Source organism: Zootoca vivipara, chromosome 3 (genome assembly GCF_963506605.1).
Source record: "Zootoca vivipara chromosome 3, rZooViv1.1, whole genome shotgun sequence".
Taxonomy (NCBI): Eukaryota; Metazoa; Chordata; class Lepidosauria; order Squamata; family Lacertidae; genus Zootoca; species Zootoca vivipara.
The window spans coordinates 115,424,739-115,495,583 of NC_083278.1; the positions used below are offsets into that span (position 1 = coordinate 115,424,739).

At 47.5% G+C, this 70,845-nt stretch overlaps 2 protein-coding genes across 5 annotated transcripts; both read right to left on the reverse strand.

Annotated features, from left to right (window-relative positions):
* Window positions 1–6,462: 6,462 nt before the first annotated feature.
* Window positions 6,463–36,817, reverse strand: MTMR9 (myotubularin related protein 9). Of its 4 annotated transcripts, none has more exons than XM_035110876.2 (11): window positions 36,746–36,817; window positions 34,989–35,353; window positions 28,198–28,306; window positions 26,567–26,692; window positions 25,638–25,811; window positions 24,091–24,308; window positions 18,952–19,113; window positions 17,870–18,011; window positions 15,622–15,842; window positions 14,427–14,578; window positions 6,463–12,852 (listed from the first exon to the last, which is right to left on the reverse strand). In XM_035110876.2, exons 2-11 carry the CDS (start codon window positions 35,171–35,173, stop codon window positions 12,674–12,676), a joined length of 1,668 nt encoding a protein of 555 aa, XP_034966767.1. In that variant the 5' UTR covers window positions 35,174–35,353; window positions 36,746–36,817; the 3' UTR covers window positions 6,463–12,673. The 4 variants fall into 4 exon arrangements, with proteins under 4 accessions (XP_034966767.1, XP_034966768.1, XP_034966764.1 ...); XM_035110877.2 differs by lacking the exon at window positions 36,746–36,817 and adding an exon at window positions 36,487–36,739; XM_035110873.2 differs by lacking the exon at window positions 36,746–36,817 and adding an exon at window positions 36,300–36,739.
* Window positions 36,818–41,166: 4,349 nt separating this feature from the next.
* Window positions 41,167–50,370, reverse strand: LOC132591930 (gallinacin-13-like). The gene is made up of 4 exons (XM_060273158.1): window positions 50,204–50,370; window positions 46,258–46,406; window positions 44,049–44,133; window positions 41,167–41,495 (listed from the first exon to the last, which is right to left on the reverse strand). Exons 1-3 carry the CDS (start codon window positions 50,259–50,261, stop codon window positions 44,092–44,094), a joined length of 249 nt encoding a protein of 82 aa, XP_060129141.1. The 5' UTR covers window positions 50,262–50,370; the 3' UTR covers window positions 41,167–41,495; window positions 44,049–44,091.
* Between the last annotated feature and the right edge of the window lie 20,475 nt (window positions 50,371–70,845).

The following is a 70,845-nucleotide window of genomic DNA, read 5'->3' on the forward strand; positions in this document are numbered from 1 at the left end:
TCGCTATACGAAGCGACTTGCGGAACGAATTAAATTCGTCTAGTGAGGCACCATTGTACTTGCCTTGCCCTGGCCACTGGCAACCCACACTACACTACTGCAGGCGGTCCTCAGGGAATTAGGGTCCTGAGCCGCATAGGGTGGTGGACAAGATGGGCTTTGGACCTGATCCAGCAACCTTCTCCTGATGCAGCACTTCAGAGTGCCAGGATTGCTTCACTCACAATGTTGTAAGCTGTACAGAGATCCTGTGACACAGAACAGTATGATTAACCCCCTATTGCAAAAGTGTGGAAACATGGAGAGGAAGGGAGAGGCCAAACGTTAGCCTATCGCACTTTCGTCTAAGCAGACGATTGCAGGACTGAGCTGTTAAAACACTTCCTGAGCAATAGAAGAAGAAGAAAAAGCAGTATTGTCCAGCACTTTGAAGACTACAGCAGAATCTGTATTAATAATAAAATAGCAGATTTATTGTGGCAAGAGGCTTTTGGAGACAAGCGTCTCATTAGAAGCATGAGGCATCACCCTCATCTAACAGAGGGTGAGGTCTTGGCAGAGCTGTCACCCAATTAAAGAAATCTTAAATCAATCTGATTAGTTTAAGCTGATTAACAAGTGCAGTCCTGACCATGTCTGCTCAGAATTAAATCCCAGAGTTTGGTATTTAGCCTACTCTCGGGAAAGCGGGGCTAGGAATGCAACCTAATTATGCATGTTTGCATGCAGATTAGAGAAATATCTATTGATACAAGATTTCTGCTTTTATTACACCGTTTTATGTTTGTACCTTTGCATGGTGCTTTGATATTTCAAATATGCAGTTTAGAAATGCTTTGAGTATATAGTAAGATCGGGGGCAGAAAGCATTGTGCATCATAGCAGGTGGGGTCTTAAAAGACCGAACACTGAGGTTATCTGCAAGAGCACCTCTGGTCATTCTCCAAGTTGGTGAGGCTCATTTCACAACAAGAAACAAAGCCTTTGGTGTCATCAGGCAAGTCTTGTGGAACTCTCTGCCACTGGTGCTTCAACAGGCACCTTCTGTTCCTCCTTTTAACCGCCTGAAAACCTTTCTATTCAGCCAGGCCTATATATGTAATTAAGAATACCATGTTGCCACAATTGATAATTGATGTGTCCTTAATTTTTTGTATGGTTTTATGTATTTTTATCATAAACTGCATTGAAATAAACACACACACACACACACACACACACAAGCCTGCTTTTCACTGCTAAAAGCATTCTCAATCACTAGAAGATATCAACTTTAGTCTATGTGTGTGAGAGAGAAAGAGGGAGATCCCAGATGACTCCCGAATTGTATTATTTAGGTATATCAAAGAAATAGTAATAAAGAAAGATCAGAAAGGGGCAATTCATTTACTTACAGTAGGCAGTTCAAATGGCCATAGCATAGACATGAATAAAGCTTCATCCAAAGAATTATGGATGAATTCCATAATTATGGATGAATTCCATAATTCATCCATGAACTGTTGTTTGTTGAGAGTGCTGAGAGTTCTTAAGAGAACGTATTCCCTTCAGAGAGCTACAATTCCCAGAGCTGTGAAGAGCGATTGAATATTGAACCACGCTTGGAAATTATAGCTCGGTGAGGGGAATTTAGGGGTCCTCCAAACAACTCTCCGGACCCTTAACACACCACGGCTCCCAGAATTCTTTGGGGGGAAGCCATGACTGTTTAAATTGGCATCATATTACTTTAAATAGGTATATGGTGCTGGTGTGGTCCAACACTGCTACCACCCTGGGAAGTTGCTGCAAATGAGTAATAAATAAAAGTCTTTGTAAACGAAGCCTTCACAAGCTCTGAGGTTCTCACACACCCTATGGGAAGATGTTGGGCGTTGCCACGCCACCCTCTTCACCCAAAAAGGGCAATGCAAACTAGATTTGTCCGATAAGAGATGCTCCTGCAATTTAAGGCGGTGCAAGAGTTCACAAGTCCCGATTTTCCCTTCAGGGGGAGGAAGTACTGACTTGCATTGGCTAGGAGAAAAAGCAAGTCTGAGAGCCAGAAGCAAAAACAGGAATTATCTTAATGAGCCTTTTGAATTAGATAAAAGGAAACATTGCAGAATCGTTCCAGAAGCCAGCCGCTTTACGCCTTCCCTAGGCTTGCTGCTACATTTCTCTCCTTGTTTTAGGGGAGGAATTAAAAAACCTATTCACAGAGCTAATTAATTCTCTCCTCTACCCATTTTTATTTCAGACCTGTCTGGGACTGACTTTGTGCGGGCAACAAAACAGTAGAGGATATACAATTCTATGCCAAGTGGTATTTTCCAAATTTAATGGACCTAATGGTTTGTTGATGAGATGGAAGAATAGCAGTGTTCTGGACGCAGAGAATACTGGTGCTGTTGTTGTTGTTGTTTAGTCGTTTAGTCGTGTCCGACTCTTCGTGACCCCATGGACCATAGCACGCCAGGCACTCCTGTCTTCCACTGCCTCCCGCAGTTTGGTCAGACTCATGTTGGTAGCTTCAAGAACACTGTCCAACCATCTCGTCCTCTGTCTTCCCCTTCTCCTAGTGCCCTCAATCTTTCCCAACATCAGGGTCAAAAGCACCATAATTCAAAAGCATCAGTTCTTTGGTGATCAGCCTTCTTCATGGTCCAGCACACACTTACAGTCCTAGCATGGTCTTTTCCAGGGAGTCTTATCTTCTCATGAGGTGGCCAAAGTATTGGAGCCTCAATACAGAGTTTTGTTGTTGTTTAGTCGTTTAGTCGTGTCCGACTCTTCGTGACCCCATGGACCATAGCACGCCAGGCACTCCTGTCTTCCACTGCCTCCCGCAGTTTGGTCAAACTCATGTTCGTAGCTTCGAGAACACTGTCCAACCATCTCGTCCTCTGTCTTCCCCTTCTCCTAGTCCCCTTCTCATATATATATATATATATATATATATATATATATATATATATATATATGTTTTACGATTTCAAATAAACATTTTACGTACATATCAATGACTCTCCTTCTCTTTCCATGGTTAATTTGGATCTCTTCAATCCCTACATATTTTACAAAAATTATTCCAATCGGTTTTCCGTTATTACATCCGTCAAAGATTACTTTACGCTGTTGAATTTATCTTAATGCTGCCAGCGTTTTCAGTTGTACAGTTATTTTTCATATATTCAAGAAGCATTTTCCAATCTTCTTTAAACGTATTTTCTTCTTGCTCTCTTATTCTATATGTTAAAGTTGTGCATATTCTGTCAATTTAAGTTGCCAATCTTCTTTAGTTGGGACCTCGCTCACTTCCCATTTCTGGGCTAACAAAACGCAGGCCGCAGCTGTTGCATAAATAAATAACCTTTTCTGACACTTGGGGATTTCAGTCCGAGTTATCCCCAACAGAAAGGACTCTGGTTTTTTTGAGAAAGTAATTTTAAACATTTTTTTTTCAATTCATTATGAATCATTTCCCAATGCTCCTTTACCTTTTTACATGACCTACCTTACTGATCTAGTCAGTTGTCACTTTTGAAGTGGGAGTCAGCAGGTCTACCAACTTCCTTATTAGCACAGACAATTTCTCTTCTGGGGGTGGGGGAAGAAAGTTCAGCTTGAAACCAAGCCAGTATCATAAAGGGATGCCGCTGCATTTCCCGACACAGATGTTTGGGGCTTGCTCTTGCACTATTGCTGCATTTGTTACGATCGCTTCCTTTCGTTTCTCCCATCCTCCCTGGAGAATTGTCTTTGGAAAAGGCCACACTACCCAGATGCTTATGCTTAGGAGCAAAAACACAGGTGGTAGAGACATTGGGAAACAACACATCACGTATAGGTTCTACTGTGCAAGTACTTTGTTGTTGTTTAGTCGTTTAGTCGTGTCCGACTCTTCGTGACCCCATGGACCATAGCACGCCAGGCACTCCTGTCTTGCACTGCCTCCCGCAGTTTGGTCAAACTCATGTTCGTAGCTTCGAGAACACTGTCCAACCATCTTGTCCTCTGTCGTCCCCTTCTCCTAGTGCCCTCCATCTTTCCCAACATCAGGGTCTTTTCCAAGGATTCTTCTCTTCTCATGAGGTGGCCAAAGTATTGGAGCCTCAGCTTCACGATCTGTCCTTCTAGGGAGCACTCAGGGCTGATTTCCTTAAGAATGGATAGGTTTGATCTTCTAGCAGTCCATGGGACTCTCAAGAGTCTCCTCCAGCACCATAATTCGAAAGCATCAATTCTTCGGCGATCAGCCTTCTTTATGGTCCAACTCTCACTTCCATACATCACTACTGGGAAAACCATAGCTTTAACTATACGGACCTTTGTCGGCAAGGTGATGTCTCTGCTTTTTAAGATGCTGTCTAGGTTTGTCATTGCTTTTCTCCCAAGAAGCAGGCGTCTTTTAATTTCGTGACTGCTGTCACCATCTGCAGTGATCAAGGAGCCCAAGAAAGTAAAATCTCTCACTGCCTCCATTTCTTCCCCTTCTATTTGCCAGGAGGTGATGGGACCAGTGGCCATGATCTTGGTTTTTTTGATGTTGAGCTTCAGACCATATTTTGCGCTCTCCTCTTTCACCCTCATTAAAAGGTTCTTTAATTCCTCCTCGCTTTCTGCCATCAAGGTTGTGTCATCTGCATATCTGAGGTTGTTGATATTTCTTCCAGCAATCTTAATTCCGGCTTGGGATTCATCTAGTCCAGCCTTTCGCATGATGAATTCTGCATATAAGTTAAATAAGCAGGGAGAAGGAACTGGCAAGCCACTCCAGTATCCCTGCCAAGAAAACTCCATGGACAAAGACAACAGTGCAAGTACTAGGAGAACCTATAAGCCAAAATGAGTGATCTGGAATGCTTGGTTTCAAGGGAGATTTTGGTGATATGAGCGTAACAGAAACCTGGTGGAATGGAGAGACTTGGTGGGGTATGTTTATTTCCGGATACAAATCCTAGAGGAGGAAAGACAGAGAAGAGCATGCCGGAGGTATATTGCTACACAGGTCAAAGAGTACACAGACCACCATGCTGTGCTGAACTTGATAGCACTGTATTCGCCATACCCAATCGCTTCAGCATCTTGCATCAGGCCCTGGGTGCCGCTTAAGATCAAGCCCAGGTTCGTTTCCCCTATCTGTCCCATGGCACAGCCTCCTGGTGTATATTACGCTCTAGCAGGCTTAGCTTGGGCTAGAATCAAGTATACACCTCCAGAGTTAATGCGACTGTTAATACATTAATACATTACTTATGGGAAATGAGCCATGAAAATTTGTGTCCAGGACTTTTTAGACGTTGTCTACCCATGTACTTACTATCCAAAACCAAAGGAGGGCATTGGTTGCCAATGATGTTGTCAGGGGACCAGGGGTCAGCAGAGATCCCAGTGAGGAAGCGCAAGGGGTCTCTGATGCTGGGAGTTCCGAGCAACGCCAGGGCAGCCCGGGAACGTCATGCAGTAGTGACAGGCAGGTACAGAGCCCTGTGATGGAGAGGCTCTCTGACTCTAGAGCGACAGCTGAGCAGCTCAGGAATGGAGAGGGAGGTAGTAGCCCCATCTCCTCAACACACAGGGGAATTAAACGTAGGGAAGAAAGGAGACGACTAGCGGTTCCCAGGCTAATGTGTTGGAGGCGTTCCTGCAAGACACCACTTCCGGGATCTGAAAGTGACTGGACACGAGAACTTTAGCTCTGTCTTGTACATATCTGTATAATAAAACGTTGTAAATATACAGACGTGGAGCCGGGAGTCGTTACTTGTGGAAAGTTGAACCAGCTCCCTCACAGATGTTTTTTTCAACTCTCCTACACCACTACTGGGTTCACGGTTGTACTGAGATTTGGAACTAGGGACTTCCTGATTCATAGCTCTTTCTCTCTCTTGCTCATAGCAGCTTGAGGAACATTTGTTGGGCTTAGGAGAGGACTCTGAGCATCATCTGCCCCCAGTATTGGCTTTTGTTACTACCACCTTTCAGTGGTCCAGAGGCAGGAGCCAAAAGGTACTATTGTTGAATGCCAGCATCAGCACCTGGTATTCTGGATCCATTCCTGTTGGGGGCAATATTACTAGGGTTGCAATATGTTTGGATTTCCCATTGATTTCCTTAAAAAAAGCACAACAAATTTGTGGTTTTCCTTGGGGGGGGGGGGAGCTCAACAACTTTCAGGGTGTCCTGGTTTTTACTTTCTGAAATATGGCAACCCTACCTATACTTCTAGCCTTGTTGATGTGAACCGCTTACAGACAGTTATGGCTGAAAAGCAGTATAAAAATACTGATCCAAATGGTTCCCCACAGAAGGCAGGATATATTTAGAAAGTGTGGGGAGGGAGGGAGTGGATCTCCTGGAGTTTGTAACACAATGATCTAATCTGCATGTGTAAATCAGTTTGAATGCGAATTCCTTGCAAATTTCATAAAATAAATGACACTGGAAAGGCAGACAAGAAAGATACAAGTGTAGCAAAAAAAGTCTTTAAATATTTTAATTGAGATCATTTACGCTACACCCACAAATCTAAAAGCAAAGTTGATAGCTATTTTTCCACTGCAGCTTTCCTAAAACAGACAAATAAACTTCAACCCCTTCCACACTCTCTCTTTAAAATTTATTCCCCTCTCTGACAAAAGGCCGTGTAACAGCGTTTTCAGATTCTGTACAGAAAATGACATTCTCCAGCATGAGAGCGCACGATTCCTCCCAGGTTTGGTTTGCTTGAAAAATGAAAACTTGGAAGCAGCAGAAGGTCCACATTTAGGACTGAGATGCAGTTACAACTTCGTTTGTAAATAGTTTACAGACACGGTGTGGTACAGTAGGCTACAATGGTTCTACTCCGCTGCACAAAGATCTGCTAATATACTGGAGTTTTCCTGCTTTATAAAGAAAAGCACTGCTTTTTCTTTTTCTTTTGCAAAGCTCAAGAAAGCATCAAGGCGCCAATATGCTATTAAATATCAGAGATGGAGGAGACAATAGACAGTAGTGCACTTGAAAACAAGATTGCCACATTCAAGAAAATGCTCAGTCCCAAATACAATCAAACTGCAGCCCTCCCCACTACTGCATTCAACTCCCAACGTGCAAAATCAAGTCATTTTTTGCAAACTGTGCACACGCTTGTGGGGCTGGGTGGGGTGTCCTATGTGCCACTGAAAGGCAAGGTCACTATATCTGTGTGGCACCCCCAAGCCCCACGGGAAACAGTAAAGCTTGGGTACAATCAGAAATGCTCAGTGTTCGATGCAAACAATCTACAACAAAAGTGTTTCCCTTTGGAAGGTTGACCATGGCTTCCTACATTCTACCTTTCTCAACCACAGAATAATTAAGATATGGGAGAATATTGGCTGGAGGTATGGATAGCAGGGGTGGCTATAGGTTTCCAGCTGGCTCATGCTCTGGCGAGTAGGATTACTTTAAAGGCATTGCGTTTTGAAGGATGAACAAGCGCCCAAATTTAAGAGAAGGACTGGCACCAGGAGTTTGGGAAGCCCCGGGAAAAGCCGTCAGGAGGCATCCCCTGCTGGGGATGGATGGAAACATGGACACAAGTGAAAGAAGCGCTTGGGTCCATCATTGCCCAATGTCTTTCCTTCTTCCCTGGTCCCAGGAACCCAATGTGAGACCTTGCCTTCCCCCTCTGCTATCCTGACCTTCCTCTGGCAAAGTACATTTGGTGAGTTTTCCATCAACATTCAGGTCTGGGAATTTGCATAACCTCAATGTGGGCCAAATTTAAAGCTCTTGAGCATTTCTGCTAAGCACATTAATTATGGTGGAGGATTATATGTCCTGCAAGGGCCCATCACAATGCCAAGCACTTGAAAAGTAAGCAGCTACCCGGGCCTCTTACTGTGGAACAGCAGAGGTTCAGAGAGCCACGTGGTAGATGAATATGGATTGATCCAACAAGGGAACGAGTTGTTTCCTAAACGTGTGCTAATTTCAAAAATCAAGGTAGCAGAGTCATTTTGAATGCAAGGATGAAGCCATAACTTCAAAACATTTAAAGAGGGGGACTCGACAAAGTGAAAATCGGAACAGGAACACATCTGCAACGTGACGAGAATCTGACACCTATCAATCAAAGCAATCCCACCAATTTCTTCAGATGCAAGCATTCAAGGAGGGAGATGTACAGCTAGACAGTTAGGAATTCGACTACTCAAAAATAGCTGTTCTCTGTTTTCACAGTAAAACTCACTGAGCCCATAACTCATTTGCATCCAGCAGAAATAGGTTGAAGATTTGGGGTGGTATTCAGCTAAGCTTTACTCAAGAGTAGACCTATTGAAATTAATGGCCTTAACTTGGCCGTGTTCATTCATTTCAGTGGGCCTACTCTGAGCAAACATAGCTGAATATCATTCTTTGTACAGTAGTGAACTTGAGAGAAAAAAATATCAGTAGCATAATTTCATGTCACCTGTTGCAACAGCATCAAAAAAAGAAAGAAAATGCAGCTTCACTGTTTTAGATGAGTGGGGGGAAATCACTTCCAAAAACAATTAGCCAAGCAGATTTTGGTGTCCTCACACCAATTTTTAACCAACACCTATGTATACATACAGAAAAATAAAAATGGGAGAGGGGATTTATGACAGGTCCAATCATTAGGAATTGTGATTCTGTGAAGGCTTTTTAGAATACATCTGGAAGAATTCCCAACAATCTCCCAGGACTACAATTCCCAGAATTCTTTGTAGTGTAGAAACGCACTTGGAAAAGATGCCTTCAGGGGAGTCCCAGGCAATCCCAAGATCCTTTGCCCCAATGAAACTCACATGGGTCTCTAACAACTGGAATCAACATGATTAATGCTTCGGCTGGCAACATTCACCAGTTTCAAAACCAAGCAAACAACATGAAGAAATAATAATAATAATAATAATAATAATAATAATAATAATAATACAGACTGTATGTACAACTCCCTTTAACCAGATACTTAAAAAAATTAAAAGCACCAAAAGATTAGCTGTTTTCAAACAGTGCAATCGAGATTAAGAACTATACAGTGCCAGCCTTCAAGGATTATGAATGAGCTTTTAAAAAATCCTTTAAGTGTAAGCACGAAGAAGAAGAAGAGGAGGAGGAGGAGGAAGAAGAAGGGGAAGAAGGAATAACTATTTCAAAACCAGGCAAATTTGAGAAGGGACTGAAACTGAAACCAGTTCTGGAATTAGGTTTGATCTTTCTTAGACCTGCAGAAACTGAACTGTGTCTATACTGGCTTCCAATTCCCCTCCAGTTTATTGCCCCAAACCTAAGGGACTGGGAGCATAAGGATGATGCCCCATAGATCAGGGCTGAATCTGAGTGGGGACAGAGCTAGGATGCATCTAGGGCAGGGGCAAGGAGCCTATGGCCTTCCAAAGGTTGTTAGGCTACAGCTCCCTTCATCCCTGACCCTAACAGCAAATGTACTCAAACTGAGCATCCTTTTACCCTGAGATTTTACTCTTTCCCCTGGAAACGCAGAGGAGGAAGCAAGCCACTAAAACGGCGCATTTTCAACCAGCTCTGTCCCTTTTACACTGCAATGTGATGCAAAGCCAAGGGAAGGTGTGCACAGACCTACTTGGCAAAGACTTGGAGGGTGCCCAGCAGCTCTAAGCTCCCCCTGTGGGTTGGGGAAGGTAGGACTGCCTTCTCTTGGCACCAACCCAAATAGGAGAAATCCCTGCCTCTCCGCCCAGTGCTCTGTCCATGCCAAAAGACCTGGGATGGAGTCTTCATTGCAAACACTGACAGGGGCTGTAGCTAGTTAGCCCAGGATGTGCTTGCTCTCTCCAAAAGGGCAGAGATGTGTGCTATTGGGAATGAGAATGACACTGTCCCTGAAGAACACTCCCTACGTGCAGGGATTCCTTCTCTCCCTTCCCCCAAAAAGAGACAGAAAGGGGGAGATATGCAAGTCAGGTACAACCGTCGATTGCCTATTTCAGATTTAGAATAACCCCAAAAGGGCAGCAGCAAGTTCTAAAGAGGAACAAGCTGTAACCTCTCCAGGAAGCATTTTGCCAACCTGAGTGACAGCAGAACCTGTATTTCAGCACCATAAAAATATTGGTTTGCAATAAACCACTGGTTTCGCCAAAGTGCCTTGTGTTAGATCCAATCATCTTTTGCATCTGTTGGGGTGGGAGGGAAGCCCTGACAGCAATTGGCCGAGCTGATACGGCGACATGTTCAGCTGCCCAGCAAACCTTTGGTGTCCTGGTTCTGTGAGGGAAGCGAGAGCTGTCAGTTTGGCTGGGACCCATTGCAAGAGGAGGCAATGATCCTGAGGAATTTCACACTGCTTCAGATGAGGAGGAGAGGGTTAAGACATAGGGAGTCTGCAGGAAGTGGAGTGAAAGTAGGCTGTGAGTTCTCTGTGAAAGAATTTCAATACTATGAGGGAAAACAGCTGTATAGATGGCAGCCAGAAAAAAACATCTAGGCCACAGCCACCCAAAAAGGGTGGCAAAGATTTTAAGCCACAGGAGGAGCTATAATATATATATATATATATATATATTCAAATCGCACAGACAAAAAGCACAGCAATGTTCTCCAAAAGGCTTTGACTCACTCGAGGTTCCACAATAAGACGCGATGGCAGCCGCCACACCAAGCGTTAGTCACCCATTGCCAAAGGATGAGCAGGTGCAAAGACACACACAGCAGAGGAGATGCTTATCTGGAGATCCTGTTTTATGAGCAGGCCTTAGATCCACAGGATCAGAGAAGAGAGCTCAACCCACACCAAACCTACTGCACTTGCGAGCTAAGCTGAATACAGACGGCCAGCTGGGAACGGCAAGCCTAGCATATATTCGGAATCTATCGTATTTGGAATCTATCCCAGACAGCAAACACAGGGGCTGCCCTGTTCAGTATGGTGGGCTGGAATTCCGTTACTCCACTTGGAAGCTTTAAAACCATGGGTTTCATCGCCCACAGAGCAAGTCTTAAGATTTCATGGCGTTAGGATAAGGCTTTGCAAAGCACACCTGCCATCACGGCTTAACCTCCATTTTCTTCCTGCCTATTCAATAACATATGCAACACTCAAGTTCGGGAGATTATGGAGCCATGGTATCGGCATGCTTCTTCCTAAATGGGACACCTGCTGATCCTCAGAGCTGAGATCCTCACCAGCATTCACAAACCCGGTGTGCCCTCCAGAACTACAATTCCTTGGGGGTATGATGGGAGTCCAAAACATCCGGAGGGCCCCAGGTTGGTGAAGGCTGGTTTGAGGCAGGTAGGTCAGCACAGAGTACAACCCTCCCAATAATGTGCCGCTCCTGGGAGCAAGGGAGAGGACCATCAGTTTGGATGTTACCTCCGCAGCAGAAACATTTTCTGGGGGTTGTTCAGCTGCCCTGTCCCTTCGGAGAAAGATTTCCTGCTTGCCCTCCCCGAGCCCTCCCTAAATCGGATCCCAAGGCTTGGGGAAACCCCTAGGAAAGATTCAGGGGGCATGCAGGGGAGTTCTGCAATGTAAGCTGAAATCCAAAGATGCACTCGAGGAATGATTTGCTTAGTACCTATCCTGTAAGAATGTAAGAGCCTGCTGGACCAGGCCAAAGGCCCATCTAGTCCCGCATCCTGTTCTCAGTGGCCACCCAGGTGCCCATGGAAGCCAGCAAGCAGGATTCTGAATGGCACTCGCTTTGGGAGAACAGCAGGAAGGGCCGTTGGCCTCACCTCCTACATGGGGGCTTCCCAGAGGCATCAGGCTGTGAGAAAATGGGATGCTGGACTAGGTGGGTTTTTGGTCTTCTCCACTCATGCGCTTATGCAAAGCTGGCAAGCCATTCTCACTTTCCACATGCAGGGCTTAAGAACAAACTTTCCCGCAAACACAATGGGCAACCTTCCAACAACACCCCCCCACACATACATAGCGTGAAGTGGTACGGTCCTTAAAGAGCTGTACCATACACTTTATCTTGCGCTCATTCAGCTATCCAAACTAAGATGCCAGGATGGTGTAGTCTAGCAAGGAGGCACCCAAGGAAAGTGGGGAAAATGATTCCCTGCCTTTTGGGAGGGATCCTCTCCACATTTACTGTCTGCGTGCCTCAATGACAAGCACGGAAAGATGCTGTTTGGATTTGGGATTAAGCTGAAGCACGTTGTCTAACCCAGGAACAAAATAAAAAATCAAAACCCATGCGTTTGGGAGAAGCAGGATAGACATGTCATCGACAGCCTTTCTCAGGCCGTGCAAAGATCGCCAAGTCCTGAATGAATGAAACCTCTCTCAAGTCAAAAGACCAAAAGGCACCCCCTGCTGAATGCCACATGGGGAATGAGGTTCGGGAGCGGCTAGCACTGGCACTGGAATTGTACACACCATTTATTAGAGGCAGAAAGAGCTGCCGGGAGAGGACAGTCAGCTGAATTAAATCAAGAGTCTGCTCCTGTAAACAAAAACGACGCCATTCCAAACAGAAGGGTGTGTGTGAGAGAAAATAGTGTCAAGTGAGGAACTGAGATGCAAAAATAAAATAAAATAAAGACAACGGAGGGGGTGGGGAGGAATGTTCGACTCGACTGCACCAGAAAGGAGCTCGAGCGCATGCAAGTCTTGGAGGGTTTAGTGCTTTATAGTGTGTGGGGGCGACTTGCCCGACAGAGAAAGGGGGACAATCTGGCCCGTGGCAGGGAGCCCGGCGCAGCCTCAGGGGCTCTCCGGCACCCCGTCTTCCTGCGTGGTGTCGTCCGTCTCCAGCTCAGCCAGCTGCCGCCTCAGTAGGTTGACTTTCACCTGCAGCTCCTTATTGTACTTGATGATGTTGATCATTTCTTCGTAGGATTCATCCAGGAATTTGGACGACCGGTTCCAGCGGAGGAAGACACCTGGTGCGGCAGAGATTTTTTTTTTCTCAGACAAGTGAGAGATATGGAATAAGACACAAAACTTAACGTACCGAAACTTTTGACTGTGAACTTAAGTTTTTGTACGGTGTCTTGGGGAACAGGGGTGACTGAATGGAAGCAACTGGAGGACACAAAAATTGGTAAGATGTAGAAACAGCAATCTGGAAGACCAAAAGGGGGTAGTTTTTAAGATGAATACCAAAAAAAGAAAGAAAAGAAAAGAAAAAAGAAAAGAAGGTTGGAGACTATAGGAGGCTCAGTTTCCTGCACTTGGGAAAGTAATTTTATTTCAGGAGACCAGATTGCTACTGCTATTAACAAATGGCATTTAGTGATTTTTGTGTGTGTTTTAATGGATTGTGGCTGTTTAATGTATTCTTCTTGACCAGTTTTTATCGTAAACCACCTGTGCAAAGGGTGATATATAAATCACCTTTCATCCACATTTCGTCTTTAACAATAACCCTGTAAGGGTGAGAGACAGTGATTGCTGCAAGGTCACCAAGCAAACATAATGGCTGATTGGGGATTTGAACTCGGGTCTCCCAGGTCATAGTCTGAACACTCTAACCATAATGTCCTCCCAGGCACTTTATCTGCTCAAAATCCCCTTTGCACAGCTGGTTTTCCCGCTAGCAGAGGGTGAAAAGGTCATGCAAAGTTTCTCCTGCAGTCCAAGAATAGAAAGGCCACGTAATCATTGAAACCTGCTGTGCCCTGTTGCCAAACCTGTGATGCAAGGAGGAAATGGAGCAGGACGTCTGGGGGTGAATGTATGGGAAGGTGACTCCAAGAGGAGGCAGTCCTTGAAGTGAGAAGCGCTTTGCACCTCTACACCGTATGGAATAGGCGGCTGGGTGGGCATCTAATCCTGGCATCCAATGAAATGTGACTATGTTGACTGGGTGGGCGAGTGGAGAGGCTGAGTGAGTGCTAACAGGAACAGAGGAGGAAGATTAAATGGTTTCTCACACAATGTGGATTTTTGAGAGGATATTTACCAAGATCCTCTGCGGGCAAAGGCAGGCACACTAGGGCCCAGGGGCAACATGCCGGCATCTTATTTATTTACATTTATTTTAAAAATATTTGTATAATACTGTGTCATTAAAAAGCACACACAAAAAAGCAAACAATAAAACTATAAAAAGCTTTAAATAGACATCAATTAACCATTGTGTATTATTAACTGCCTGCATAGGCCTGGCGGGATAGACAAGTTTTCAGCAGGTGTTTAAAAGCAGGAACAGAAGGCACCTGCTGAATATCTAGTGGCAGAGAGTTCCAGAGGACTGGGCCGATGACACGAAAGACTCGGTTTCTCACTGTTGTCAAACGAGCCTCACCAACTCAGGGAATGACCAAAGGCAGGTGTTTATGTGATGATGTTAAGGCACGGGTGCCTGACTATGGCCAGGAATATCTTCCTTTCCCAAAGAAAGGGGACAACTAGCATGCCAGCCTAAGCAGTCAGAAATTGCTGCCACCACCTGGGCATCTGGGAATTGCACCAGATCAAAGAACCTCTCCAAGCCATCTTGGGAACGGCCTACCTTCCCAGAGCTGCAGGCTCTGTGGTGCCACAGAAGGCCAGATGACCAGGCTGTTGGCCTCAAAGAGGGGGTTCTTGAATCTGTTGAGCTCTTCCGGCCGATTCACCCAGGACCACAGGGACATCGTCTTCTGGGGCAGCTTGAGCTTACACCTGGCAAAGAGACCAGCTGTCAGCCACACGTCTCTTTTGAGCATAAAAAACATCAACTCCATTCACTAAGTCAAGCCTGAGGGTTCAGAAAGCATGGGAGTCACTTGCTTGTTGCCAAATCTTTCAAATTTGCAAACAAACTAGAGGAAGATGGATCTCTCTCACACACACACTGTACAGGGCATGTGAGAAGGCAGAAACAAGAGACCTTCATGCTGCCTTTGCCTAAATTCCCATGGAAACTAACAACTGATCCTGTCGCTTCCCAGCATTATCTAACTGAGCAGCAGATGAGGCAGGGGCACACAGAATCAAGGGGGCACCAAGTGAAACTCTGGATACCAACACTGACCCCAGGGAAAACAGTAGATCATGTGCTCCTCAATATGCCAAAGGCAGGTGTGAGGGAACTCTTGTAGGGGAAGAGCAAGCCAGTAACGCCCTTTTTGCAAATGTAGAAATTTAGAAAATGCGCCTCTTTGCTACTCTGTGCAAATAAAAGTGATGCTTCAGCAACACTGCCCAGCAACATGATGCACGGCTTCCCCCTTGTGGTGGGAAACATAAGCACATGTGGATTAACGGGTTCTTATTATACAGTTCAAGGTCACCTCCGAGATATAAACACGGAGGGTTTGCACAAAAATCCAGGCCCACACACTATGATTATTTAATTTGTATACCCCTCGGCGGTTCACTACCCGTTAGTCGCCTGATATCCTAGAAAGCAAAACTCTGAACCAGCTCAGAAGCTCAGTTAAAAATAAAAAAAGAAAGATTACTGGATGTAAGCAATTGATTAATAAATCAATTATGATCATAATTATTGATTTATTGATTGCCTTTTATGCCACTGCCAAGAGGCTTGTAGATTCCTCATTATGCGCCTCATCCATATTGCACAGTGCAACTGAGACTGCCTAGACCCCTACATGCCTTCGTGTTTTCTCATCCATGATGCAGAGCGCAACTGAGACTGCCTAGGATGCCGACAGCCCTTCCTCTTTGCCTCAGGGAACACCGGAAGCAAAAAGCTCACCTACCTTTCGTTTTCATTGTTGCCCAAGAAAGTGCCAAACTGGGAAGCGTAGGAATGCTCGAAGAGCATGATCAGGAAGTGGTAGTTGAACTCGAAGGAGCAAGGGAACTGGCGGAGGATCTGCCAGACGCAGTCCAGGAAGAGAAGGAAGACGGGGGCCTCCCACTTCTGCTTGCTGTTGGAGTAGGCGGACTGGGCACAGCGCTGCTGGAATGGGTGGCCGGCCTGCGGGGGCAAAAAAGAGAGAGAGAGAGGGTCTTCCGTTAGGCAAAGGGCACAGCTAGGAAAGAGTGCTTTTAAAAATCTGTAACATGGCAAGCCTAAAAAACAAAGAATTTTAATGGAAAGAGAATTCCGTATAGTAAGTCTTTTCCTGGGTTGCAGAGAGGAAATTCTATGCATAAGCAGAAAAGTGCATGGCACTTTCCAAGTCACAGTAATGGGTTAGGTCCCTGCCTACAAGGAGCTTACAATTTAGCTCTGGGGAGCAAGCAGAGGCAAGGGATGGAGTCATGAGTACCTGGAGGAAGATTGCACATTTATTTCAATTGCAGGCTTAGTTATAGTAGTCATTCTGCTAGAAGTGCAAGGATTTCTGCTTCCATCATAGAACTTCTCCTCCCTCTCTCCATGCACCCTCCCCAGATCTGCTCTGCAGAACCGGGTGAACAACCAGAATAGATTTAAGAGGTGCATGTGTGGAAAGGAGTGGGGGAGTTTGATGCTGCGACCCAAAGTCCTTCTGCTGGTAGAATGATTTCATTGGATATCACCCTTGATGGACAAATGCCCCAGAAGTGGAAATATCTGTAAGGTTTATTCAAAGTCATAAGGGACGGTGACAGCTAAGTGGAACCTCCAGAGCAAGAAGCAGTGTACCACAGAATACCAACTACTGGGGATCAAACAGGAAGGGCTCTTAGTCCCCCCCGCTTTGTGAACATCCCAGAGACAGCTGACAGCTGCAGCTACTTAAACAGTGGAACTCGCTCCCACTTGATGCAGTCATGGCCAACAACTAGGATGACTTTGAAAGAGGATTAGGCAAATTCATGGATGTAAAAGGATCTCAATGGCTACTAGACACAATGGATGTTGGGGAAAGTATGCCCCTGAATGCCAACTATTAGGAGCGCCAAGTGGGGAAGAGTCCTGTTGCACTAAGGCTTTCATCAGGGCATCTGGTTGGCCACTGGGTGGCGATGGGACGCTGGACTAGCTGAACCTTTGATCTGATCCAGCCATTTGGCTTTTCTTGCCAGTCTTCTGCAGTTAGAGCTTCCTGTCCACACACTAGTAGCTGCCTGCTGTGCCCCCCCCCAAACGTATTTTCAATTTTCTGGAGCGGGTCGTGCACTTGCTAGCTAAACGCACACTTATATGTATCCAAGGCGTTTCCCCTTACAAGCCTCCGTTTTGACAGATTAAAACTTCAACCCAGACGTGCATGGATGTGTCTTGTGCGGGTCGCTTAATGTTTTGTTACACGGGGCAAAAGCGAGGCGCTTCGAGCTGACTGCTGCGAGTCAGCAGTTGCTTGGAAGGGAGGGCCAGCGCAGGGATGCTGGCTGCGGTTCGCCAAAATATCGCACCACGAGTGAATGCCCCGGAGGGGTACAGTCAAGCGCAAAGCTGCTAAGCGGGCAGGAGGGAGGTGACTGTGGCATGTTGAATTCAAACGCCAGTAACTCTTCTGGATCAGGGACTGGTTAAGAAGCAGGAAGCACAGCATGGGGATAAATGGACTCTTCTCCTGATTGGCAGGATGGGTGTACAAAGTCCCCGAAGGATGGGTGTTGACACTTGTGTCTTTTACCTTTCTCATAAATAATTGGAAGCAGTGGTTCCTAAAGCAGGTGGGACCATTCCCTGGGGGCATCAGGATCAGGTGGATGTGTATTTCTAATAGTATAACCAAATCAGCAATTTTTGATATAACTGTAAAAACTACTATGAAAATTTCTTATTCCGAAAATGAAACCTTCCTCCGGTTGTAAATATTAATGCTATCCCAGCAAGAGTCTTTCTGTAAAAAGATGATTTAAATCAAGTCTTACTGATTAGAGATTTAAACCGTGATTTAAATCGATTTGATTTAAATCAAATCCACCCTGATCAGGATTACCTATATGGCTGCTAAGAGGGAAGGGAGCGGCAGCTGTCCTGACCAACAAGCCACTGGCAGGCCTCTCCACCATGAATTTGCCCTTCTGTTTCTGGGCTCACCACCACATCCAAGAACTAGCTCTTACCTGCAGCCACTCCCTCTCAACCAGAGCTTCAAAACCGCGGATGGTCCTGCATCTGGGATCTAGGATGATCTGAGCCAGCGAGGTCACCTGTAGTGTCGAATCTGTGCCTTCAGTCCCATGAACCAGGACAGATGCTCCCTCCCTAGGAAAGGGCCAGAGGAACATTTAGAAAGGGAGGCAAACATGCTGAGCTCGCATATGCATAGACAACATATTGGAGGGGCGGGAAAACCTTTTTCAGCCCAAGGTCCATGTTCTCTGGCAGGAAACCTTCTGGAGGCCAGAGGTGGGCAAGATCTTACCGGCTGCCCCAGAACAGAATAACAACTCCCAATGGTTGTTATCCAAATCTATTGATGAGATGTTTTGGTTTCTCAAGGGCTGTTGGCCACAACAGGTAGACAGAGCCTCCACATTCCAGTGTACCCCTGGATATAAGTTTCTTGGAGAAAAACAACAGGGCCGTAACCGCCAGCGAGTTTCCTGGAAAAATCTGCTATGAATGCAATAAGAGGACTACATGGACCTTTGATCTGATCCAGCAGAATTCCGCTTCTTATGTTCTTTATTAATGTTCTAAACAAGCAAAGCTGTTTAGAGCAGCTCATTCCGTTAAACTGCAGTTCATCTCGAAAGCCTCAAACCATTTCAGACCTGAGGACTGAAGAGGAACCTTATACATCCCTGCCCAGCAACTGCACTCCTCAAAGAGTATGACATGCTCCACATGTGCGTTTTTAGAGTATGCACCAGAAACGGGGCTTTTAATGTTGCATCTCCAGCCCTCTGGAATCAAACCTAGATTAGATAAGCACATAGCAAACCTAAATTAGATTAGCACCTAGCATTTTGATATTCAGGCAACCACTGAAGCCCATTTTTGTTTGAAAATGTTCTCCCCGAAGTGTGACCCAATCATTTTACAGAATAATAATTTTGCAATTGTAGAAGCATGGGTTTTTTTAATGTTTAATGGGTCTGCAACCTCTTTTATCTTATCTTACCGCATACTGCTTTGGTGACAGTGACGCTGCTTATGAACCTGCAAATAAATAAATAGATAACCGGAAGGTGGGTCCCACCTGTCGATGCACTGAGCAGCCAAGCAGGCAGTGGTCAGGATCTCCTTGATGTGAGTCAGCCAGTTGGAAGCCTCCAGTTTGCTCAGCCAGCGGTCCATGTTATGCGACTGGTCATTGCAGGCCTCCACAAGCTTGATGAGGCTCTCTTGCAGAATGTTGTACCTGCGGGGCAAGTTGTACCGGGTGAAGGGACAAGAATGACCCCAATGAGCCACAGAGGGATCTGGTTGTACCTGGAGTGCTGAAGTGCCCCAGGGATCTCTGGCCTTCCTTGTTATAGCAAAACAGCTTTGGTTCAAGACCTGCTCCCTTTGACCTGCAGGGCTGACATCAGGTGGAGCAGAAAGAGCCCAGGGAGTGACTCTGTGGCGACTTTGTGTTTTGATCTGGCTTTGGTCACTGGTCTACTAACTCCAGGCAATGCTATCTTATCTATGCACTGAATTTACAGTAAGAAAGGAGGAGTGTGGGGGGAGAGTATATTTGCATTGCTCTCTGCCCTTGCAAGCAGGACAAGAGCTGGAGATAGACCGGATAGCAGTCTACAGAACAATGACCGCAATGCCACAGCTTAAAGTGCAATATCTCCAAGTGGAGCTAACATTTCATTGTGCCATGGCATCAGCCAAAGCATGGCAAGACCAACAACCTTGCTGTTTGTGTCTGGGGGACTATGCTTAGCTTTGATGCTGCACCTGAACGCACATATATAATACACACCAGTGGTTCGTCCATTAGGACGAATGGGGCGCTGCCCAACTAATCTCAGCTTCCATTCTTACTGACAACCAGTCTAGAGGGTGGAACTGCCTGGCAGCTTCCTCTTCCCCTGTCTCAGTGTTGCCTTTGCAGAACTGAGCAGGGAAGAGGATGGGGACACAACAAGCCTTAGTCATTATTATTATTATTAATAATACCCCGCCCATCTGGCTGGGTTTCCCCAGCTACGCTGGGTGGCTTCCAAGGAAAGATTAAAAATACATTAAAACATTAGTCATTAAAAGCTTCCCTAAACAGAGCTGCCTTCAGATGTCTTCTCAAAGTCAGATAGTGGTTTTTCTCTTTGACATCTGATGGGAGGGTGTTCCACAGGATGGGTGCCACCACCGAGAAGGCCCACTGCCTGGTTCCCCGTAACTTCGCTTCTCGCAGTGAGGGAACCGCCAGAAGGCCCTCGGAGGTTCAACTGGTGTCTTCATTATACAGTGGTAACTCGTGTTGCGTAACCTCCAGGTTACGGAATCTTTGGGTTACGGCCGCTGCAAACCCGCCACTTCCCATATGCGCAGAAGCGTTCACACATGCGCACAAGTGGTCCTCCGATTACAAAATTTTCGCAATACGGTCGGGCCTCCGGAATGGATCCCGTTCGTAACTGGAGGTACCACTGTACACCTTTGGGGCACTACGCGAAAACATTCCCATTCAGCCAGGCCTTTGGTTGACTGACGTCTGATGCCCTTTTAAATGTGTTGTGGAAGGGGGGAATTACTGTTTTTGTTCTTATTTTTATTATGCATTTCATCTTTTTATATTGCAATTTTATGTTGTGCAACACCCTGAGATCTACAAAGGCAGTATTCAAATTTAATAAATAATACTAATAATAAAAATTATAGAATTTTGGCTTTTGTGGGTGACATCCCTCCCCCTTAAGCCAATGGCCTGTGGTTTAGACAGAGAGACCACTGCATCCAGGTCCACCCAGTAAGTTCTATGGCTGAGCACGGGTTTGTAACTTCTGCCCGGAGGTCTAAAGTCACCTCCTATCTCCTGTGTCCAGGGACTGGTCACAGGACATTTAATTGGTTATGAATTGGGACATTAATGTGCTTTGATTGGATGCCCTCAGGGCAGAAGGGGGAGATGGAGGAGAGGACAAGAAAGCAGAGCAGGAAGGATCTTAATTAAGAGAAGCAAACCTTGGTGAATTCAAGGTTTGTCAGCTGCAGCAGCGGCAGCAGGAAACAAGGGCAATGAACTGTAAGGCACAAAGGCTTACGGGGCAGGATTTAAAAGGAAGCTGACAGGATCCTCCCCTGGCAATGGATTTGGGGGCTCTCCTTTACTGGACACGCTTACTAGGATGAAACCAATTAAAAGAGGAGCCAATGGACATGCTTCACCTAAAACTATTACCAAGAAAACCCCAAACCCAGATAGCTGTCAGCAATCCAAACACAAAGGAAGCTAATTCTCTCCCCTCTACCCACACACTTGAGGAAACCTAACAGGGATAGTTCCTTTCTTTAAACAGAAAAGAAAATGTTGCAATTAAGAATGGACAATCTTTTTTAAAAAGATAAAAACCAAAAATTGTGTGATTTCTATATGTACCCAGAATGTTATTAATTTTGCATTAGTTTTTTTTATATTTTTCCTTCCCGTTTTTAATTTGCAAGATGGGTTTTTTAAATGCTCCCCCTCATCTTCTGCACCTCTGCACAAAACGTTATTTTATTTAGAAATAATTTATCTTCTGTCCCTTTAGAAATATTATTAGCTCACGAGCACACATGTGAAGAATCTGGTATCAACTTTCCAGAATCTAAAAATTCCTGCTGGAGGCTAAGGGCAGTGTTTGCAAACAAAACAGAAATAACCAGATCTGCACAGGTAGATTAACTCTTCCAAAATTGACCCAAACAAAACTAGAACGTAATCCGTTCCGGAAGACCATTCGACTCCCGAAACGTTCAACAACTGAAGCGCGGCTTCCGATTGGTTGCAAGAGCTTCTTGCACTCGAGCGGACGCGTGTCGGACGTTCGAGTTCCAAGGAACATTCGAAAACCGGAGCATTTACTTCCGGTTTTTTGGCGTTTGGGAACCGAAATGTTCGAAAACGGAGCCATTCGAGAACTGAGGTTTGACTGTACAGTATGAGGGTTGTTGTTTTTTAACATTAGCCATTCATTCTCAAGCCTGTGCAAAAATATTCATATTTCTTGGGGCCGTGGGAATCCAGTAACGAAGAGGCCCCTGTTACTTTCTATTTTGTGCAGAGTTTCCCTCAGCCACTATCTGAAACCCTGCAAAACCCTCTTCTGGTTCTAAAGTCTTTTCACATGTTTTCAAATTACATTCTGAAACATAGCCTTGAGGACTGGAAGCTTGATTTAAGCAAAAACAAGAGCCCAAAGCTCTCAGTGTGCCATACTAACAACATGGGTTTTAGTTACAGGCAGGGAGTTACTGGTCTACTGTATCTGAAGAAGTGTGCACGCACACGAAAGCTCATACCTATGACAAACTTAGTTGGTCTCTAAGCTGCTACTGGAAGGAATTTTTTGTTTAAACATGGGTTTTGTTTTTCTTTTTTTTTAAAAAAAAATCCACACCACAGTGCGATCAGGCAATGTGCGATCAGGCAGCTGAAGTTGCCTAGACACCACACTGCCTGTCAATTTACAATAATTTTGAAGCCAGTCAAATAAATAGAAAATAGAAATACTTTATTGTCACTGTACCACTTGTTTACAGTGAGATTAAACGAGCCCCCCCCCCCATCTCTCATTCCTTGTTACTCTCTGGGTGCTGTTGCATGACCACCAACCCCGAACGTCAGCTGCAATGTTGCTGTCTTCCATTCAGCAGCCTCATGGCCCATGGGTAAAAACTGTTCTTTAACCTGCTGTTGCGGCTTATCATGCTTCTATATCTCCTGCCCAAGGGCAGGAGGTTAAAAAGGTGGTGGCCAGGGTGTGAGTCATCCCTGAGAATATTCCTTGCTCTTCTGAGGCAATGGTCTCCCACGATAACATCTAGCAGACTCAGGGGACAGCCCACGATATCGTGGGCTGTCTTCACCACCCTCCGTAGGGACTCTCAGCCCATAGTCACCTTTGACTGGACTTAACCATCCAGGTGTCCTTTAAAGGTAAAGGACCCCTGACAGTTAAGTCCAGTTGCAGAAGACTCTGGGGTTGTGGTGCTCATCTCGCTTTACAGGCCGAGGGAGCCGGTGTTTGTCCACAGACAGTTTTTCCAGGTCATGTGGCCCACCCGGGCTGAATGGCGCAAGGCGCCAGGGCGCCTGGCCATCAGGGGCGCGGAAGGGGCGCCGAACGCTGGTGTCTGCCTCTGCGCGCCTCTGCTGTTGAGCGGCTTCAGGCAGCTGTCCGGAGGCGCACGGGGAGCGCGAGCCTGGGGCCGCCTCTGCCGCGCCTCTGTCTCAGCTGTTGAGCGGCTTCAGGCCGCTCTCTAGAGGCGTGCGGGGAGTGCTGGCCTGTGTGCCTCCGGAGCTTTGCGCAGGGAGCGGGAGCCTGGAGCTGCCTCCTCCGCGCCTCTCAGTTTTTGAGCGGCTTCAGGCCGCTCTCTAGAGGCACGCAGGGAGCGGGAGCCTGGGGCTGTCTCCTCCGTGCCTCTCAGCCCCCCGTGCGCCCCTCCTGCCCGCCTCACTCACGGGGGGCGCCGGAGGGATCTTGGCACCAGGGCGCCAGATGTGGTTAAGTCGGCCCTGGTGGGCAGCATGACTATGCCACTTCGGGGGCAACAGAACACCAAAACCAGGGCAGCGCATGGAGACGCTGTTTACCTTCCCACCACAGCAGTACCTATTTATCTACTTGCACTTTTTTTGGGTGTGCTTTCGAACTGTTAGGTTGGCAGGAGCTGGGACAGAGCAACGGGAGCTCACCCTGTCGCAGGGATTTGAACCGCCGACCTTCTGATCGGCAAGCCCAAGAGGCTCAGTGGTTTAGACCACAGCGCCACCCTCGTCCTTTACCTTTTGCCGGCAGTGATTCTGCAGTGGGCTCCAGGTCTGTAGGAGAATTTCTCCTGCAAGTTCCAAAGAAATCAGAAGCCAGCTTTGTGGTAACTAAGAGCAGGACCTTCTGTGTGGAATAGCATTCCTTTTGAGATATGGCACCCACCCACTGTCTGCACTTTCTGGAAACAACTAGAGACATTTCTGTTCCAACAGGCTTTCCCAGCAGGCAAGTTCCCATAAGAGATATCTGGGTAGGTACAGATATCTGTGAGGGGAGGCTGCTGAACTAGATAAGCCACTGACCTGATCCAGCAGGCTCTTCTTAATGCTTAACATCTGGGAGGCCACAGGCTCCCCATCCCTGTCTTAAGAGTTTAGCAACAACCTCACGAAGTCCTTCATACTATGCCTCACTCATCAACTCACCTCTCAATGGACTTGTGGATCCTTCGCCATTGGGGATAGTGGGCTTCCTGCTCAAAGCCTCCCCCTTTGGCCCGGGCTTGCTGAGCGACGTTCAGGGAGCGCGTGTCAATGATGTAGCCCCGCTTGCCAGCTCTCAGTGTGGCGTTTATCAGCTTCTCATCCTCCTTGCAGCGCCTCCCGTTGGTACCCGTGAGTGGCTGGCTGCTGCGCATCATCACCTAGTGAAGGGCAAACGGGGTCCAGTGAGCAGGTGACGCATCAGCTGGGTCTTCCACCGGCCCACAGATCTGACACCTCACTTGAATAAGAACGTCCGCTCAGCCCAAAGGCAAAATGGGCATCAGGAATCCTTGGCGCGGGAAAGCAAGGACTTCCATTTATCTTGCCAACACCAAGGTAGCGGGATGAAACTTGGCATGCACGCTCAGGGCGCAATTCTGTGTTTTAGGTTAGAACGCCAAAAATGTAGTGCAACCTATGCCCTCGTTTTCAAAGGGATGGGGAAGGAGGATTAAATATTTGCCCTCAAGGTCAAGATCTGAGAATATGGGCAAAAACCAGCATCACGCTAAGGTGATTATTCCGTCAGCTGAAATTATTTCTGCTTTTCGGACAGACCAATCTCCTCTCCTCTCAACACACCGCTCACTGTCCATCGGGTGCAAGAACCATGGCTTTGCAAGCAAGGCTCTGTGTTCCGTTTGATTACATGATTTACAGCAGCTCATGCCAAGCTGCTGCCCTCCAGATGTTCTGGACTACAACACCCATCATCCACAGCCAGCATGGTGTGATGATGGGAACTGCAGTCCAAAAATATCTGGAGGTGCAGATATTTGGTGCAGGCTGATTGGTAGGCTTGTTGGGGCTGATTTTTTTTAAAAAAAAAGGTTTCTGAACTTCTGCTTTTATGGCTTTTACTTTACATATACCCTGTCGGAAGATGCACAGAGTGGCCAGGGCAACCTAGTCAGATTGGTGGGGTACAATCAATCAATCAATCAATCAAAATTTATAAAAGCTGCTTTTCAGAGGTCTGCCTCACCAGACAGGGAGAGTACAAACACTTAAACATGTACTGCTGTCTTTTTACGGTACTTGGGCTGGCTCTGGGTAAGTGCACAGGCCACCTTCACAGAACTGTAGAGCTGGAAAGGGAATCCCAATGGTCATCTAGTCCAACCCCTGTAATGCAGGTATCGCAGCTAAACAACCAGTAACTTATGGCCGTCCCCCTTTTAAAACCTCCAATGAAGGACAGTCTGCCACCTTCCGAAATAGTCTGTTCTACCGTCAAACAGCTCTTACCGTCAGAAAGTTCTTCCTAAGGTTTAGTCACAATCTCCTCTCTTGTAACTTGAACCCAATGGTTAAGTGTCTTCCCCTCCAGTGGCAGAAAACAAGCTTGCTCCATCTTCCATGGGACAGCCCTTCAGGTGTCTGTAGATGACTATCCTATCACCTCTGTCTTTTCTTCTCCAAGCTAAGGATACCCAGCACCCCCCAACCATTACCTTGCACAGGACGTATCTCAGTGACCAACTTACCATCCCATTTTTCTTGTGGTAATAGCTGAGGACCGGGAAGCGCCCACCGTGGCGGAAGGTGGAAACTTTCCAGAGGGATTCGTCGTCAATCGATTTGGGGACAGTGACGATGGGCGGGTAAGAGGGGCAGACGGAGAAATCTTTGTTGATGTAGCTCAACCGCCATTCGTTTGTCTGGGGGGGGGGGAATCATGGTTAACTAAGGATGAAGGTAATGTAATGGTTTCCAGAGGTGGGGGGGATCAGAAATAATAGTAAACTACTGTGGCTTTAAACCATCAGATTTCAGGAGCAGACAAAAGTCCCCAAGGATGCTCAGCCGGCTAAGAACAGTCTCTTTGCAACACGGTTTTCCTGACTCATTTTTCCTCCTAATCGTGCACATACCCACCCACTTAGCTGCCTCTTCAAGAGACATCTTGTCGATTGGCCTTCCCCGCCTCTCAGTGCTGCTACATAATTTAGCACCCTACAAGGCAGCCACTTTACAGAGCTTTAAACAAAGCTGGTATGTAAAATCAGACACACACACATGGAGGGGGGGGAGAGAGAGACTGACAGATTCTGCAATCCTGCAAGTGCAAAGGTCAATGCCAAGCACAAGCAGTATTTATTTAATCCAGGGCTGGGGAAGCTTTTCCAGCCTGAGGGTGTGAGACGTCTTACCAGGCTGCAACAAAAAACACTGTGTGCACTTCAGTTAGAAATGCCAGAGGGGGAGAGACCTGGGGGGGGGTGTCATTCTGCACCGCATAAGCTGAATGGTCTTCCCCAGGGTCAGTTGGAAGTGATTTCCCCTCAAAATGGTGATGCTCATTCTGTGGAGAACCATGCCCCCTCCCCATCCCCACTGCAAGTTCCCATTTTATGCAAGTTCCCTCTCCCTAAGTGCAGCAGGAGAGGCCTTGCTCCAAGAACAAGGGACTTACAACTGAACTGAGAAGCTCAAATTCCCGTTCCGGCAAGAAGGAGTGCCAGCCATCCTCGATGACTTCAAACATGGGCCGGTAAAAGAAAGGATACATCAGGGTGATGGAATCCAAGGTGGACAGTGCCTGCGGGACGAAAAACACAGACATGCAGAGACATAATTTTATCAAACAATCCTGAAGATTCAGTGGGTCTCACCCCCTTAGATGCATGTTGCTTCTGCAGCCCCTGTTTATTATTTATTTAAAGCATTTATTTATGATGCTCTTCAGCCAAAAAGGCTCCCAGATACATACAATCACGTAAAACAAGACAGGTGGGTGTCGGCTTACAAGCAGAGAAAAAGCATGGCACACAAGGGGAAAGGGCCAAGGAGGAAAGAGGAAAATCAGAATCAAAACTCAAGCACCAATTTCTAAACAGTTGTTGTTATAATGACCAGGGGCAGGAGCTGCACAACGGAGCTGGGCTTTTGGCAAAGGGGTAAGCTGGGCTTCCCACCTCTCCCACTGAGGCAATCTACTGGAATGGCTGCCGCAGGTGGCAGCCAAGGGGATGGGAGGCGTGATGGAACTGTCTACATGCAGGCTATTCCACTGCATGATGCACAGGGTACAGGAAGGAACAGGTCTACCCTTTGCCACCTTTTTTTTGCTGTGTTACTAAAAGTGCCTACCATAAGTGCCTTACAATATTCTGCATTCAGAATGTCACAGAGAAATATAGCAGCTGAGAGTGGTGCAGGTATCCTGAGTAGGAGGTGCACAGAGAATGAAGCTGCACCTTAGAGCAGCCCAGTCTGAATACAGTCATACCACGTTACGTCCGCTTCAGGATGCATCTTTTCGGGATATGGATGTGCCGAACCCGGAAGTCCCAGAACGGGTTACTTCCGGGTTTGGTGCATCTGTGACCTGTGCGCATGCGCAGAAGCGCTAAATCACGCTTTGCGCATGCACAGAAGCGATGAATTACACCACACGCCTGCGCAGATGTGGCGCTCAGGATGCGACCTTTTCAGGTTGCGAGTGGGCCCCCGGAACGGATCCTGTTCACAACCAGAGGTACCACTGTAATGGGGATTAAGGGAGGTGTGTTATGTCCTGAACACTTATGAAGCCCTCCTCCTTCTCCTCTCACTGGTCCGCACTTGAGTTTCTTTGGCCAGCCAGACTGACTTTTCCTCTTGTCTTCCTGATGGTTCGCCGTTCATCAACATTCCACTGATGACAGCTTTCCCCGTAGTAGATAGGAGAAATGTTTGCAAACATTCAATGATATCACAGCAGCTTAGCCAATGACTAAGGCTGCAGGTGAGAATGAGGTTTCAGCCCATCAGAGCTACCCTTCGAGATGGGGGACTATATCTGTGAATATGGAACGAGATGATCCCTGCGTTTTAATAAGCAAAGAGAACATCTTCCAACTCCTCAGATACATGTAATATTTAGCTATTTTTACACACACATCTTTGCGCTTTTATTTCTTGATTCTCAAAGGTTGAATGATCATAACAAAAATATCCCACTGCTGTTGTGGAACTGAGCACCACCCTAGCCTCCAACAAGGACCCCTGAAAAACCAGGTCAGGCTTTTGCCATTTTCTCTCAACTTCTATGGATCAGCTTACCTCAATGGAGCCAGCTATGTTCAAAGACTCCTCCATGCCGGGGATGTCAAGCTGGATAATCCGCAGGTCTTTGCATTTGATGATGATGGTGCCGATGGTGCCAACAAAACTGCAGCAACACAAAAGGCAGGTGCATTTTAGAGGAGGATGCAAGGATGCTCTGCAAGGATGCTCTACAAGCCTGCAAAGGCAGCCGCTTACACTGAACCCGCTACATTCAACAGCAAGCAGCGCAACCAACAAGAGGTTATAACCCATCAGGGTGGATAAAAATAAATGATTTTTTAAAAAAAATATCAAAAAAAATCAATTTTTTTTGATTTAAATCGATTTTTTTTATTTTAATTGGATTTTTAAAAATAAAATGCTTTTTGAAGAAAATATATTACCATCCAAAGGTTATTCCATCATGAAATAAAGATTAGTTTTTTAATTATGTAGAATAAGGTTGTATACCGTATGTTTAATTTTTTGGGTAAATAAATTCCATTAATCCATTCACAATGTCATGCTCTTCCAGAGGTTTTTGTAACATTATTGGGCAGTTTCTCTGCCTACAAGATATTATCACAGATGCTTGGTTTACTTTTGCAGTTCTCAAAACTGAATTTGACTCAACAGAGGTCACATGCCTCTTCTTCACAGCAAAAATGTTATAACATGAACAGAGTTGAGAAAAAGACCTTAATCCTATTGTTCTACAAACCTATGAATACAGAAACAACCCCTTCAGTGCTAAGTTTCAAGAAGTTCAGTGAATAGAATAGAAACAATATTTTTCTGATTGTTTGGAGTGGACAGTATTTAAGTTTTTCATGTGTAGGCTGGGATGACAGTCTAAATTTCTTAAAATATATATATTTTGTTTTTGTTTAGCCAAATTAGTTAACAAGCATGGATGTTTGTTTAAGCAAATAACATATGTTGTAATGTTATTGTTTCAGTTGAATAAATCTATTTAAATCGTTATTATTAAGGTAATGATTATTTTTCTCCTTCCTAAGTACAACAGTAAAGTTGTCCAAATATGAATGATTAACCTATTAAACTGGGGATAAAAAACTAATATGAAAAGTTGTTATTCTAAAAATCTTCATCTACTTGCATATTAAAGTTATACCAGCAAGAATTAGTCTTTATGTAGAAAACTACCAGTATGATTTAAATCAAGCCTTACTGACTAGTGATTTAAATCGTGATTTAAATCAGTTTGATTTAAATCAAATCCACCCTGTAACCCATCACAATGTAGCTGCTAACACACCCTTCGTTTAATGCGCAGAAGTAGCTGGTTTGAAAAATGGTAAGAACAGAACTGCAAGTGATCTTAGCAAGGGGTGGGATATGATTTGTAAAGGAGAGTTGTCAGGTGGGAAGGGGGGGTGCTTAGCTTTTCCCACACCTGCTGGTTTGCTCCTGCAAGTATTCCACCCACCACTGTCCAAAACTTTAAACATTATGTAAACTGCTTAGATGCTTTTACAATTGAGTGGTATGCAAATAAATAAATATGAAGCTCCATCTTTCGCCTCTGCAGAGCCTGCCCGTGTGTCTCTTTGGTTCCTTCACTTACCTAAGACATAGATTTCCCTCCCAAACCACGAGGGCTAGGAGCTTGGTGTTATAATTTGACGGTGGTGCAGAAAGGAGAGAGACTGCAACGGCACAGAACTCTGCAGCTCTGCAGGGGATGCATAGAAAAGCCCTTGCTCATACGCAAAACTGGAATGAGGAGGACTCCGATCCCATCAGTTTGAAGCATTAGAAGCAGAGAAAGTGAAGGGGACTTAAAAACAGGAAAGCGGATCACAGTTGTGATCAGGTTAAGCTCAATCAAGCAACCAGCAAGGATTAGGGAGAGTCAGACATGCAGGGCCAGACATAAAAGATCAGGGTTTCCATGGCGAGGGACTGCTAAGTCATTGGCGCAGATGCACCAAATTAGCAGGAGTGGATGAGGTCAGCCAGGGATTTGCGGGTTACATTATGCACTGTCAGGTCTAAACAATCCTTTGGTCTAATGCAAGGATTCTTAAAACTTTTGACCCTGTACTGCATGCAGCACACATGCTTCCTCAATAGGAAACAGTTTCCCCACCCAGGAGGACGCTGCTCAGTGTCATCTGCCTTAAATGAAGAAGGTCCTGGGTATCCACGCAAGGCCTGCCTGAAACCCTGCTGCCAGCCAGTGTGGACAATATTGAGCTAGATGGGCCAAAGGTTCAATTCAGTAAAAGGCAGTTTTCTCCGTTCCTGCAAACAGCTGAGTCTCTCTCTGTTGCTTCAGGCATCTTGGAGACAAGGAGGAAACCTGATAACAAGGGAGTGTTGTGTTTACATTGGCAGTTTTTTGCTTATTTCCTGCTGAACATGTTAGTACTGTACTACAAAACCCAGCAATGTTCTACTGATGTTCTAGCCAAACATGGGTAACAGGAAGGGTGTTTGTGTCACCTGTCTTCCACCTCCTTCCAGTTATTTACACAGAGGCAACTAAGACGGGTACACAAGTGGCATCTGTGGAAATTAAACATTTTTTTGGGGGGGAGCGGAATTGGAAGGGGCCACGAGGGTCATCTAGTCCAACCCCCTGTAAGGGAGGAATCTTTTTGCCCAACGTGGGGCTCAAACCTACAACCCTGAGATTAAGAGTCTTGTGATCTAACTAATATAAATAAATAAAAAATGCAAAGGAGACACCCATGGCAGGGACCTGCTTATCCAGCTGGGAATGCCTATTGGAACAAATATGTTTCCAGTGGTTTCCAGAAAGTTCAGATAGCGAGCGCCTGTCGTATCTCAACAGGAATGCTCTTCCACAGGGCCCATGGGAGACGTATTCCAGTTACCTTATGACTTTTACAGCATGCACTTTGATTTACAGTACTGAAAACTGCTGTCTTTTGGGGAGGCGTGAGATGGAAACGCAACGAGTGACACATACAGAATGTTCTTTTTAAAACCTTTTCTAGGGAAATACGTACAGCTCAAACGCAGGCCACATCCGCACAACACGCTGCTCCCCTCCCAGGACTACAATTGCCACAGTAGGAATCCCTCTTCCCAGGGAACGCTGGGAATGTAACTCTGTGAGGGGGATAAAAGGGTCCCTGACCAACTCCTGGCAACCTGAACAGACTACAGCTCCCAGAGTTCTTTGGGGGAAGCTGTGACTGTTTATAAAGTGGAATTGTGGCATTTTAAATGTACAATGTGGATGCAGCCTCTGTACAAGGGACAGAGGAAGCTGCCTTATACAGAGTCAGGCCATTGGTCAGTGTTGTCTACTCTGACAAGCAGCAGCTCTCCAGGGTCTCAGATGGAGATAATTTCCCAGCCCAAAGTGATGCCAGGGATTAAACCAGGCATAGGCAAACTTGGCCATCCAGATGTTTTGGGACTACAACTCCCATCATCCCTAGCTAACAGGACCAGTGGTCAGGGATGATGGGAGCTGTAGTCCCAAAACATCTGGAGGGCTGAGTTTGCCTATGCCTGGATTAAAGCTTGTGAATGCAGAGCAGATGCGCCTTCAGCAAAGCCACACAACCCCATAGATGTGACTAGCCAGCCACTATAGGACAGCAACGCCCTTCCAAGTAATCCTGTCAACTGCCAAACTGCCCTGGTAATATTTTTAAATAGATCAACCAGCAACTGCTGCCCTTACAAGGAGAAGCTCTGCTGCGCCAGTTCCCCATTTACTCACATTCAAGGAAATTGCAAAAGAGCCTGGCAGGAGGGTAAGCAGGTTAATTGTCCCATTTCAACACTGTTCCAAACTGCTTGCTGCTCTTTAGTTCTGAAGAAAGGAACGTGTGCCAGAGAGTAGGATGCAAGAACAAAAATGAAGGCTCCACAGATTACAGTTCGTCTTTCTCTACCAGGCTACCGGGAGAAAAGCAACACTGAACCCTTGCAAGCAAATTGCCTCTCGCTTGCTCGGGATTTTGAAAACGGCAGGGGAGAAGTCATGGAGACAAAGGCAGAGGAGGGATTCAAACCATATAAACTTCAATGCCTTTCCCAAAGTACGGTCCACCCACCTGCATCTAGCTTACAGTCTCATTCTGAGTAGCAGTGGGCTCAGGACAAACAAAAGGAAGGATTTCTTCTGCAATATTATCTTATGGCAGGGGTTGCTAATGTGGTGCCCGTGGGTGCAATGATACCCCTTGCAGGCTTCTCCTAATGCCCACAAAGCCTCTGACCTCCCCCCAACACTGCCACTTGCCGCCCCTCTTGGCCATGAGATGGTGAGGGATGGTCACCCTGCCTCCTTTGGAAAGTGCCTACAGTTGAACTAGGAAGTTGAACTAGGAAGAATCATGCTCTTCCCCACTTCCTCTTATGTGCTTCTCAAGGCTCAGATTAATTCTACCTGATCCGACTTTTATCCAGATCCCTTGGAAAGTGAAGTGTGTCCACACACACATTCTGTCTGTCTCTCATTTCGGGGTGGAAATTAATCTGAGGCAGGGGAAGCGTTAAGCTACCAGAAGTATGGTACCCAAGGCACCCACTTAAAAATCCAAAGGCGCTCACTTAAAAATCCAAATGTGCCTACGAGCAAGCACATTCATGGAGGTCAATTAGGTCTCCTAGTGCCTACAAGTTAAGGGAGCTAAGCAGAGCCTCCATGCTCAGGGGGGGGGGGGTTATATCTTGAAACAACAGTTGCTGCGGAGTGGGGCAATGCAAACAGACAGGCCCACTGCCTTGAAGCTCTACTTGTGGGCTCCCTGTGGGCATTTGGCCGGCTGCTGCAGGAAGCAAGTTGCTGAACTAGATGCACCTTGTAGTCTGTCCCAGCAGTTTAGATATGATGATTAATCCCCAGAGTCCTGCCCTCCAGGGTGCAAATTTAAAAACTGACAGCCATAAATTCAGTTGAGTATGAGCAGACCTTTCCCTTGTTTAAAGGCAGAGGCTGAGTCTTTCCCAGAATCATGAACTGTAGCAGAGGTGGGGGACCTGTGGCCTCCCAGACAACAATGCAGGACTACAATTCCCATCATCCCTCAACATCGGCTGTGCTGGCTGGGGCAGATGGGAGTTGGGAGTCCAATAACATCTGAAGGGTAGCAGGTTCCCCACTCCTAACCAGCGGGAAAAGTCAAAGGGATAAAACAGATCCTTAGCTAATCTGACTAGGGCAAGGGTTCTTCCTGACCACCAATGAAAAAAATTCCAGTCCTGAGGCATATGCGTTGGCAGGGCAGGGAATCCGCCCACTCAGTTAAGGGAAATACGACAAGCACACCAAGTCATGCCATCAATCATTCTCACAGAAGGGTTGCAGTTCATGGGTAGTGCATCTGTTTTGCACACAGAATATGCCAGCCTCAATCCCTGGCATCTTGACAGAGCTGAAAGGCTGCCCTTTCAAAATCCAGGAGAGCCACTGCCAGTCAACGTACACGATACTGAGCTAGATGAACCAGTAGTTCCGACTCTGTACAAGACAGCTTTCTATGTTCCTTAGGCCAGGATAGCTCAGTTGGTTAGAGCATGGTGCTGATAATGCCAAAGTCACAGGTTTGATCCCCATGCAGGACATACAATACATATTCCTGCATTGCTAGGGGTTGGATGAGATGGTCCTCAGGGTCTCTTCCAACTCTATAATTCTATGATTCCATCCTTGGTTAAGACCCAGCACAAAACTAGGCATGCTTACACCCACGTTCATTTCCATCCGATAGCAGGACACTGGCGTGCAACCACTGTCACTGTCCAATAAGATCTGTAAATTCCTTAGGTTCAAATGTCCGCTCAGTAATATATTCACTTAGGTGGTCAGCCCCGGCAACCCCTCCTTTCTCAGTAAAATGGAGAATAATTAAACTGTGTTGTTTAGAATGGTGTTGAGTATATAGATACATTTCTTCAGTGTTCTGTAAAAAAATATTATCCCAGCAAACAGTGTTGAAGGCAACAGAAAGTAAAAGAAAGTATACATAATAGAAAAAAATAAGGCAGGCTGGAACACATTAAGAAAACTATACAATGGCCATAAATAACAGCTTATGAGACTGAAGATCTGTCTGAATAATCAATCCAGCAGAAGGTAAATAGAGAGCAGAAATTGGCTAGTGAGATGATGGGCTCACCTTCACTAGAGGTCCCTAAGCACTGGCTGGACAGCCTTCTGCCAAGGACACTCTAGCCCTAGAGTTCCTGCACAGAGGATTGCCTGCAGGAACTCTAAAAAACTGTGATTCTATGAGAAGGAGTTGGCAAGCTGAAGGTTGGCTGCTGGGAGAACAGGATGCTGACCTAGCTGGGCCTTTGGCCTGATCCAGTGGGGCTCTAATGTTCTTAAGAAGATCCAGAACTTGAGAGGAGCCACTGAGATGGCCCTTTCTTGTCTTGAGTTCCAGCGAAACAGGCAACAGATGATGGCAGGACAGAAGGACAGTATCTCCCAAAGATCTGAAAACTCAGGCAGTATGGAATGGGAGAGCAGTCTTTCAGGTCACTTGGGGCAGTTTATGTAGGGCTTTGTGGGACAAACTCATAAGGACATAAGAACTTGCTGCTGGATCAGGCCAATGGCCCCTCTAGTCCAGCATCCTGTTCTCGCAGTGGCCAACCAGATGCCTTTGGGAAGCACACAATAATGACCTGAGTGTATATGCTTTCCTTGCCCACCATGCTGTCTCCAAATGCTTTTTTCTTACACATTCAAATGTTGGTATTGAATGAAAATTACATGTTTCTTCTGCAGTATGTAGCTCATTTTCCTCCTCCGTTAACTGCCTGCAACAAAGAGATAAAAGCTCCCTCACCGTTTTTCAATGGAATCAATGTTGGAATGCAGAAGCCACAGTTCTTCAACATTGTCTTGCCGCCGTGAAGAGAAGATGAGGTGGTGCCCTGTCAAGCACAGCGTCCCCTCCACTGCCGGGTAGAAGGGGCGGTGAAGGACCACGTTGTCAGCCCGTGGCGTCTTGATGAGCTCAGCAAACTCCATGTTTCCGTCAGCTCCAGCACAACGTTCCTGTAAGCAAACTAGTGCCAACTCGAATCTTCCAGCAAGATATAACCCAAAATTCTTGGTAGCTTCCACAGGCGGCCACAAGCTTCAAGATCACGGCACTAGCTGAGAGTTAGCGGCCCAGCAGAGGTCATCGTTGCAGGATCCAATTTCTTACTGGTTGGGGGAAAACATGAGAAATCATGAACCATTTCTAGCTTAGAAAAGGATAACAGATATTAAGGGTGTTTTGAGGAAGGGGCAGGATAACTTACAGGTATGGGAGAAGTTTTAGGAAAGAAGAAAGCTCTCTGGGAAGTGGGGGGTGTTTAGGGTGGGGAAGATGTCACAATCCAAGGTGCTAATGAAAAGGCAGGTATCTGGGCATGTCACAATCACAGCTCTCTCCAGGTGCAGAGAAAGGGTCAGGTGGAAATGTGTGAAAGGATGTAAAGCAGAAGTCTTAACACGTTATTAAGGGCCTTAAAGACTTTTGGAGAGAATTCAAAGGTCCTGCCCTCCCACCCCTATGGACTAAAATCACAGCACCTGGTGTGGTCAGAACACCTCCAACCCACCCAGTCAGACCCACCCATCCACAAACCACCAGAAATGGGGCAGCTGGGAGTTAGGAGTGGATCCATTTCTAGCTCCTAGGAATGGATAACAGGCGCAGGATAAACCCAGGCTCCCCTAACACAGAAGCCAGGGAAGACCTTGCGCAGAGCAGAGATCCCAATTCATATACCCCACACACCCAGGGGAGGGAGAGGCAGCTTAACTCCCTGCTCCTATAAACAGAAAAGGGTAACTGCCTCCCACCCAACTGCTTCAAGATGGGGAGTTAACACCCCACCCACCCACTCCTGCCCAGTTCATGGAATCAGAAACAGGAGCAATTATTATTCCATTACTATTTATTAAGACTGCATGCTGCCCTTTGCCCGTGACACGCAAACCGAGAACGCCAAAAGTACAATGAAAACAAACCAATAACCAACCAACCAACCCCCCCTTCCTACAAATCAGAGGGCTGTGGGGTGGGGAACCCCGTCATCTCAGAAGGACTTGTTAAGGTGAGGAAGTTGGGGGGGGGAGAGAGAATTAAAGAATCAATACCCACCTTTTGGAGAGGGGAAGGAGGTGGGGGGGGCTGGGCCCCCAGCTGTCAGAGGGGGGTCTTGGACTCCATAGTGGAGGAATATTTGGGGGGGGGGCTGGCAACAAAAGGCCGTTTTTTTAAAAAAAAATAGTCTGGATAACACACACAATATATGCAATATTGTAGAGATAGAGGTATAGATACACACCCCGTCTTTCTCCCAGTCTAGAGGGGGGACCCCTTTTCCTTTGCCCCCAACCAACCCTCCTTCCTTCCTTCCTTCCTCTGCCTCCCCTCTAGAGGCTCCAGGAGACAGGAAGAGCTCCCCGCCGGTACCCGGATGTTGAGGCGGTTGGCCGTTATTTTGGGGGGAGGGAGGGGGGATGGGGAGCAAATGAGGAGAGGAATGAGGAGAGGAATAGTGAATTAATAATAGCGATAATAATAATGATAATGATAATACACACGAAACAGGCCCCTCTGCAGCCGGGAGGCGGGGCCGGCGCTGCCCGGAGGCGGAGTGGCGGAGGGGGCAGGGCCGCCTCGCCCCCACGTGACGCTCCCCGGCGACCAATCCGCCTTCGCCGGGCTTCCTCCGGGCGGCGAATGAGGGGAGGCAGATGAAAAGAGGGGAAGTTGCCTCCGGGTCCTTCGCTTTTCTCCTCCCCCCTCACTTTAGTGTCTCTCTCTCTCTCTCTCTCTCTCTCTCTCTCTCTCTCTCTCTCTGCCCTTACCGGAAATAGGCCGCTGGAGGAAAGGTGCCGGCTGGAAACTCGGCTCCGCAGCGCGGCAGTTCCGGTATCAAATCCTGCCCCGTCATAATCGGGCGAGGCAAGGCGAGTGTTTGCTTTTAATTGGCCGTTGTGCGTGTGAATGTGAATGTGCGTGTATATTGGTGTGGGTGGGTGTAATATATAAAATGTGTGTGTGTGTGCGTGCGCATATATATGTGTGTGTGTGTGTGTGTGTGTGTGTGTGTATATATATATACACGTATGTGTGTATATTATATATGTGTGTGTGTATATATGTGTGTGTATTGTATTTCCTTTTATTGGTCATTGAATATGTGCGCATATTTTTTTATTAAAAATATTTTTTTATTTTTTTATTTATAATACCCTACCCATCTAGATTTCCCCAGCCTCCCTGGGCAGCTTACAACACATATAAAAACATAATAAACTATAAAGCATCAGACATTAAAAACTTCCCAATACGGGGCTGCCTTCAGATGTCTTCTAAAAGTTGTGTACAGTATGTATACTTTATGTATGTGCACTTTATGTCCTTGACATCTGAAGGGAGGGAGTTCCACGAGGTGGGAACCACTATATCAGGCATGTCCAACAGGTAGATCGTGATCTACCGGTACATCACTGGACATCTGCGGTAGATCCCTGGTAGATCATTGGCTTCCCCCAAAGAAGCTGAACAACTGTGGCTCCCCTAAAAAAAGCTCAACATTTTACCTCCTCCCTGAAAAACTCAACAACTTTGACCTGAACCCCTTTCCTAAAAAAAGCTCAACAATTTTGACCAGAACCCAAAAAAAGGGGGGGTAGACTACTGCCAGGTTTTAACTCTGTGAGTAGATCGCAGTCTCTTGGGAGTTGGCCACCCCTGCACTATATTAATATGCATATATGTGTGAGTGTGTTGTTTTTATGTGTACATATGCAGATATTGTGCCCGGGGGCTTGGCTCAGTCCTTTGTAGAATTTGAAGGGAGAGAAGTGCCTCTGAGTGTATGCAGAGTACCTCCCCATGTGTGTGAGTGCATACATGTATTAAGTGGATATGGCAAAGAGTTTTTTAATCTGGTCTTTAGAAACAGGGCTTAGGGAGGTGGCTTGGCTCAGTCTTGTGTGAAACGTAAAGGGAGGAAATCACCTCTGAGCATGTGCAGAGTTGTGAGTTGGTGGGTGCCAGACCATTCTAAATTCCTTGCTCCAGTAAGTGTTAGAATTTAATCAAGGATTGAGGTGTTCTGACGGGTGCCAGATCTCTAATCCCTGGATCCAGCAAGTTTTAAAAATTAATCCAGGCAAGCTATCCTTCCCGGTTGATGGGCCATTAAAAGTACAAAGGAAAGGGAGCTCTGTGCTAGATGGGGACAAATGTGTAGAGCCTGTTCTCCAACTCTGAGAAAGTCTGAGTTTGGGGGCAGAGTTTGCTGTTATGTGACCTTAGAGGAGAAAGCTGCAGGCTAGCAAGGCAAAGAGAAAGCCATGGCTGATTTCTGCCCGAATCCAAGCCTAGAAGACCCTTTTGGACTATTGGTGCCTGCTCTGAGCACAGCTCTGGGAAGGCAAGGATTCTCACGCAGGGACAGTTCCAAGAGGGTGATTCCACTATACTTGTTTTTGTGTACACACGCCCTGGAAGGTAAGCCCCGCACAAGATAGTATAGTGCATCCAGGTGTTGCTATTTTGGTGTAGGATTCAATTAAATGCCAGCAAATGTAGGTTGCACAATTAAAATACATGGGCCCTGCTCTCTGTGCACCCGTCAGATTGATTTGTGCTTTTTTACCCTGTGTTAGATCTGGGACGCGGGTGGTGCTGTGGTCTAAATCACAGATCCTAGGGCTTGCTGATCAGAAGGTCAGCGGTTCGAATCCCCATGACGGGGTGAGCTCCCGTTGCTCGGTCCCTGCTCCTGCCAACCTAGCAGTGGGAAGGCAAACGGCGTTTCCATGTGCTGCTCTGGTTCGCCAGAAGTGGCTTTGTCATTCTGGCCACATGACCCAGAAGCTGTACGCTGGCTCCCTTGGCCAATAAAGGGAGATGAGCGCCACAACCCCAGAGTTGTTCGTGACTGGACCTAATGGTCAAGGGTCCCTTTACCTTTACCTTTACCTTTGCCCTATGTTAGAGAAGGGGGTAGTACCTCCGGTGGCAGGCGCATCATGCTCCTTCTGGGGTAGCTTGTCCACCTTTGGTCCCCATCCTGCACTCAGCTCTCACCTGTGGCTCCTAGAAGCTGTCTGTATGCAACAGCAGCCGCACCCTGGGGAAATGGCTTTGACTGGCCGGCTAAACCAAGTGAGGGTAGCTGATGGATCTTAAATGCTCAGTGAGTTATGGACTTGTCTTTTTAAAAATAATTTTCATTTATAACAAATAAACACTTCAACAACAACAGAAATTAAACAATGCTCACATAACAGTGAGAGCCAGTGTGGTGTAGCGGTTAAGAGCAGTAGACTCGTAATCTGGGGAACCGGGTTCGTGTCTCCGCTCCTCCACATGCAGCTGCTGGGTGACCTTGGGCTAGTCACACTTCTCTGAAGTCTCTCAGCCTCACTCACCTTACAGAGTGTTTGTTGTGGGAGAGGAAGGGAAAGGAGATTGTTAGCCGCTTTGAGACTCCTTCGGGAGTAAAGCGGGATATCAAATCCAAACTCTTCTTCTTCTTCTTCTTCTTCTTCTTCTTCTTCTTCTTCTTCTTCTTCTTCTTCTTCTTCTTCTTCTTCTTCTTCTTCTTCTAACAAACCTCAGCTTCCCTCTCCCTCTTTCAGTGGTTCCATGAATTTACCCTCTTCTTCTGCATATCCCAATTAATGCTGTTTATTCTTTTTGCCATCTATTTCATATGTGTTTTAGAAACTGCAAGTTTTTACAATAATCCTGCTGATGTCTTAATTTGTTTGTAAATATTCAATAAACGAATTATGGACTTGTGAAGACAAGCTCTGGCGGATTGAACAAGCAAGACCAATAATGAGTCCAAACGGTCAAGAAGGCGATTTCTGCACATGCTGTATAGGGAAGAGAGGGGCAGGTGAGGCTTGGCAACCTAGGAAGGGAGCCTATCTAGGAGAAGGAAAAGCCTTGTCCTAAATCTCCACTACCTTGTAGAGCATCTTCAGGAGAGGAAAGGCTGAGGAGTAAACGCTAGACAAATCTGGAGCCAAGCTGTTTGCAAACGTCTTGCTCTGCTTTCCTTTGGATCACATCAGAGAGGCTGGGGAGGGGGGGTCTTTTCATCTGTGCAGCCCAGGACCTCCAGACACACTGCCCAGACTTGCGTCCCGGGGAGGTCACTTCAGTGCTGCTAACACGGTGGTTTGACATCACCCCCGGAGGCGCACTCAGTTGTCTCTCAAGACCAGGCATCCCCAAACTGCGGCCCTCCAGATGTTTTGGCCTACAACTCCCATGATCCCTAGCTAACAGGACCAGTGGTCAGGGATGATGGGAATTGTAGTCCAAAACATCTGAAGGGCCGAAGTTTGGGGGTGCCTGCTCAAGACAGACAGAAGCCAGCAACAGCGCAGAGGGTTCTTCTGGTTCATTTGTGGAAGGAAGGTGACAGGGCACTGGAAAGTGTGGGATAACATTTGCTCGACACAACAGCAGTATGCAAATCCTATTTAATAAAACAAAACAAATGGTCATCTTGTGTCTCTTGTTTTCACATGTCCCAGTCGTGAAAGATTAGTGGGTAGGGTGCTCTCTGTCTTAAGGACTAGCCCCATAAATGAGGTGCTTCAAAATTGGGAATGGGAATGCTGTTAAAGCAAATAACAAGGCTTTGTGGTTTTTTTTGGATTTGGACACTAGAGGGAAGCAGTTTGCTGTTCCAGTGTTGGTCAAACAGAACACACCAGTCCACTCCCCTCCGTTCAACAATATTGTTTTGGTATCATAAGCTAAATCATCCTTAATAACTTAGGATAAAGAAATAGAGGGGATACGTATCAAATTCGCCAATGGTGCCAAACTGGGAGGGGTAGCTAATACCTCAGATTATAGAATCAGGGTTCAAGAGGGCTTTAACAGTTTGGAGACGTGGGCCAAAACTGTAAAACTTTAAAAAAAAATCAGTCTCACTACGGACAAACGAAAGGTTCTGCACTTAGGCAGAAATAATCAGACGCACAACTTCAGGATGTGGACTTGCCAGTTGAAAAAGATCTAGGGGTCTTAGTAGACCACAAGCTTAACATGAGTCAACAGCGTGATGCAGCAGCAAAAGGAGCAGATGTGATTCTAGGCTGCATCAATATGTGCCGATCAAGGGAGGTGGTAGTCCTGCTGCATTCTGCCTTGGTCAGGCCACACCTGGAATATTGGGTCCAGTTCTGGGCACCACAATTTAAGAAGGATGTTGACAAGCTGGAAGATGTGCCGAGGAGGTCAACCAAGATGATCCAGGGTCCGGAAACCAAGCCGTATGAGGAACAGTTGAGGGACTTGGGTATGTTTAGCCTGGAAAAGAGGAGACTGAGAGGTGATATGATGGCCAAGCTTTTTTCCCCCAGCCCTAGGGGAATCCTGGCAGCCATTTCTGCAGCTTGCAACCCACCATTCAAGGAGCCCTCCCATTTATCCTTACAACAACCCTGTGAGGTAGGCTATGCTGAGTGATGGTGACCATCCCGAGGTCCCCCCGTGAGCTTCATGGTCCCATGGGGCTTTGATGTGAGGCATCCGCAGACTTAGCTGCCAGAAGTCATTTTAAATACCCGCAATGCCTTGGAGCAGCCACTGTAGCATCACTCCAGGTTCATCAACAGAAGCATATTGTCCAGATCAAGGGAAGTACAGTGGTACCTCTACTTACGAATTTAATGCGTTCCGAATGCACATTCGTAAGTCGAAAAAAAATGTAAGTCGAATCCCATAGGAATGCATTGGGAGAAAAAAATCGTAAGTAGAAGCAACCCTATCTAAAAATTCGTAAGTAGAAAAAATCCTATCTAAACCTCATCCAAGATGGCAGACGGAGCTCCATTCGTAAGTAGAAACATTCGTAAGTAGAGTTATTCGTAAGTAGAGGTACCACTGTAATAGGTTTTGCACTATTCCATCTTAGACCACACCTGGAATGTTGTGTCCATTTCTGGACACCACAATCTAAGATGTCAACAACCTGGAATGTGTGCGGAGGAGGGCCACCAAGTCGTCTGGAAACAAAATAAAAAAATTCCTTCCAGTAGCACCTTAGAGACCAACTAAGTTTGTCATTGGTATGAGCTTTTGTGTGCATGCACACTTCTTCAGATACACTGAAACAGAAGTCACCAGACCTTTATATATAGTGAGAGCGTGGGGGAATTGCAACTTATTACCAAGCTTATAACCACAGAGAGACCTGGTCTGAATAGAGACATTGGATTCTTATCTCATTATACATGATAAAGCTATTTTTAGCCATCTCACCCCTTGCTTTTCCCTGTAAGACCAATTGCAGTCGTTAACAGTCGTCAACAGGTTTACCACCCCTATCAGCCAATCCTCCCACCCTTCCGAGTAATACCCCTCCCCACCCTCTGAATATACATAAGGGTCTGGTGATTTCTGTTTCAGTGTATCTGAAGAAGTGTGCATGCACACGAAAGCTCATACCAATGACAAACTTAGTTGGTCTCTAAGGTGGTACTGGAAGGATTTTTATTTTGTTTTGACTACTTCAGACCAACACGGCTACCTACTTGTAACTAGAACAATGGTCTGGAAACTAAGCCTTATGAGGAGCGCTTGAAGGAGCTGTGTATGTTTAGCCTGGAAAAGAGGAGACTCAGAGGAGATATGAGAGTCGTCTTCAAATATCTCAAGGGCTGTCACATGGAAGAGGGAGCAAGCTTGTTTTTTCCGGTTCAAGGGCAGGATTCAAAACAACGGATTCACATTACAAGAAAGGAGATTCCGACTAAACATCAGGAAACACTTTCTGACAGTAGGAACTGTTTGACAGCGGAACAGACTCCCTCAGGAGGTTGTGGGCTCCTCAGGAGGTTGTGGGTGACCATCTGTCATGGATGCTTTAGCTGAGATTCCTGCATTGCAGGGGGTTGGACTAGATGACCCTCGGAGTCCCTTCCAACTCCACAACTCTATGATTAGAGGAACTTAAAGTGGAGGCTACGCCCCACCTGGCCTGGGACAGGTGCCAGCGCTGATGTGCCCTACCTTGGCATTATAACCAAAGCAGCTGCCCCAGGATGCCAAGGGCTGACACCGGGCCTGGGCGTTCGGCTGCTTGATGTAGAAGATTGCCCTACCCAAACCACATCATGCCACCGCATGCTAAAAACGTGCCAGAGATAGATATTTCTTCTGATTGCCAATTGTTTTAACGTGCACAGATTGGAAACAAAGCGGCATGCCCTCTGCAAAAACTTAAAAGCGGCAAAACAGACAGTCACGGGAATGAATGATAAGCAAACAATAAGACAAAACCACCGCGACAACTCCCTGAAACGAGATACAGTATAGTATGAAGATAACTTAAAATGCTTCTATGATCTGGTTTTCGATGCGGCTCTTGTGCTCCATAATCCTAGTCTTTACCATTCTTATAGTGCTCCCTATACGTTAAAACAATTTCAACTTTCTTTGGGAAAATTTCCCCGACTGCTCTGTTTATTTAACCTTTTGTAGAGTTTTTGTAGAGTTCATTACTCTAGTCAGAGTTAGTTTAAACATCAAGATAAAAAACCAAACTAAAAAGCTTTTTCCTTCTGAGGAAGATATTTCCAGTGAAACGAGAGTATATAGCCGGCATCTCGTCAGGTGATTTGATTGATAGGTCGCTTAGAAAAAGTTTAAGTTCTTTTTTATTTACTTATGTCCGGGAGACTGATATATATTTTTGAATAGTCATTAGTTTTAAGTTATCTTCACACTATATCTCGTTTCAGGGAGTTGTCACGGTGGTTTTGTCTTATTGTTTGCTTATCTCTGCAAAAACTTGGCAAGCTCAAACAGTACTGAAAGCAAGGGGTGCATATAGTCCTTCTTCCCTTCTTCCTTTCTTACCTTCACGAATGAAGAACACACCAAAGGAAAGGACAGGCATTTGTCACAGCTGGGGCCCATCTGAGATCTCCTGGTGGCTGGGAAGCTAAGGGCGAACGTTTGAAGTCAGATCATGAAAGCATAACGATTCTCCTTTTGCAGCTCTGTAGTCATTTTCCACCTGTAGGGAGTAGGAAGGGGTGTTGTCCCCCCCCCCTTGTGGTTGTCCTGAGCCCTGGGTGGAGTGGGGTCCCGATTAGGGTTGCCAAGTTTCAAAAAGTGAAAACCCGGACACAAAAGTTGTTGAGCTTTCTTTGCAAAATCTCAGAGGGCCTTCTTGGTGGTGGCGCCCGCCTTGTGGAATGGCCTCCCACCAGATGTCAAGGAAATAATAATAATAATAATAATAATAATAATAATAATAATAATAATAATTTATTATTTATACCCTGCCCATCTGGCTGCGTTTCCCCAACCACTCTGGGCGGCTTCCAACAGAATATTAAAAAACAATAATCTATTAAACATTAAAAACTTCCCTAAACAATAATAGTAATTTATTATTTATAATAGTATTTATAAGAAATAAACAGCTATCTGACTTTTAGAAGACACCTGAAGGCAGCCCTGTTTAGGGAAGTTTTTAATGTTTGATGTTTTAGCGTGTTTTTAATATTCTGTTGTGAGTCGCCCAGAGTGGCTGAGGAAACCCAGCAAGATGGCTGGGGTATAAATAATAAAGTATATATATGGTATATACTTTATTATATATATATATATATATATATATATATATATATATATATATATATATGGTGAAGGTGCATGTGTGTTATTCCCCACTTTTCTCCCACAATGACTTACCTGATCGTCCTGAAATTTGGCCACAACCTCAGAATCACATTTGAGCAGGTAATCATGCACTTACACTGACCAGCTGACACACCTAACACAGGTAAAAACCTGGATTTGTGGTCAAAAAATGCGCCCTCCAGTGGACATTCAATGAACAATGGACAAACATACTCCCACAATCCCTTACGCCCCGGAGACCACGCGTCCAACAGAGAGCAAACCGCCCGGAGACCAAGCCGCTCCTCAGGGAACCAAGCCTGCCTCGGAGATCGCACATCCAAGACCAGCCCGCTCCCCAGGGATCCGCGCCCCCCCAGGAGATCACGTACCAGCGACCCCCGACCCCCCGACCCCCGACCAAGCCCACTCCACACACACCCCACGGATCATGCCCCCACCGATTCCGCCACCTCCCACTACCTCCTCCCACCCTGAACAAGCCCACTCCACACACCCCACACCCCACGGGTTCCGCCCCTGCCGATCCCTATGTCTCCTGGGACCCTCCGCCACCGATCCTACCACCCCCAGGGACCAGGCTGCCTCCCCGACCACCCCTCCAAACCCCCACCCCCTCCGTATTATCCTCAATCGGTGGGGGTGGGGCAAATAGGGGTCAGGGATAACTAAAACCTTCCCTGGGTTGGGTCGCTACAGAGTGTGGGGAGACATAGGTATCCCCCTATCTAAGGTCTGTCCCTAGAAAATAGGGATACTTGCAGGGCCGGCTCTAAGGCAAGGCTGGGTGGCGCAGGGCGCCGGGCTGTCGGGGGCGCCGCGCGGCTGTGCACGCTGCGTCCGCCAGACAGCTGCGGTGGGAAACAGGGCGGGGGGCATACCTGCCAAGTTGCTGTCAGAGAAATAAGGGACCGGGCTGGAAATAGCAGGCCGGAAGTAGCGCTGCCGCCAGAAGTAGCCGGAAGTAGCGCTGCCGTGCCAGAAGTCACACTGCAGCCATTTTGGAACTGGGCAGAGCAGCATCAAAAGTCGCTTCTGAGCATGCTCCACCCAGTTCCAAAATGGCCTCTGCATCAGACTAAACCGGGAAAAAACAAAAAAATCCGTTTTTTCAGCTAGGAACAGCTGGGAAAACGGGGATTTCCCGGGGAAAACAGGAGACTTGGCAGCTATGGCGGGGGAGGGGGGCGTGCCGGAGCGATCTTCGTACCACGGCGCCCGGGCGCCCAATATGCTTAAGACGGCCCTGGATACTTGGAGGGGCTGTGACACTATTAGGGGGCCACCCCTAGGCCAACAGCTTTGGGCCTTAACTCTCAGGATCTGGGATGCTCTTCACCTGGCGACCCTATGAAGTGACCCTGCAGTTCTGAATTTGCCACAACACTGCTGGTGTCACTGCTACTGAACCCCTTACCAGCTCCTCAGGTCGGCAACACCTCTGCTTCCCATTGGCACAGGTCCCAAGATCTCGTTCTGGGATGGCCCAGGTGGTCTCGTTGCATTTGCTCCTGCAGTAGCCGTCACGTAGGATGCAGGTCTGCGTATCTGTTTTCCTTCTGCGTCCTGGACCAGAAAAAAGGTTCTGGGCATCAGCTTCAGGTGTCCTGTATGTGTGTTTGCTAAGAGAAGAAGGGAAGCGGCCATTGCTACTGGGCACACCCCTAGCCTAGCCTAGGGTGTGCTTGCGTGCCCTCTGATTCAGGACAGATAAAATAACTTCACACAGTGCCGTTAAACTATGGAACTCACTCCCACAAGAGGCAGTGATGCTCACCAACTTGGATGGCTCTAAAAGGGAATTAGACAATTCATGGAGGAAGAAGAGGCTATCAATGACTGGATGGCTCTGCTCTGCTTCCACAACTGGAGGCAGCAATGCTTCTGAGTCCCAGTTGCTGGAAACCACAGGAGGGAAGATTTCCTCTTGTGTTCGAATCCCGCTTGCCCGTTTCCCACAAGCATCTGGTTGGCCACTGTGAGAACAGGACGATGGACTTGATGTGCCATTGGCCTGATCCAGCTGAAGGCTCTTCTTAAAATCTTAAGGACTGGGCCACAGTGAGGGCATTCCCTGCACATTGCAATACAGTCGTCCTTGGCTGCCAAACAAATTGGCTCCTGAACGATCGAAACCCGGAAGTGAGTGTTCCTGTTTTAGAACATTATTTTGGAAGCTGAACGTCCGATGGGGTTTCCACAGCTTCCGATTGGCTGCAGGAGCTTCCGGCAGCCAATCGGAAGCCGCGCTTTGGTTTCCGAATATTTTGGAAGTCGAATGGACTTCCGGAACGGATTCCATTTGACTTCCAAGGTACGACTGTACATGGTTCAGATGGAACTGGGGAAGGTGTATTCGAATACTGATTGGCTCTGCCCTTGTTTTTCTCCTCTGGGCTACAGTGCCAAGGAGCTTGCCCTCCATGAGCAGGGCTCCCATTTTAAGCCAGCAAAGTGGGGGACACAGAACGGGCGGGTTCCTTCCCAGTCCCAGCCAACCTACTGGAGAATGTAAGGCGAATGTAAGGAACCCACCCTGATAGGTCAGACCAAAAGCCCACCTAGCTCAGTCCTCAAAGATGCCTCTTGGAAGCCCACATGCAGGACCAGAGCACCACACCACTCTCCTGACTTTCCCAGCAGTACACTGACATTCGGAGGTACACTGCATCTCACAGGGGAAGCAGAACATAGCCATTGACAGTCTTACCCTCTGTGGATTTCCCTAATCTGAGTTGGTTGCCACCCCTGCCTCCTGCAGGAGTGGGTTCCATAGTTCAGCTATGCACTCTGAGCATTCCATGTGTCCTGATCTTTACAACTGTGGTGTGGGTAAACATTCATCTTGTTCTGGGAGTAGGCATACTCTGCTCCCATTGCACTTTTTAACTTATTTCCTCCTGCAAATCTTTACCAAAAATGCCATATTTAACAGTCACTATGCTTTATAATCTACTTTGAATTGGCAAATTCAAAAAATTGTTTTATCTGCAAAGATGTAAACCCAAAAGCACTGTTCAGTTGAATATTTATTCATTTAATTTCCTTTATGAATCGCTTCTCATAAAGCTTCCCAAAGTGATTTCACAATAAAAACATATGTATACAGACTGGCTTATTCACATCTCCCCTTGTTCTGCTGCTTCCATCACCCTCCTGGGAAAAAACATCTCTTTGGTGCTCAATCGGCGCTAACAGGAATTTGGGTTCCCCCCAGATTGCCATTTGTTCTGATGTAACACTAAAGAACAGGTTTTCCCTTGGAAGGGTTTTGCAATTTTTTATGTGCTGTAAGCCGCCCAGAGTGGCTGGGTATAAATAATAAAATCATCATCATCTTTATCATCTTCATCATCACTCTCTGCGTCCCTCCTTTTGTCTGACCTGAATATTTGCACATTCAGTTTCTCTGGATGTCTAGTAAAATAAAAAAATTCCTTCAGTAGCACCTTTAAGACCAACTAAGTTTATATTTTGGTATGAGCTTTTGTGTGCATGCACACTTCTTCAGATACACTAGAAACAGAAGTGTCAGACCCTATATATATACAGAGGGTGGTGGGGGTGGGTGGGAATGGGAGATGGGCTGATGGGAGTGGTAAACCTGTAGATGGGTGTTAATGGCTGCTGATGGCTGCAATTAGTCCTGGGCTGAGGTGCTAAAGAATTGCAGCCATCAGCAGCCATTAACACCCATCTACAGGTTTACCACTCCCATCAGCCCATCTCCCATTCCCACCCACCCCCACCACCCTCTGTATATATATAGGGTCTGACACTTCTGTTTCTAGTGTATCTGAAGAAGTGTGCATGCACACGAAAGCTCATACCAAAATATAAACTTAGTTGGTCTTTAAGGTGCTACTGAAGGAATTTTTTTATTTTGCTTCGACTCAGACCAACACGGCTACCTACCTGTAACTGGATGTCTAGTAGTTTGAGAGAGGGAGGAAAACAGCTCCCTTCCACTTAGGGCACATCCAGGGGCGGAGGAAGGGGGTGGTGGGGGCGGTCCGCCCCAGGTGTCATCCACTGAGGGGGTGACATTCGGCGCACCACCCGCCCGTGACCCCCAAGCCTACCCCGAGCCATAAGGGGAAGGGGCGGAGCTGTGTCGCCTTCCTGGTGGCCTTCCCCCCTTCTCCCTTCGTTTTGGCAGCTCGTGGGAGGCTTGGGAGTCGCGGGCGTGTGGCGTGCCATTGCCCCCTTCCTGTCAAAAGGAAGAGGGAAGGGAGGAAGGCTGCTGGCAAAGCAGCCCGGCTCCCTCCCCCCCCACCCAGGAAGAAGCCCACCATGGGCGGCTCGCTCCACCCCCATGGGTGGTTCGCCCCCTGGGATGCTCGCCCCGCCCCCATGTGCGTCGCTCCAGGTGCCAGAGCAGCTAGCTCCGCCTCTGGGTACATCCACACTTCTGCTTGTCCCGTGGCTAGAAAACGTGGGTCTGAGAACTTTCCTGCGTGTCCTGCCCCGTATCGAGCCATAGGAAAATAAAACATGTGGAGATAAGGGAAAAGAGAGATTTATTATTTTATTATATTTTGTCTTATAATTTAAATATCAATTGAGGTGATATTCTATGGGAGGACTATTGGATATGCTTATTGAATTATATTTAATTGGGAATGCAGTAATAGGAAACAATATCTAGAGAAATCTGAGAATAGGGATAAGTGGGAGTCTTTAGTGGGAGGAACATAGGTATTAGATCGAGATCTTTAATGAAGTTAGAGGATACTGTTATTGGTTGTTTCTGGATGAGAATGATGAGATAAATGTATGTTTTCTTTCTTTTCTTCTTTTTTCCCTTTTCTCTTTCCTTTTTATTCTTTCTCCTTTGTCCTTTTTTTTTCCTTCTTAGGTTCTGGAATATATTCTTTCTTTTTCCTTTTTCTCTTTCCTTTTTATTATTATATAATTTATATGATTTTGTATATTATGATTTATATGATTTTGTATATTATGATTTATATGATTTTGTATATATGAATTTGTGTTTGGTATGACTGCGATCTCCGAGTATGTATGGATTGTATTTTAATCTTAAATCTTAATAAAGCCTATTTTAATTTTTTTTTTTTAAAAAAGAGAACTTTCCTGCGTGTCCTGCACTTTCTAGGCATGCGTCTGAGTGGTTTTGCCACTGCTGCACCATTCCCCCCCCCCCTGGAAAACCTGCTCTTTAGCGCTAAATTGGAGCAATCCAAGGAAAACCCGGTTGTTGTTCGGTGCTAAACTGCAGGTTTTCCCAAGGGGGGGGGGAGAGGTGGGGGAAATGGAGGTGTGCATAAGCCCTTAGTAGACAAACCAAGGCTGTAAAAGGAACTCCCCAACACACACACACATACACAAAATGCTGTTCTTACCTGCCTGAGCAATGGAGAGCAAAAGGAAGAGAGGGAAAAGAACTACAGAACGCTTCATGGGTGCGAGTTGGTAGGATGTGAGAGGCCTGGAAGCTCCCAAGAAGGAAGATGCACGGACGAAAGAGATGTGCCTAAGAAAATGCAGGGTGTGTGTGAAGGAACACAGAGTCATCGGCCTCCCAACTCTTCCTTCTCCTTGCTCGAGTGTCGCTCCACCCCAGTGCACCAGCTCAGAGACTGATGGAAGCCCTGATTGATGTTTAAGGCTCTTGTAGCATTGCTCAAATTCAGGGCAGCCAACCTCTGACTTTAAACATACTGGAGACAGTGATCAGAAGCCGGGCAGGCAAAGGCAGGGCAGAGCCTGGAGGGTGAGGGTGAAGCTAACTGCTTTTGGGAAAGACTTTGGAAGAAAAGAATGGTTGAAAGTTTATGGCCTGTACCTCATTTAAATGTTGGAAATGAAGAAGAAGAAGAAGAAGAAGAAGAAGAAGGAAGAAGAAGAAGAAGAAGAAGAAGAAGAAGAAGAAGAAGAAGAAGAAGAAGAAGAAGAAGAAGAAGAAGAAGAAGAAGACCAATACTGTTAGCCTAATGCAGCCCCAACCAAAGAAGACTGGTAAATTAAGTTAATGGAATATGCTGAAATGGTTAAGTTACAATTGGGAAATTGAGAAATTAAGATGACAACAATATAAAGAAGAATGGGAAATGTTTATTGCATATATACAAAAGCAATGCACATAAGTTAATACATTAGCAGGATTTTGAAAAACGCTTGTAACACTTTGGAGAATGTATTAAAAGTGGAAGAAAATAGAAGTTAAGATATCTTGGACATGCATAAATGAAAATAAGACAATGGAACCAGGAGAGGGGGTGGAGGGAAGTCGAGGGAGTCAAGTAATCCCAAACTAAAGATTTAATATGGATTGTGTAAAAGACACGAACGTTGTCAATTTTGCGTTGTATCAGAGGGGGCCTACTTTGAAGGCCTGTAAGGTTGTGTGTTCGATTATGTCTCGCTATCCGATTTCTGTGACCATTCACATAATGGTCTGGTCACACCTTGTTACATTTTTTGCTGAGCTTCTAGATAGATGGATGTAGAGATAGATAGATATGCCGACAGACAGACAGACAGACATGCTCTAGGTAAAGGGTTTTTAAAAAAGAAGATTCCCATTTTGTTATGTACTGAGCTGAATCCTAGAACAATAGGATTCAGAATCAGCGGGAGCTACCCAATCCAACTTCAGGTGGAAGTGAATCCGCAACCTGATTGGCCTGCTGGAGCAGCCAATCAGGCGGCTGGCAGAAGTGAATCTGCTACCTGATTGGCCTGTAGGAGCAGCCAATCAGGCTGCAGGCAGAAGTCAATCCACAATATAATTGGCCCACAGGTGTAGCCCTGAAGTAGCCAATCACGCAAGGCCCATTGTGTAAATAATGTATATAAGCAGATGGTTTTGGGAAAAGAGCCATTCTTCTTCTCCTCTTCTCCTTGATGACTATGAGCTGAATAAAGAGCATGAAATTCACTCTCGACTCCGAGTACATTTCACATTTGTTCCCATGAAGCATGGGAACAGTTTTGATCTCCACAGTGACTTCTCCATCTCATCGGAGATCTGCCCTCCTGTAAGGCATGATCACTGAAAAACTCAGTGGCCCAGGATTCCTCTCCTCTGGGGAAGCTCTCTCTCTCTCAGCTACGGATGGCTCTTTCAGCTTCACTGGAGCAAGGCAGGAAAGTGACTTGCTCCAAGCATTCCCTCCGGAGCAGAAGGCAGCTGCCAAACCAGCCTCCTCTCCCCCGCCCCCAACTCCTCCTGCCTCACTTCACTTCCTCAGAGAGGTTAATCGGGGCACAAGCAGTGTTGCATACGACTGGGGTCCCAAAGGAATCAGGAGCTCCTTTAGAGGCTCTCTCTCGGCATCAGGCAAGTCTGTGGGAAGCAGGAGGAGTCTGAGGCAGGCAAAGACCAACCCCCGCTGATGCAGCCTGAGCGCTCCAGGTGTACACTGGGAATTGATCATCCCAGGTGATCTGGAACGTGTCTGCAGCTGCTTCTAGACAGGTGGGATTCAAGCGCATAACAGCAACTTCAGGCTCACCAATTAAGGCAGAGCTGGTGTTCTCACGTAATGAACCCGTTCCCCCCAAAATCGGACTGTTTGTTGTAAGGGGGGTGGGAGGGAGTGCACCGCAAACTGCATTTTTCTCTCTGCACGCCCCACTTCCTCGGGCAGGTTTAGCCCTGTGCATGAACACTTGATTATAACACTGTGAAAATCTCTGAAAATAACTTCATAGGTGTTATGTACTGAGCTGAATCCTAGAACAATAGGATTCAGAATCAGCAGGAGCTATCCAATCCAACTCCAGGTGGAAGTGTATCCGCAACCTGATTGGCCTGCAGGAGCAGCCAATCAGGCGGCTGGCAGAAGTGAATCTGCAACCTGATTGGCCTGTAGGAGCAGCCAATCAGGCTGCAGGCAGAAGTCAATCCACAACCTGATTGGCCCACAGGTGTAGCCCTGAAGTAGCCAATCACGCAAGGCCCATTGTGTAAATAATGTATATAAGCAGATGGTTTTGGGGAAAGAGCAATTCTTCTCTTCTTCTCCTTGATGACTATGAGCTGAATAAAGAGCATGAAATTCACTCTCGACTCCGAGTATATTTCAACAGGTTATTGTCCTATGGTTTGATAAATCCAGAATATCTAATCCAGAATCCTGTTCTCACAGTTGCCAAACAGATGCCTCAAAGGGAAGCCAGCAAGCAAGACCTGGGAACTACAATGCTCTCCCTGCCTGTGAGTCCCAAAAACTCATATTCAGGGGCATACTGACAATGCAGGCAATAATAATAATAATAATAATAATAATAATAATACTGTAATAATTTTATTATTTATACCCCGTCCATCTGGCTGAATTTCCCTAGCCCCTCAGGGCAGCTCCCAACAGAACACTAAAAACAGAATAAAACTACAAACACTGAAAACTTCTCCAATCAGGGCTGCCTTCAGATGTCTCCTGAAAGACAGATAGTTGTTTATTTCCTTGACATCTGATGGGAGGGCGTTCTACAGGGCGGACACCACTACTGGGAAGGCCCTCTGCCTGGTTTCCTGTAACCTCACTTCTCGCAGTGAGGGAACCGCCTGAAGGCCCTCAGAACTGGACCTCAGTGTCCAGGCTGAATTATGGGGGTGGAGACGCTCCTTCAGGTATACAGGACCAAGGCCGTTCAGGGCTTTAAAGGTCAACACCAACACTTTGAATTGTGCTCAGAAACGTCCTGGGAGCCAATATAGGTCTTTAAGGACTGGTGTCATATGGTCTCAGTGGCCGCTCCCAGTCACCAGTCTAGCTGCTGCATTCTGAAGTAGTTGTAGTTTCCGGGTCATCTTCAAAGGTAGCCCCACATTGAGCGCATTGCAGTAGTCCAAACAGGAGATAGCCATTGCATCTAGTAGCCATTGATAGCCCTCTCTTCTATGAATTTATCCAATCCTCTTTTAAAGCCACCTGAGCTGGCGGCCACCATTTCCTCCCGCAGCAGTGAGTGCCATGGTTGCCCTATGCACTGCCTGAAGAAATACTTTCTTTTGTCTGTTCCTTCAACACTCAGGTTCATTGGCTACCCTCCGGTTCTAGCACTGTGAGAGAGGGAGAAAAGAAGTTTCTTTACTGAGGGAATGGGGGTCTTCTTAGTAGTGCTGATGGGAGTATTAGGGAGAATGTGTTTCTAATGGACAGAACGTGGAACAAATTCATTACGCGGTGAGTTGGCAAACTTATCAGAAGCCGAGTAGTTCGGGAAGACCGGTGATTGCGGGTCAGTAGGTTTTCCACGCCTGCTCTTCCAAACTGTCATGCTGGCCCACTGAACTTGCTCACAGGCATTTTCCTCCCAGTTGCCACATTTCCAATGCTTATTGTTCATTGCCTCCTCCCACTGTTTATGGGACATTCTCCCTGCTAGTTCAACCATGACTCAGCTGACTACACAAAGACGCTTCCCTTCCTTAAGATCCAGCTTGGAGGGAGAACAAGGAGGAAGGTTTTGGTTCTGAGGTGCCACAAGGATCCGTTCTAGGCCTGGGTTCCGGGCACATTTTATTCTCAAGGACTTACAGTAGTCCAACTTAATTTTCTGATTTCATAGAATTGTAGAATTCTACAATGTGATGAATTTTAGACTGCGAACTCTCCAGGAGTGTCAACCTCTCCCTCTGTACTTTGCAAACCACCATGCACATTGATTGTGTTAAACCAGGGATGGAGAGATTGTGAGGGTCCAGGTGTTGCTTGACTTCATCCCCCACCAGCCCCAGATAAAATGGCGAAATGGTCAGGTTGTCAGGACTGAGATGCCGCTTGCGAGCTTCCCATATAAGGAGCTGCTTGGCTATTGTGAGAACAGGATACTGGCCCCCATGTGCCTTCGGACTGATCCATCAGAACTCTTCTTAATGGAATTTGTAGACAGGAAACATCTGGAGGGCCAACTGTTGAGCTAAACATAGATAAACATGGATTCAGGTAGGTAGCCGTGTTGGTCTGATGCACTCGAAATAAAAAAATAAAAAAATTGTCCAGTAGCACCTTATAGACCAACTAAGTTTGTTCTGGTATAAGCTTTCGTGTGCATGCACACTTCTTCAGATCCCTTCAGACACTTCTTCTGAAGAAGTGTGCATGCACATGAAAGCTTATACCAGAACAAACCTAGTTGGTCTATAAGGTGCTACTGGACATTTTTTTAATTACTATTATTTTTATATAGATAAATATGGAGTGTGAGAGGTGCATCATTCCATACATGTTTTTTAGAAGAACAGGTCACTTTATTCCTTTGTTAACAGGGGTGGCCAACTCCCAAGAGACTGTGATCTACTCACAAAGTTTAAAACTGGCAGTGATCTACCCCCTTTGTCAATATTGGTGGACTGATTGCTGCCTTTAAAAAATGGAAGATGCTCTCTCTCTCTGAAAGTTGCTGGGTGCACCTTCCTCCCCATCTGGAGAATCCTCATGCGAGAACTCTCATGGTGTTCTGGTTGGAATCTCTGGATGAACACAGAAGGAAGGACAGAAGATGGGCTGAAGAATCAATCGTGCTTACAGTCAGGGGTTCAGCTCTTTAATAGAGGGGAGGCCTGGAATAGTTGCCATGCATGTATCAGCAAGCTGCTTGCATGGATTCTGACATTTTGTAGATGTTGTTTTTCTAGTCCCCAGAACAGTGAATATAGAAGATAGAATACGTGACTTGCTATGAATCTGCAGCCAATGAAGGTCCAAACCAAAATCCATTTGACTTGGATCAAGGTTAGAGATAGTCTGAGATAGAAGTTGGGTGGGAATCAGAGCCGCAGAAGGATGTGTTAAACCAGGCATGTCCAACAGGTAGATCACTGGAAGTCTGCGGCAGATCACTGGTAGATCATTGGCTCCCCGAAAGGAGCTGAACAACTGTGGCTCCCCTTTAAAAAGCTCAACATTTTACCTCCTCACTGAAAAACACTCAACAACTTTGACCTGGCCCCCTTAAAAACAAGCAACAAACATACAGGAGTTACTTCAGATTCATAGCAAGGTCACAGTGTCTGATACATGAAAATACAAAGGAAGTCCTGTTGGTCCATAAGAAACATTTCCCCCAAAACTGACCATTGAGTCAGGATTGATGAATCTCCCCAATTCAGTTCCTCATTTTAAGAAACTGAATTGGGTGGACTCACCTTGCAATGAGAACGGAATCAAATGTTTGGCCCCTCCCTTCCACTGGGTGCTTTGTTTGCTAGGAGCAACGAAAAATGTCACAAAATAACGAGCAAGTTTTTGAGGTCTAATATTGGCTATTTGCTGGTTCGGGACTGGGCAGGAATGTTTCCACTTGGCAAATTGGCTCTGGCCCTGTGGTTTTTGCCTTCCTCTTAACACTCGTCACAACTTGTTTAGCCTGGAGAAGAGAAGGTTAAGGGGTGATATGATAGCCATGTTCAAATATAGAAAAGGATGTCAAATAGAGGAGGGAGAAAGATTGTTTTCTGCTGCTCCAGAGAAGCGGACATGGAACAATGGGTTCAAACTACAAGAAAGAAGATTCCACCTAAACATTAGGAAGAACTTCCTGACAGTAAGAGCTGTTCAGCAGTGGAATTTGCTACCAAGGTGTGTGGTGGACTCTCCTTCTTTGGAGGTCTTTAAGCAGAGGCTTGACAGGCATATGTCAAGAATGCTTTGATGGTGTTTCCTGCTTGGCAGGGGGTTGGACTGGATGGCCCTTGTGGTCTCTTCCAACTCTATGATTCTATGAACTTTGTGTGGCTAGGCATTGAGTAAGCCTTAGTCTTGAATGGAAGGGAGGTTGTAGCCTCTGACTGCCCCTGCCTAGGAAAGGATACCTGTGAGGCTTCTGTCTGGATGCCCAGGCAGGGATTTGGGTCATAGCACTCCTCCAACAGGGACCCCTAGGGGATGCCCCTATTTGATGTAGGTCATAGAGGCCCCCACCTTAGGTAGGATTTACCCTAGAATATACTCCCAGCAGATGGGCGGGATTTAGAATGGTATTGTTGTTGTTGTTTAGTCGTTTAGTCGTGTCCGACTCTTCATGACCCCATGGACCATAGCACGCCAGGCACTCCTGTCTTGCACTGCCTCCCGCAGTTTGGTCAAACTCATGTCCGTAGCTTCGAGAACACTGTCCAACCATCTCATCCTCTGTCGTCCCCTTCTCCTTGTGCCCTCAATCTTTCCCAACATCAGGGTCTTTTCCAGGGAGTCTTCTCTTCTCATGAGGAATGGTATACCCAATGGTATACCCAATGGCAATGCCAAACCTTCACATGTATCTATCTATCTATCTATCTATCTATCTATCTATCTATCTATCTATCTATCTATCTATATAAATGTTCCCACTGCACTGCGTGCACGGAGGTCACAGCCTTGCTCTGTAACCGCTGAACCAAACTGCATCAAATTAGGACAAAGCGTACCTTGCCCATCAGGGAGGGATCTGGCATAATTTTTTTCTCAAAAAACCACACCTTTCACACCTAAAATAATGATTAAATACAAAAAAGTGGCGCCCAAATTAGACATCACCAGCAGAAGGTCTGAAGACTCCAGCAGCATCCAATAGAAAGACAGATCGCACGCTGCTTCCTCCAAAGCCGTGCCACCAGATGACATCACAAAATTCCACAGCAACCAACTGAAAACAGGCCTTTTGCAGCAACAAGGCCCAACATTGCCCAGCAGGCTGAATAGGCTGCAGCAGATGAGGCCTCTTTCCTGACTAGGCCAAGCGGAGGTAGGGGCCTGCCTAGGGGGGATGGGGGGGGGCGAATAGGGAGCAGGGATAGTTAATGGGTCAGAACAGGGTGGGGGGAGAGGCAGGGATGAAACCTGCTCTCTCCACAGTCTCTCGCCTTGGCTTTGCAGACTAGGCCACTTTCCATACTAGGCCAAGTGGAGGTAGGGGCCTGCCTGGGTGGGGGATGGGGGGTCCGAATAGGTCATAGGTTGGGACAGGGTGGGCCCAACCACAGAGATTAATCAGGGGGTGGGGGGAGGAGGGACAGAACAGGGTGGGGGGGAGACACAGGGATGCGCCTATGTAAACATAACACACGAAAAACAAGGGGACTCTGAAGGTGAGGGGAGTCTGAAGTGGGACTCTGAGGCTCCATTTAAAAAACTGAGCCACCGCAATGCATGGCAGGGCCAACGAGTAAACAATAAAGTTGTGGCCTATTTGACTCTTTCTTCACTTACACTCATTGTCCTGTCTACTTATTTTACTATATCAGGGGCAGGGAGGTCACAGAGCCTTGGCATGCAATCATTTACAGTTCCATCTACCCCTGCTGCTCCTTTGCCTCTTAGTAACCCCCAAGTAATCCCCCCAGGGGCAGTACAATCAAACCTTGTGGACCAGTACTCAAAAGAATCAGTTGCCTTATTCCTCCCTTTTCATATCCACCAGGTCCTTCAGACCCATTGCTGCTCCCCTACCCAAATGCCTTGCTCCATTGGGCTCTCTAATCTGGAGACACCATCAGCACCCAAATGGATGTTGAATTTGGCTGCCTTAAGTTAACAGTCAGCCATACATTTCACAGCAGACAATAAAGACCTAGAGTTCTTCCTTTGGAGTCCAGCAGGTTGGGGGTCAGCTGGTCAAGGGTATCACAAAAAGGAGAAAGTGGATGAACCCAATGAACAATGGCCATTGAAAATACTGCATCAGTGTGCATTGTTCTGGGCAAGGGAAAATAAGAAAAGTATGCACCCAAAGGGCAGAAGCTACGTAAGCTACATGAATGTCCACATGACATCTCTAAAAGATATTCTCTCTATAAAAGAGCAGAGCCCCTGACTGGAAGCACCACCGAGTCCTCAGCTCATCCACTGTCCTTCTGCGTTCATCCAGAGAACCCAACCAGAACTCCACCATGAGAGCTCTCTACTTTGCCTTGGCCATCGTGCTGTTGGTTGTCGCTGACATGGCTGTTGCAGGTATGAACCAGATTTCGACAGGGTGGGAAGAAGGGGCTGTACTTGATAAGGGAGAGGTATGGGTTTCATAGGGAAGGCAGTAATAGCCACCAACCTACATAGATGACCTTCAGAGGGGATTATAGAAATTCATGGAAGAGAGGGATATCAATGGCTACTGGCCATGTTAGCTGTGCTCCATCTCCACAGTTGGAGGCAGAAAATGCTTCTGAATACTCCAGGGGGGAAGAGTGCCCTTGTGCTTGGATCCCGCTTGTGGGTTCACCACGGGCATCTGGTCAGCCACTGAGAGAAGAGGGTGCTGGATGAGATGGACCATCGACCTGATCCAGCAGCCTCTTCATATGTCCTTATGGTGAAGACAGAAGGTGCTCCTGCACTGGCCTGAACTCAAGGGGGTGGTGTTGGCCCCATGGGAAAGCAATGGCATAGAGCAGGTGGTCTTGGATCTGAACTCGATCCTCATTTGGGCTTCAAATAGCATTTTGGTCTGGGAGGCATTTCTAAGGAGAAACCACAGCTTAGCAGTAGAACACCAAGGAGAACAGGAGGTCACCTCCCCTCAAAAAGGATGTTGTGTTCCAGACAAAAGTTCAGGAAAGGACAAACAAAATGACCAAGGGGTGGAAGCAACTCCCCCAGGAGGGAAGGGTACAACATCTGGGACTTTTTCAGCTAGAGAAAAGGCTGCTAAGAGGAGGCATTATAGGGGTGCCTAAAATCACATGTGGAGTGGAGAAAGGGGACAGAGAATAGGCTGCATTTGGTCAGAGGTTTCTGTCCACAACCCCATGCAGACATTTCTCCATCCTTTGGCCTGAGGCAAGCAAGAGGCAACATTGCATCTCAAGAGCACATTCCAGCCAGGGAAAACCACTGTGTGTGGAGTGTGTGGAGCAGGGCACTGGGAGGTGTAGCCTAGGAAGGGTGTGTGGCTTAAGTCAGGCAGAGAGATCTGAAGGCACCTGAAATATACTCGGAGTCGAGAGTGAATTTCATGCTCTTTATTCAGCTCATATTCATCAAGGAGAAGAAGAGAAGACGAATCGCTCTTTTCCCAAAACCATCTGCTTATATACATTATTTACACAATGGGCCTTGCGTGATTGGCTACTTCAGGGCTACACCTGTGGGCCAATTATATTGTGGATTGACTTCTGCCTTCAGCCTGATTGGCTGCTCCTACAGGCCAATCAGGTAGCAGATTCACTTCTGCCAGCCGCCTGATTGGCTGCTCCAGCAGGCCAATCAGGTTGCGGATTCACTTCCACCTGGAGTTGGATTGGGTAGCTCCCGCTGATTCTGAATCCTATTGTTCTAGGATTCAGCTCAGTACATAACACCCCTCCCCTCTAAGTTCCAGTCCTGCCCGGGAAGTTGCATTCGTAGTCCCCAAGGTCTGCTGGCCGCCTCCGTGTGCGTTGTGGCCTGGGGTGTTCCTTGGTCAGGGGTTCTGGTTCTGGCTCGTGTTCCGAGGCTGCTGGCTGTGCCGGGGCTGTCTGGTCTGGCGCCACTGAACCACTAGGTTGTGACTCTGGTTCCGGTGTCCTTCCAGCCTCGGGGCGCCCCTCTGTGCCTACTGCTTCTGCTTCCCCTGCCCACCCCTCTCGCTCTACAGGCCTCACTGCCCTGCTGTCCCCTTGGGACCCCTCTGTCCCGCTCTCCTCCCGGGTTCCTCCTGGGAATCGTCGCCGTAGCTGGTCGCAATGGCGGCGCCAACATTGCCCCCCTTCCGTTAGTACCTCGTACGACACGGGACCGGTCACCTTGGTGACTGTGGCGGGTACCCATGCTGGGCCTGTCCCAAAATTCTTTGCATACACTGGGTCCTGGGCCACAAATGTCCGGGGGTTCCTGCCTTTCCCCACCACTACCTCATCCTGAGCTCTGTCGGGGTGAAGTCGGTCCAGTCTAGTTGCAAGGCGCCGGCCCATGAGTAGTTCAGCTGGGCTCCGGCCCGTCGTTGTGCTTGGGGTGCTGTGCTGTGCTAGAAGAAATGCGGCAAGGCGGTATTCCCAGTCCCCTTGTGTTATGCGGCGGAGGCTGTCCTTGGTGGTCCGCACCATGCGCTCCGCTTGGCCATTGGTGGCAGGGTGGAATGGTGCTGAGCGGATGTGGCGGATGGCGTTCTGCGCTGTGAAGGTCTGGAACTCCTCTGACGTGAATGCGGTTCCATTGTCCGAGACGAGGGTGTCAGGGAGCCCGTGGGTTGCAAACAGCTTACGTAGTACCCGGATGGCTGCCGCCGTAGAAGTGGACGGTACCAGTGCGACCTCCAGCCATTTGGTGTAGGAATCCACCACTATGAAGAATGTTTTTCCCTGGAAGGGGCCAGCGAAGTCCACGTGCAAGCGTGACCATGGATGTCGGGCGGACTCCCAGGGCTGGACTGGGGCCCTTGGGGGATCCGGGCGGGATTCTTGGCAGGTCTGGCAGTGTTGGACCCAGGCCTCTATCTCTCTGTCAATCCCCGGCCACCACACATAACTCCTGGCAAGGGCCTTCATCCTCACTACCCCTGGGTGTGTCTCGTGTAGGGCTGTGAGGACCCTTTTGCGGAGGGGCTGGGGAACAACAACCCTGCTTCCCCATAACAGGCACCCCTTGTGGGCCGACAGTTCATGTTTGCGGTTTGTGTAGCCAGCGAATTCTGGCCCGGGGCTGCTGCTGGGCCATCCTCGCCACACCCAGTCCAGGACCCGGGAGATGACCCTATCTTTTGTGGAATGGTGCGCAACTTCTTGTGCCTGAATGGGTCGGTCGGGAAGCAGCTCCAGGGTCATAACCTCTTGCGCAGGCGCTGGGTCGGGGCCTGTTTCTGGTAGTGGTAGCCTGCTGAGTGCGTCTGCGTGGCCCATCGCCTTCCCAGGGCGGTGGATTAGTGCATACTGGTAGCCGGCAAGGAAAATTGACCACCTGAGGACACGTGGAGACAACACTTGGGGGGTCTGCTTCTCGGGGGCAAACAGGCCAAGCAACGGCTTGTGGTCAGTCACTATGGTAAAGGGCCGCCCGTACAAGAAATCATGGAATTTTTTTACGCCCTTCACGATTGCCAGACCCTCCTTGTCAATCTGTGAGTAGTTTCGTTCGGCTGCAGCAAGCGTCTGGGAGAAGTATGCCACCGGCACCTCTCTTCCATCTGGGAGTTGGTGTCCCAGGACAGCGCCGATGCCATAGGGAGAGGCGTCGCATGCCAGCACCACTGGCAGCCTCTCGTCGAAGTGTGCCAAGACCGAGTTTGAGACGAGCAAGTCCTTGACTGCCTGGAATGCGGCCCTTTGTCGCTGGCCCCACACCCAAGGGGCCCTTTTATCTAGGAGTCTGTGTAGGGGCTCCGCTACCGCTGCCTTATGGGGAAGGAAGGCATGGTAAAAGTTCAATAGTCCCAAGAATGACTGAAGTTCGGGCTTGCTCTTGGGCGCTGGGGCCTCACAAATGGCCCGTACCTTGTCACCGGTTGGATGGACCCCTTCTGCGTCCACCTTAAATCCCAGAAAGTCCACCTGCGGCACTCCCAGTAAACACTTTTCCCGCTTCACCTTGAGGCCCGCCGTCTGGAAACGGTGCAGGACGGAGCGGAGGCGGTCCTCAAATTCCTCTGGTGTGGGCCCGGCGATCAGTACATCATCGAAGAAGGGGGTGACGCCAGGAATCCCTTTAAGGAGAGAGTCCATTAGATTCTGGAATATGCCTGGTGCCACGCTAACGCCAAATTGCAGCCGCTTTACTCTGAATGCCCCTCTGTGCGTCACAATCGTCTGAGCCTCTGCTGTGGCTTCGTCCACAGGCAACTGTTGATACGCTTGGGCCAAGTCCAGTTTGCCAAAGATTTTTGACCCAGCCAGGGTGGCGAGGACATGGCTGACCACTGGCACTGGGTATGCATGGGCCGTGAGAGCCTTGTTTATGGTGCATTTGTAGTCTGCACAGATGCGGACCGAACCGTTAGGCTTGACGGGTGTGACAATTGGAGTTTCCCAGGGGGCGTTGGGCACCGGCTCCAGCACTCCTTGCTCCACGAGCCGGTCCAATTCCTCGTCTATGCGGGGTTTCAGGGCGAACGGGACCCGGCGGGCCTTGTGCCTGATGGGTCGTACAGCGGGGTCTAGCTGTAGGGCAATGGGGGGTCCTGTATATCGTCCCAATGCCCCATCGAAAACCCCTGGAAACTCTTTGCATATGGCGTCCACGTCCACTTGTAAGCTAGTGTGGTTCACCCCGGTAACGGCTAGCCCCAGAGGTCCAAACCATGCCAGTCCCAGTAAGCTAACGTAGGGGCCCTTAACTACCAGCAAGTCCAATTGTTGCTTTCGCCCTCGATATTGCACCCTGAAGGTCCCCACCCCCATTGTAGGGACCTTACGTTTCTGGAAGTCCCGGAGGGTGAATGGGGCCGGCCTTAGTTTGGGACCCCCATTAGGGCACAGTTCCCTTAATGTTCGGGCCGAGATTATGGATAGAGTTGAACCCGTGTCCAGCTCCATGCGGCATGGGGCTCCCTCTATCTGTACCTCTATATAAATTTTCTCTGTGCTGGGATGGGGCAGCTGGAATACCTGGTAGTCCGTGATCTCCGTCGAGTTGCCTTGGTGCATGGTGCCGTGTGACCTGGGGCTCCTGGGTCGGTCATCTGATGCTTGTCGACGGGTGAGTCGAGCCCGACACACCCGGGCGATGTGTCCCAATTTTCTGCACTGCCTGCACTCTGCGTTGCGGAAACGACAGGTCCTCCTCTCGTGGTTCTCCCCGCAGCTTGCACAGTTCCCTCCTTCTCGTTGAGGCTGCTGTGGTGTGTGTGCTGCTTGAGTGCGCCGCTGTACTCGGTGTACTTCCTCCCTGTCAGATTCGGATTCGTCGGTGAGGTCTTCGTGGTAGACCCTCGGTTGGGATGGCGGGGCCGGTCGTGCCTCTTGCGTTGACCTCTCGGCGGCTTCGGTTGCCAGGGCTTCCTCCAGAGCAATCTGGAACGTGAGGTCTTTTTTGGCGTAGAGGCGTCGTTGCAACATCTCGTCCCTCAGGCCACCGACGAGGCGGTCACGAAGCATGTTCTCCAACTCTGAGAAGTTGCATAACCGGGCGGCTTGGCGGAGGGAGGTCACAAACCCAGTTATGGTTTCCCCCGGGGCTTGCCGCTTTGCGTAGAAGGCATTTCGGCAAGCTACCACCGAGGGCTGTGGTGAAAAGTGCTCCTTCAGCCGTTCCATTATTGTTTTGTAAGAGACGGTAGCGACATCTCTAGGTGCAAGGAGAGCCCGGGCGATTTCAAACGTCTCCTCTCCACAGACGCTGAAGAATGTCGCCCTCTTCATGGCATCGTTGGTGACTTCTTTCGCTTGCAGGAGGAAGTTGAAACGGGCGGCGTACCCTTCCCAGTCTCCTGATGCTGGTTTGAATGGCAAGAAGCTGCTGTCGGTTGCCATTCTGGGTTCCTTGGGTCCTGGAGCTGAAGCCTGGATGCACGGTGCGATGCAGCGGTGCAGCAGGTGGCGGTGCTGCGGTGCAGTGCGTGGTGGCGGTCAGCTCAGCAGGATCCCACCTTCGTCGCCAGTGAAATATACTCGGAGTCGAGAGTGAATTTCATGCTCTTTATTCAGCTCATATTCATCAAGGAGAAGAAGAGAAGACGAATCGCTCTTTTCCCAAAACCATCTGCTTATATACATTATTTACACAATGGGCCTTGCGTGATTGGCTACTTCAGGGCTACACCTGTGGGCCAATTATATTGTGGATTGACTTCTGCCTTCAGCCTGATTGGCTGCTCCTACAGGCCAATCAGGTAGCAGATTCACTTCTGCCAGCCGCCTGATTGGCTGCTCCAGCAGGCCAATCAGGTTGCGGATTCACTTCCACCTGGAGTTGGATTGGGTAGCTCCCGCTGATTCTGAATCCTATTGTTCTAGGATTCAGCTCAGTACATAACAGCACCCAAGGCTGAGGTTCCCCACCTTCAACCTCTAACATAAATGTTTGGTGTGAAGCTCCTTCCAGAGAGAGACCATAGCTCAGTGGTGGAGCATGTGATTTGTCTTGCATGCAACAGGGCATTCCCTCTCTGTAGATCATTGGTGGGAGCTCCACCCATGGGGAGGTGCTCTTGCTTTGCCTCAATATTTATAATTTGTTCATTTATTGCATTTATATGCCACCTTTTCCCCATGTGGTGTACATGGTTCTATTTAAGCACTACAACACCCAGTGAGTTTCACAGCTGAGCAGGGGTTTGCACCCTGGTCTCCCAGGGCCAAGTCCAGCATTCTAACCACTATACCGCACTGCCTTTCTCTTCCTCCTGCAGGAACCTGTAAGAATAAGCCCAGCTGCAGTAGCTATGGAGGCACCTGTGGCACGCACTGCCTGAAGACCGGGTACTACCGCGCCACCTGCGACTGCCGTCAGCATGGCCACGTCTGCTGTTTGCCTCACAAGAAAGGCTGAGCAGGAGGCAGGCCGCCTCACGAGGAGGAGCCGGAGACCCTATCTTCACCACTCAGCTGTGTAGAGGGGCCCATCATGGATGCTTCTCCTCAATAAATTGACATGAACGTCTTTGGCGAGTTCTGTGTGCTTCCTTCAGGGGGCAGGCAGGGAGGGGGAACTGTAGGGCTTTGGGGGCAACATATTCATCTCAGATGCTTGGCGTTTCCAGAGCCTTTCCCCAGTGTACAAAGTCCATTGCAATTCCTACTGCAATTAGCTTCATGTGGCAGGACTGTCCACACAGGAACTAAGCCAAAACATGTGATGATTTCTGCAAATCTTTTCAGCTGCAAAAAGAAAAGGAAAAGACAAAAGGGTTCCCCTCTTGTCACAGTGAGACTAAAAGCAACATCTGTGTCCCTCTGCATAGCACCTGACCAGGTAGCCTATCCCAGGCTTCCTCCTCTAGCTCTTCCCTACCTCATGGGACACTCCTACCATAATGTCATGGACCAGCTGAATGCAGAGGTCTGGTGAGAGGCACCAGCTGGGGAACTAGATGTGATGGCTGTATATTACCTCCAGGTTCAGAGGCCACCCCTGAATGCCAGTCACCAGGTAAGAATACCAGGAGAAGGCTTTTGCATCAAACTTTTAGGGCCCAGGGACACATCTGGAAATTTAACAAGCTGTCATGGCCACTGCAAAATGCCCATTTCACAGGAGAAAGACAGGTGAGGCTGAGACCCCTAAACATTCCTCCAGAAAAAAAACAGACAAAGAATCTTTATCACCTCCATGAACAAATAGGACACAGACATAAAAAGCAGGCAATGTCTCCCCAAAACAGGCCCCCCCAATCCCTTCCTCTGCAAAAGGAACCAAATGTCATGGACTGGCTGGATTCAGAGGAGTAGTGGGAGGATCATAGAATCATAGAATCAGAGTTGGAAGAGACCACAAGGGCCATCCAGTCCAACCCCCTGCCAAGCAGGAAACACCATCAAAGCATTCCTGACATATGCCTGTCAAGCCTCTGCTTAAAGACCTCCAAAGAAGGAGACTCCACCACACTCCTTGGCAGCAAATTCCACTGCCGAACAGCTCTTACTGTCAGGAAGTTCTTCCTAATGTTTAGGTGGAATCTTCTTTCTTGTAGTTTGAATCCATTGCTCCGTGTCCGCTTCTTTGGGGCAGCAGAAAACAATCTTTCTCCCTCCTCTATATGACATCCTTTCATATATTTGAACATGGCTATCATATCACCCCTTAACCTTCTCTTCTCCAGGCTAAACATACCCAGCTCCCTAAGCCGTTCCTCATAAGGCATTGTTTCGAGGCCTTTGACCATTTTGGTTGCCCTCTTCTGGACACGTTCCAGCTTGTCAGTATCCTTCTTGAACTGTGGTGCCCAGAACTGGACACAGTACTCCAGGTGAGGTCTGACCAGAGCAGAATACAGTGGTACTATTACTTCCCTTGATCTAGATGCTATACCCCTATTGATGCAGCCCAGAATTGCATTGGCTTTTTTAGCTGCTGGAACCAGCTGGGGAATCTCCAAGAAAACCAGCTGGGGAATCTCCAAGAGAAGAAGGTTCAGAGCCAGGAGGAAATCGGTGGTGGGATGAGAAAGAGTAGTCAGAGGGAGAAGAGGCAGCAGACTGGGAGGAGGAAATGTTGGAAACTGAAGATGTACATTGGACCCTCAGGTTATGTTACCTTAACTTTTGGGCTGCGAACGTGGCAAACCCGGAAGAGTATTCTTCCAGGTTTCGCCGTGTGCGCATGCACAGAAGCGCTCTGTCGCACCGTGCGCGTGCGAAGAAGCAGCACCTCTACTTGCGGATTTTTCAGGGTACGTACGGACCCCTGGAATGAATTGCATTCGTAATCAGAGGGGGATCCACTGTAATGTGGTTTAGTGAGCAAGGAGAGGCTGGGGCAGGGAGGCTGGAGAGGTGTGTGTCAATATTTGAAGGTTATTGGGAATTTGATTGAAATGATTAATAAAATATTATATATCCAAGGGGCTTGTGTAGCACATAAGAAGACACAACTTTTTGCAAAGCCACATCCCCTGTTATAATGCACTTTTTTAAAAAAGAACACACTGTTTGGTTGGAGAACAGCATCACAAAATTCAAAGAAATGTGATTTTGGCAGGGTGGCCATGTTTCAATTTGTGCATTTTTCCAAATAGCCCACATCAGGTCGGTTGCCATTTAAATGCAAACTGAAAAGAACTTCCTCTCCCTCTCATTCCACCCCCCATATTTTGGCATTCTTCCTTCTCCCCATTATGCCCCAGTCCTCCTCACTGGATTGTTTTTAGAGATTTTCTCCCCCTTTTAGGCTTCTTTTCTAGTGACATTTTGGGCTTCTGCACAACCATGCCTGCTGACACCTCCTTCCCATGGTGCCGTTTTATAATAATAATAATAATAATAATAATAATAATAATAATAATAATATATTATTATTATTATTATTATTATTATTATTATTATTATTTATACCCTGCCCATCTGGCTGGGCTTCCCCAGCCACTCTGGGCGGCTTCCAACTGAATATTAAAAACAGTACAGCATCAGACATCAAAAACTTCCCTAAACAGGGCTGCCTTCAGTTGTCTTCTAAAAGTAAAATAATTGCTTATTGTCTTGACATCTGCTGGGAGGGCGTTCCACAGGGCGGGTGCCACTACCGAGAAGGCCCTCTGTCTGGTTCCCTGCAACCTCACCTCTCGCAATGAGGGAACCGCCAGAAGGCCCTCAGTGCTGGACCTCAGTGTCCGGGCTGAATGGTGGGGGTGGAGACGCTCCTTCAGGTATACAGGACCGAGGCCATTTAGGGCTTTAAAGGTCAGTACCAACACTTTGAACTGTGATCGGAAACGTACTGGGAGCCAGTGTAGATCTCTCAGGACCGGTGTTATGTGGTCCCGGCGGCCACTCCCAGTCACTAGTCTAGCTGCCGCATTCTAGATTAATTGCAGTTTCTGGGTCACCTTCAAAGGTAGCCCCACGTAGAGCGCATTGCAGTAGTCCAAGCGGGAGATAACCAGAGCATGCACCACTCTGGCGAGACAGTCTGTGGGCAGGTAGGGTCTCAGCCTGCGTACCAGATGGAGCTAGTAGACAGCCGCCCTGGACACAGAATTGACCTGCGCCTCCATGGACAGCTGTGAGTCCAAAATGACCTCCCAGGCTGCGCACCTGGTCCTTCAGGGGCACAGTTACCCCATTCATGACCAGGGAGTCCTCCACACCTGCCCGCCTCCTGTCCCCCACAAACAGTACTTCTGTCTTGTCAGGATTCAACCTCAATCTGTTAGCCGCCATCCATCCTCCAACCGTTTTGGCTTCACAAGCAATGGTGTTCAAGCCTGAAAATCAGAAACAAAAGGAACAGGGTATTTTAATCTACTTTTATTGCAAGGCAGAAGCTCATATAAGCATTGAAAATTTTACAAGGGATTTTTTTAAAAAAATAAAAAAAAATCTGGGTACTCTGGGGCAGAAGCAAAAGGAGTCTCCAGCTGGGGAGGAAGGTGCACCCAGCAACTCTCAGAGAGAGAGAGCATCATCCATTTTTTAAAGGCAGCAATCAGTCCACCAATATTGACCTTAAAAACAAGCAACAAACATACAGGAGTTACTTCAGATTCATAGCAAGGTCACAGTGTCTGATACATGAAAATACAAAGGAAGTCCTGTTGGTCCATAAGAAACATTCCCCCCAAAACTGACCCTTGAGTCGGGTGCTTCGTTTGCTAGGCTAGGAGCAACGGAAAATGTCACAAAATAACGAGCAAGTTTTCGAGGTCTAATATTGGCTATTTGCTGGTTTGGGGCTGGGCAGGAATGTTTCCACTTGGCAAATTGGCCCTGTGGTTTTTGCCTTCCTCTTAACACTCCTCACAACTTTGTGTGGCTAGGCATTGGGTAAGCCTTAGTCTTGAATGGAAGGGAGGTTGTAGCCCCTGCCTGCCCCTGCCTAGGAAAGGATACCTGTGAGGAGATGCTTCTGTCTGGATGCCCAGGCAGGGATTTGGGGCATAGCACTCCTCCAACGGGGACCCCTAGGGGATGCCCCTATTTGATGCAGGTCATAGGGGCCCCCCACTTTAGGTTGGGTTTACCCTAGAATACAATCCCAGCAGATGGGCTGGATTTAGAATGGTATACCCAATGGCCATGCCAAAGCCTTCACATGTATAAACAATAAAGTTGTGGCCTATTTGACCCTTTCTTCACTTGCACTCATTGTTCTGTCTGGTTACTTTAATATATCAGCGGCGAGGAGGTCATAGAGCATTGGCATGCAATCATTTACAGTTCCAGCTACCCCTGCTGCTCCTTTGCCTCTTAGTACCCCCTAAGTAGCCCCCTCATCCCCCCCCAAGGGGCAGTATGTCAGACAGCAAAGGAACCAACCCTCACGGCAGTTTGCCAGGAATGGATAAGACAAAGAATGTTTCTTACCATCTGCTTTTATTTCAATATTCTCCCACTTCCTCATTAATCACGGCTACTTAGGGCCCTCTGCCTTTGAGCTCTTTGCTCTCCTACTTTCAAGGCTTGCTGGGTCCTTGGGGCGTGTGTGTCCTGGAATGCTTTCTAAAGACACTGCCTGTCAGCTGTTGCCCTCCTCCTCCTCCTCCTCCTCCTCCTCCTCCTCCTCCTCCTCCTCCTCTCCCATTATCCCCTAGCTTCCCCCCTCATCTTCCTCTAAGCTGTGACCGCTCTCAAACCTCAGTTGTAATTCTGAACTGTAGTCCTCTTTTCTGGAAGGGTCAGATTGGGGAGGTGGTCTCCACCATTCCTCCTCAGCCCAGTCCTTGACCCCTTGACACCTCTGAATCCAGCCAGTCCATGACATTTGGTTGTATTAATCTGGGGGGCCCCAACATGGTATCTGGAGCTAGTGGCGAAGCTGCATGCTCCGGCACCGGGGGCGGGCAGCAGGTGGGAGCATGGCTGGCACATGTCCTGGGAGCATGGCACGCATCCCAGGAGCGAGGCATGCCACCCGCGGAGGCATGGTGTGTGGGGCAGCGGCGGGCGCGATGGTACCCCCAATGGTGATGGGGGCAGTGTGCTCCCACCAACCCCATTCCTCTACAAGTGCCTAGAGCACCTCAGTACCCCCCAAAACTCCACCTCCTGTTTTTGGGCAGGGGAAGAGTTGGGGAACAGTTTTCAGGATACATTGGTTGCTTATTTTGTCTGTGTTCATGGAAGAGATAAACATTCCTGGTCTTTTTTTGTGGGGGGTAGGTGTGGGATTCAGGGTCCAGCATCACCTGTTCTGAGTGACACAAAGGCACTTTCCTGGTGTTGTTACCTGGCGACCGGCATTGAGGGGTGGCCTATGATCCTGGAGATAATATATGGGTATCTTGACTAGCTGGGGTTCCCCCCACTCCTCTGCATTCAGCTGGTCCATGACAATATGGTGGGGGGGGGGGTCCCATGAGCTAAGGAAGAGCTAGAGGAGCAAGGTTGACTGATGCTACCTTAAAGGACTTTGCACACTGGGAAAAGGCTCTGGGAACACCAGTCATCTGAAATGAATAAGTTGCCCCCCACTGCCTTACGATTCCCCCTCCCTGCCTGCCCCCTGAAAGAAGCACACAGAACTCGCCAAGGACGTTCATGTCAATTTATTGA

What these genes read in the sequence shown, in the direction of transcription:
- LOC132591930 (XM_060273158.1), bottom strand. Translation starts at nt 50,261, where the DNA reads ATGAAGCGTTCTGTAGTTCTTTTCCCTCTCTTCCTTTTGCTCTCCATT. An exon ending in GCTCTCCATTGCTCAGGCAG is followed by an intron (nt 46,407 to 50,203) that starts GTAAGAACAGCA and finishes TTTCTGGTCCAG; the next exon opens with GACGCAGAAGGAAAACAGAT. An exon ending in GTTGCCGACCTGAGGAGCTG is followed by an intron (nt 44,134 to 46,257) that starts GTAAGGGGTTCA and finishes GTTCGCCCTTAG; the next exon opens with CTTCCCAGCCACCAGGAGAT.
- MTMR9 (XM_035110876.2), bottom strand. Translation starts at nt 35,173, where the DNA reads ATGGAGTTTGCTGAGCTCATCAAGACGCCACGGGCTGACAACGTGGTC. An exon ending in ACATAGCTGGCTCCATTGAG is followed by an intron (nt 26,693 to 28,197) that starts GTAAGCTGATCC and finishes TTCGTCCCGCAG; the next exon opens with GCACTGTCCACCTTGGATTC. An exon ending in TTGAGCTTCTCAGTTCAGTT is followed by an intron (nt 25,812 to 26,566) that starts GTAAGTCCCTTG and finishes CCCCCCCCCCAG; the next exon opens with ACAAACGAATGGCGGTTGAG.